Source organism: Callorhinus ursinus, unplaced genomic scaffold (genome assembly GCF_003265705.2).
Source record: "Callorhinus ursinus isolate GAN/ISIS: 27379988/994484 unplaced genomic scaffold, GSC_fseal_2.0 scaffold1, whole genome shotgun sequence".
NCBI classification, from domain to species: domain Eukaryota; kingdom Metazoa; phylum Chordata; class Mammalia; order Carnivora; family Otariidae; genus Callorhinus; species Callorhinus ursinus.
In genome coordinates this window covers 66,564,565-66,636,653 of record NW_027397063.1, presented here as the reverse complement: position 1 = coordinate 66,636,653, position 72,089 = coordinate 66,564,565, and positions in this window count along the sequence as shown.

Sequence of the window (72,089 nt, the reverse complement as noted above, 5' to 3'; positions counted from 1 at the left end):
CTCCTTGAACTCCTGATAGTTTTTTCATGAAATATTAAAAAGTTGCATTTGCACATTTTTACATTGTATTTTTAGGCAGAATTAAACATAAATTTTAAAAATGCTAAATGAACTACAGGAAAGTATTATATTTTATTTTTTAAATATTTTTAAAAGATTTTATTTATTCACGAGAGACAGAGAGAGAGAGGCAGAGGGAGAAGCAGGCTCCCCGCTGAGCAGGGAGCCCAATGTGGGACTCGATCCCAGGACCTGAGCCAAAGGCAGACGCTTAACTGACTGAGCCACCCAGGCACCCAGAAAGTATTATATTTTAGAGAGATTACTATCTATGTGGCACGAAATCTTGTAAATTCCATTCTTTGCTCTGACCCCTTTTGTAAGCAGATCTGGATGCAAGTGAATGGATGTGACATTAAAGGAATGACCTTGAATCATCTTTAACTGTAAAACATGAAAATAATTCACATATTTTAATGCTTTAAATTTTCATTTTAACAAACTACACCTGATAGGCCTTATATTTTACTGTGTTGTATTTGCCTGGGTTTACACAGATTATCTCAGTTTCAGGTAATGAGGATATATCTTTGTTTTTCAGACAGACCAAAAATGAGTCTGATTTGGCACACTAAGGCATGAAAATGGAGAAATGGTACAACAACATTGTATTGGGAATCATGAGGGAGGTGTTCAACTCTTGTTTATTTCTGTAATTATTTTTGTAGTCCTCGACAAGATCTACCTCTTTGGACCTCTTCTTCATATGTAAAATGAGGGTTTTGAACAAGGTGAGCTTTAGGGTCTCTTTTTGCCCTTAATTATACAAATACTTTCATGAATAATTCTCAAATAATCACCATTATTCCCTAGAACATTGTGAAAGATAGAATGATTTTCTTAAGGAGTATTAAAAGTCAGTTTTACAGGGCAAAAGAAAAAAAGTATATAATTACAAGTTTTAAGAACAAAGCTTAGATTTCTTTTCTGAAATTATGATCTTGGATATTAGAGAGAACTACTTGCACTGAGATTCTGAAAAAAAAAATGACCATGTGTTCTTTTATGATACTTGGGAAAAAGTCCACCAAGACCTCCTGATGTTACTCTTCCATTTTGTTTTGGTTAGTATGAAACCTAGCTATATGAGGTAGTGTAAGATTATGATTCTGTATTAAAAATCATTTTTTTCTTTTGTCATCTGTATTGTTTACTTGGTAAACAATAATTTTTACATATTTAGTGTATACATTTTTATGAATTTGCATATATGCATACTCCCATGATGCAACTACCTAAATCAAGTTACTAAACATATCCATTACCTCCAAAAGATTTCTTGAAAAAAAATTTTTTTTTGCTCTGTGTGTGTGTGTATGTGTGTGTGGTAGGAGTTCTTAATATGAAATCATGAGATATACCCTCCTAATTTTTAAATTGCACACCACTATATTGTTAACTATAGGTGCTATGTTATCCAGCAAATCTCTAGAACTTGGGTTATATTACTTGACCTTGATGTACATATCCATTTGATGAAAATTACTCAAGCTTGAGGCTCATTTGAATTTTTTCAGGAATACCCTATCTCCACTTCCACATATATTCTTCCACCTCGAAATTCTATAGCCCTGTGTCTTACAGGGCACCTTGGCATGTTCTTCTGTTTATAATACATGAGGCCTTACACAGTCTTACTCTTCCTGGGAATACTCTCTCCAGATCTTTCTGGTTGTCTCTTTCTTGTCATCAAAGTTTCAACTTAGTTTCCACCACTGCAAAGAGATCTTCTCTGACCATTCAAGATAAAGTAACCTCCTAGTTACTGGCTATTCTATCATCATGTTTTATTTTAATTCTAGCACTATCTTTTCAAATTACTTATTGTATGTCTCCTTCATTAAAACGTATGCCCCTGTCTCCTGACCCCTTGCCCACACCTTTCACTTTAAAATGGTGACTGGAGATAGCAGATGCTCAATAAATATGCAGTGACTGAATTAATCTCTTTGTAGGGATTTCATCCCATTATGCTGGACAGGGCATTAACCTGAGAGCCTCTGTTTCATCTTTTTTATCTTCTAATAATATTTGACACATGGTCTTGCATACCATAAATAGTAGATTTTTTATTAGTAGAATTGTATGAATGTGACTGATAACTAGATAATTGGAACTATACTCTTACTCTATTTTGAAAATATAGTTTCTGTTGTAGCATCATTTCATTTCATGAGCACTTGGCTAGATGAAAAATAAAGAAAAGAACTCCACAGTTTTAGTATGCTAACTAAAAAAAATCCATATCAAGGCAAAGAAATTGTATTCCCAGGGGAAATTTAATTTAATTCCTTTCTAAGAAATTTATCTTATCTATTCAACTGAAATTTAGCAAATGGGGAGATTATTTAAATAAAAGAGATTTAAAACTAGAGCTCTTGTAAGAAATCTAAAAATATAATTGCAAATTTTTAATATAATTAGGGACTTTTCTGCATAGATGCGGTCTGATCTCAGAATAGTCAATCCACCAAAAATGTAACTTTTTTATTTATGATTTTAAAGTGTCAAATAATATGTAATTCTTTAATTGACCTATTCAGAAACACAACACTGACTTAAATGAGGTAGATAAAAACAGAAGATTTCTAAAATATATAGTTTATTTTTATAGGAACTGGGGAATAAATCAAAGGAATATGTTATTCTTGCAACATACATTGGATTGGATTTGCAATAGACTTGCTACTTTGAAATTAAATTTACTACCAATGTAATATTAATTAGAATTTGAGAACCAGGAGACACTCCAGAAGTCATTTAAATGAGATACTTTATAGATGGTGAAACTTAAGTGATCCAGTTTGCTCAATGTTATTCAACCAGTTACCCTGTATTAGTAAAACCTTAAGGTTGCTTAAATGTCCAGACGCAAGGCTTTCTTTCTGTCTACTGCTTACTCCAAACTATAGTCAGCTGACTCCTATTTTCATCTTAAAAAATACCAAGTAACAAACTTCTGAAACAGTCACCCAGCAGCCTTAGAGGCCACTTGGTTTGGGTTTATCAAATGTTAAATTATCAGTTATATCCAAAAAGAATTACAAATTTTAATAATACATGGCAATCAAATAAATAATATTAAAATCGTACCTCACTCTGCAGAAATCTTTCTTTGATTATTTGGGAGGTACTTGTGGATCTACTACTGATTTCTTTATAAAATGTAGTGAGATTTGTATTGGGTATGCTGAGTGACATTCTAATTATCAGAATGTGAAGTAGCAGAGAAGGATGTTAAGTGTGCTGTTTTGGTGGGTATATGGGATCTTTTCAGTTGCACAAGGCAGGGACTCAGATTAGCTTATACAAAAGCAAACAGCTCACTGACTGGGAAGAAGAGAAGAGTTTAGACGTTAAAAGGAAGAGCTATAGAAAAACAAAACGTCTAAGACAGGATTAAACACTCAGCACTGTTAAATATTATCTCTCTCTCTCTCCTCACCCCTTTACCTATGCTTAATTTCATTCTGCAAAAAGCTTCATTTTAAGTAAGATATGACTCTGGCAGCACCAGCATTATTTCCGTTCAGCTAAGAAATCCCTAAAGGAAGTAAGAACTTCTTTATTCCAAGTTCTATCAAAATTAAAGAAGATCTTGAATTGGCACAGTTAAAGGAGGTTGGCCACAAGGAGAGATTGGGGAATTCTGCAGCAGGATGATATGATTGATATCTTCACAAGAACTACATGCAGCTGGGGAAGTGTGATTTCCCCAAAGAAAGGTTGCTAGATTAAAAAGAATATATACCCTCTTGAGCATTTTTGACATTGGAACCTGCTGTTCTAACCTCTATGAGTTAGTTATTTCAGAGGTGGCATTACCAATTTCCAGTATTTGCCTTATGTACTTATAAATTTGCAAAGATTAAAATATGGTAAAACCAAATATTGGTAAAGGTGCAATAAGATGGGTCCTCGGGGCGCCTGGGTGGCTCAGTTGGTTAAGCGACTGCCTTCGGCTCAGGTCATGATCCTGGAGTCCCAGGATCGAGTCCCGCATCCGGCTCCCTGCTCGGCGGGGAGTCTGCTTCTCCCTCTGACCCTCCTCCCTCTCATGCTCTCTGTCTCTCATTCTCTCTCTCAAATAAATAAATAAAATCTTTAAAAAAAAAAAAAAAAAAGATGGGTCCTCATATAATTCTGGTGGAATTGTAAATTGGTAAAACTTTTTTGTATAGGAAATTGATATATTAAGAATCTTAAAATATTTCACACTCTTGGATCTGTAATTTTACTTCCAAAAGGGAACTCTAATGAGATAATTAAAAATGTGGATACATATTTATGTGAAACATTTTAAATAATTCAGAATACTGGAAACAAATGTTGAGCAAAGCTGGTTTAGTTAAATATAACTATATGCTGGGCTAATATGCAGATTACACGATAATCTCACATAATATTGCTAGTATATCGTGTTTGCAAGATTAAAAGGAAACAAATGTTCTTATAAACTCTTGGTAAGAATGTAATTTGATGCAAACTCATTGGAATGAAGTTTTTCATATATCCATATATTATAAAGATATATATCAAAATTAAAAACACAAATATAGCCTAGCTACTTCATTTCTAGGAATTTGTCCCCTAGATATTTTTTATGTATTCTAAGAATGTTCACTGCAATATTGTTAGCAATAGAAAATATGTGGAAACATGTTAAATGTCCACCAATATAGAACACATTAAATAAATGTACAGTTAAAAAGAAATAATGTATCTGTATCTTAATCTGCAATATGTTAAGTAAAAAAGCAAGAGATAAACACTGTTTATAGTAGACCCTCATTGTTCTAATATTGTATGAATATGCCTGCATGTGTATAGAATTTTTTGGTAAGATTCATAAGAAATAACAGTTGTGTGGTCGACATGACAGGTAGTCACTCACATCAGTTCTCTTTTCCATCTTGGACATATGGAAGATTATCTTTTCCAAACTTCTTGCAGTTACCTAGAGCCATGAAACTAGTTCAGGCAAATAAAATGTGACTGGTGATGAGTTTTCAGCTGACAAAAATGAAAAGCCTTTTTTAAAACTCTCCAGTCTCTCTCTGTATTCATGAAGGTCTTGTGTTGAAAAGGTGGAACCACAAGATAAGAGCAGTCTGCATGGCTGTCTCACACGTAAGACAGCTGTCCAAGGGTCACCAGGAATGGCAAAGAGTTTGCAGGAAAAAATAAAATTTTACTGTGTTAAACCATTGTGGATTTTGTTTACCACAGAAGAAACATAGTCTGTTCTAATTACAGGGAGCAGTAAATTTGGGAAGCCAAATGTGTTTAAAATTGTCTTACTCGTGGGGTGCCTGGGTGGCTCAGTTGGTTAAGTGACTACCTTCAGCTCAGGTCATGATCCTGGAGTCCTGGGATCGAGTCCCACGTCGGGCTCCCTGCTCAGCGGGGAGTCTGCTTCTCCCTCTGACCCTCCTCCCTCTCATGCTCTCTGTCTCTCATTCTCTCTCTCAAATAAATAAATAAAATCTTAAAAAACAAATTGTCTTACTCTTGTAGTACATAGATTCTAAATTGTATAATAGCTCAAATGCACTGGAAGTCCATTTTTTGCACATTTATCCACCTATGGAGATTCTATGCTAATTGTAATGATGGAGATGAGCATCTCTTCAAACAGGCATTCAGGAACTCAAGGTGATCCAGATTGTAGCATCCCTTCCTTGTGGCTTTCAAAGGTTTCCTGAATTTTAAAACTCAAGAAGGGCAAAGATCATGAAGAATTGCATGTGGAAGGTGTTTTTGGGAAGACCCGGAGGTAATACATTACACTTTTACTTATTGGCCAGGAAACTCACATGACCATACCGAACTGTCAGTGAGGCGAAAATATAGTAATTTGGCTGTGTGTCCAGGGAAAAGAAGAAATGAATTTTGCTGAACATAATTTTTCTGCTCTAGCTGGAGGAGCTTTGTATTATATAACCAGTGATTATTGTTTGAATTTAGAACAATAACTATATTATTTTTGCATAAAAATAATCACAAAAATGACATAAAAAAGTTCTCATGATATATCTTTTTGTCTTAGTTTTGTGAGTTTTTTGGTTATAATTTCAGTAAATACATGACCTTTGTAGAAAACTTAGGAAGTAAGGTGAAGATAAGTAAGCAGGAAAAGTCACTCAATAACCTCCATGATCCCACCATAACAATCTTATTAGGATAAGTGAAATTGCCATCCCTATTTTACAACTAGAGATGCTAACCCCCAGGGACTTTAAGAAACTTGTCAAATTTAGAAAGTGGTAGAGCTTAGAGGAAAAAAGAGCCAGGGAATCTTTCACAGAGGATGATACAAGGATAGAAAATGAATTATTAATAAAGAAACTCAATTTACAAGTTATTTTAGAATTTTGCATTTCAATTACACTGAGAGAAGGAATAAAACAGGAGAAGCATGTCAAGGCAGGGGAAGTAATGAAATCAGCTTTAGGTATTTTGGATACCCAGAGGCAGTATGAACCTGGGTCTTAGAAAGAACGGTCAGGATACTGAGATTAATGTCTCACAGTGGCAGTAGTTCACGGCACTGGTATTAAAGGTGGGGAAGAGGCAGAATCCTAAGCCACAGTACAATTTAAGAGTTAGATTTTTGAGGATTGTTGAAAGCTGGAATTGTTTTTTGTTTCTTTTCCTAATGCCCTAGTGTATTTCACTGAAGAGCTCCCCCTGGATCAGTCAGAGTTGGATGCAGCATGAGGTTGATCAAAATTCTAAATGGTGAACATGGCAACTAGTTAGCTGCCTGACATTAAATACATCCAGATGTTTATTTCTCCTGAGTCCCAAGGCTGTTAATTTTTTTTAATTGAAGTATAATTAATACACAGTGTTATATTAGTTTCAGGTGTACAATATAATGATTCAACAGTTCTAGACATTACTCAGTGCTCATCCCAATAAATGCGGTCTTAATCCCCTTTATCTATTTCAACCGTCCCCCCACCCAGCTTCCTTCAGGCAACCACCTGTTTGTTCTCTGTTAAGAGTTGGGGGTTTTTTGTGTGCCTCTTTTTTCTTTGTTCATTTGTTTTGTTTCTTAAATTCCACATGTGAGTGAAATTATATGGTATTTGTCTTTCTCGGTCTGACTCATTTCATTTAGCATCATACCCTCTAGGTGTATTCAGGTTGTTGCAAATGGAAAGATCTCATTCTTTTTTGCGGTTAAGTAACATTCCATTATATATATAATGGAATGTGTGTATATATATATATATATATATCTCACATATTCTTTATCCATTCATCTATGGAATGAAACTTGGGTTGCTTCCATATCTTGGCTATTATAAATAATGTTGCAATTTGCAATGAACATAGGGGTTCATATATCTTTTTGAATTAATGTTTTCATTTTCTTTGGGTAAATACCCAGTAGTGGAGTTACTGGATCATACTGTAATTCTATTTTTAATTTTTTTGAGGAACTTTTATACTATTTTCCATAGTGGCTACACCAATTTGCATTCCCACTAATAGTGCGCAGAGTTCCTTTTTCTTTACATCCTTGCCAACATTTGTTGTTTCTTGTCTTTTTGGTTCTAGCCATTTTGACAAGTATAAGATGATATCTCATTGTGGTTTTGATTTGCATTTCCATGATTAGAGATGTTGAATATCTTTTCATGTGTCTTTTGGCCATTAAGATTTCTTCTTTGGAAAAATGTCTATTCAGGACGTATCCCCATCTTTTTAATTGGATTATTTGTTTTTGTGTGTTTGTTGAGTTGTATAAGTTCTTTATATATTTTGGATATTAACCCCTTATCAGATACATCATTTGCAAATATCTTCTCCGAGTCAGTAGGTTTCCTTCTTATTTTGCTGATGGTTTTCTTTACTGTGCAAAGCTTTTTATTTTGGTATAGTCCCAGTAGTTTAATTTTGCTTTTGTTTCCCTTGACAAGGCTGTTCTTCCTAACCATTGTAAACATCCATTCCTCTAAGTATTAAAAGACACTGAATTTAGGGAACTCGTTTTCCTTCTGGATCTGTTACTAATTAGTTGTATGAGCCAGGATAAATTACTTTTCCATCCAGAGCTCTGATTTCCTCATATCAAAAATGAGGAGAATAAAAAATAATTTTTATCTTCCAGATTAAAATTCAGAATCTATGATAGGAGTCATCATTCTTCCAAATTCCCAAACTTGATACTTTCTTCTGCTTGACAGAAATTATTACTTTGTCTTCATGCTGTGGACATAAATGTCTTGAGACTCCTACTAGACCATAACCACCACAATAGAAAACAACACTCTATCTGTGTCTTCCTCAGTATCAGATTCAGAACCTCGAACATAGTAGAAATCAATAAATACTTAAACAATGAAAAAAGACATACATTTACTAACTGAAAACTTTGTGTGGTGTGCTGATTTTTCTGATAATAATATGCTAAATTTTGAATACATGATCATGAAAAGGGTATTCTAGAACCATTGTACTTACAGCACTATTCTTCCTGGACAATTGTGGAATGAAGTTTGAGCAATCCCACGTTTGACATGTCTAGAATAATAATGTATTAAAAAAAAGTCTCTGAAGCATATACCTTAAGGATTTATGACCTGGAGAAATCTCTTGATTGCATATTGTGTTTAGAATGACAATATTCATTTATATTTACTCCTTGGAATCTTGGCCCTACACTGCTTTGACAGCTTGTCAGACACAAATCTTGTCAAGGGGGTTTTCCTTTGGGAAACTTGATGCAGTTTGTATTGCTAGTGAAGAGGAAAGAAAAACATAGCAAGTTTGCTTCCTCCAATTAACAAATATGTGACGTTATCTTGTTGTGCAGCTGGGCAATTGGTAATGGAGGAAGTTAATAGTATGGTCTTTTACAGCCTCTCATTTGTGATGAGGAACTCAGGAACTCAAAGAGTATTGTTAACTCTCTCAAAATTATTTTGCAGTTTCTTTGCTTTTATAACTGTAGCAATGAAAAAAGGTCTCTTTCTTTGTGTAAGCAGGAATGGTTCAGTATTTGTATCAGCACATTAGAAATTACTGGATAATTCATCAACATGGATCTTAACTCGAAAGAATAGGTTTATTTACTTTAATTAAATAAAAAAGGTTTTATTTAATCTGGCATTTAAATCTGTTATATGGTGTTGTACAACATGTATTAAATTATTCGTTTTAAAAATAAGTATAAAATCTAATACTTGCAAGCTGTGAATACAAGTTATTTCACTGTTGAAGGCATCAGTTTTGTCATACACAAATATTACAATAGAACTATATCTTTTATATTATCATAGAATAATTTTGAGGATCACTGTATACCCATGTGTGAAATTACAAAATCCAAAGCATCGTACCAATATATGTGTATATATGGTTTTGCCATATTACACCGTCAGACAAATATTGCTCTGAATTATTTACAATCACTCATAAAATAGAATCTTAAATTTTTACTGTTATGCAGTTAATGAGCCATTTTCACGCAGACATGTCCTGAGAATTTTGCCGTACCCTGTGATCATGCATTATTTTTCCCTACTTGACTGATGAGAAAAGTAAGATGCAAAAATCTTCAGTGATTTTTCTCAATAATAAGGGTCAAATCTTGAGGCTGTAGGGGCTGCTGCTGCGGCTGAAGTGGGGGTGGGGGGCACAGAACTCGGGCACACCTGGGCGCCGCGCCGTGCTGCAGGAAGATGGAGGAGCGCAAGCTGAAGACCCGAGAGCTTAAGTGATGGACAGACGGGCTGGACCAGGCTGGATCGGGCTGGGCATAGTGGCGGGCACGAGGAGTTGAACTTGCTGACCTCCAGTGGAGATCCGCTAGCTGCGGGAAGATTGGCTCACCCAGGCCAGCAACCATGAGCCCACGGCGTGGCTCCGCTGCGCACATAAACAGCCTCTCGCGGGCTTTATGACGCCAAGGTTCATGTCAACACCGAGAGGCCGAGAATCACATTCCTGCCTGCACGGGTGCAAAACACAGTGGGTCATCTAAACTCAGTCTCCCACCCCAGCCAGTGCCTCTGCTGGCCTCACAGAGATGCCCTTAGGGCATTCTGGGCAGAATCTTAAAGCAAGTTAATTCTCAAAGCCTTTCCCAGTCGTCCTTTTCCTGTCCCGAAAGCTCAGGCCACCTCTGTAGTGCCCTGTGACACACTAGCACACACTTGGTGGCCCTCTGGACCTCAGCTGTGAACCAGCAAGCAGGCTGAGGTCTTCAGCCCTGCTTGGCTTCATGAAGCTTGAGCAGACCTCGTGGTCCTGCAGTCCGCAGGAGGAAGACTTGGCTGCTCCTCTCCAGAGAGGAGGGGGAGACATTCTTTTGGCCCCCTGCTGCACTGTCAGAGCTGTTACTCATTGTCCATCCCCTAAGAACATGGATCTGACTCCTAACGAAGAAAAACGCATGATTTGTTTTCAATATCTTGGAACTCAAATGTTTGTAATCATAACAAACACTAACAGTTCTGCATGAAATGTAGTACTTTTTATTTTTTTAGGCCAAATAATGAAAGACAAGGGAGCAACATAAATGACAGCCAACAGGCTACTTTCCTGACTATATGAATCCATAAGAAAAGGACAGATCATGCACTAGGAAAGTGAGCAACCGACTTGGAAGATATGAGCTAGTGCTTGCAGAGCAGTTACTCTGCAGGTGGCCAGCACTGTCTTAAGCACTTTGCACCTATTAACCCGGGAAGTTCTCTCAGCAGCAACTCAGCACAGTGTGTGCTCTCATTCCCATTTTAGGAGAGGAGATGGAGGCACAACAAATTTAAGTAAATGGCCCAAGGTTACACAGCTAGGATGTAGAAAAGCTAGGATTTGAACTTTGACAGTTTGAACCACTAGGTTACGTACAAAAAAAGAAAAAAGAAAGAAAACGGAATAGCAAATATGAAAAAAAAAATGTTCAACCTTGCGCAAAGAAATACAAGAATAACAATCAAAGGCCATTTTCACCTGTCAGACTGTTGGACTAGAAAGCTTGATAGCAGTGATAGCAAGTGTGTGGGTATCGTCCTTTGTTCATGAGATCATCCATTGGCACATCCTCTTCGGAGAGCAAGTTGGCATAGTTATCAAAATTAAAGACATTGGCCCTCACCTCAATAAATGAAACAAGTAAAATGAATACACCTGTCCTTGACCAAGTACTTCCGCTGCCACAAACTTACCCGACAGTCACTCTCATCGGAAGAGCACACGTCTGTGTGGTCTCTGCTGCCGTTCTTTTATATCAGCGAAAACAGGCAACAGTGCAAATGCCCAGTAGTGGGAAGAGGATAAACTGATTGAGTTATATACATTTAGGGGGTGTTTTTTATTGAAAAGAATAAAATACTTTCTATGCTGAAAAAAACACTAATCAAAATCTCAACATTTTGTGGGACTCTAATCCACGTCTACTATTTTCTGCTTCTACCATCCTATTTTAAATAGGGCCATTGAGGGTCAGTATCTGTTGAAATGATATTTTGGAAGATTCTGGAATGAAGGGAGGCAGCGAGCAATACCAAAGTGTGGGCAAAGGGCACTTCAGGGTAAGGAAACTACAAGTGCAAAGGCCCTGAGACAGGGAAGAATTGTTGTCTTGAGGGAAAACCAGCAAGTCCAGTGTCGCTGAAGTCAGATGAATGAGAGAGAAAACATGGAAGGAGAGAAAGACAAAGACATGGGCAGTTGTCTGTGTCGTCCCTTCGACCATGGTAAGTGCTTGAATTATATTCCAAAAGCAGTGCAATGGCACTGAAGTCTGAATAGGGAAGCAATATGATCTGATTTGTCTTTTCAGTGGATCATTCTAGCCCCTATACGGAACATGAAATTTAGCACAAAAAAAGTGAAAGTAGGAACAGTATTTCAGGTTTAGAGGCTTGAATGAGGGTGACAGCAGTCAGGATACTGGAGAATAACCAGATTTGGATGGATTTTTAGGGTCATTCCCACAATTATATTGACTTGTTGAATGTAAGGATTGAGAGAAAAGAATAATAAAAAGTGTCTCGGGTTTTTGGCATAAGCCACAGTGCTAATGGTGAGGGACACAGGGAGAAGTAAGTTTGGAGATAGAAAATCAGAAATTTGGGTTTGTATATACTAAGTTTGAGATGCTTAGACATCCAAATGAAGAGGTTGAGTGGATATAAGTATTTTCATCTCAGGTAATAAAAACAACAACAAAGAAAAAATCATATAGCCTTTATGTATGCCAGGCATAAGTCTAAATGTTCTTCAGGCATCAAATCATATAATGGGTTAATAATGCTTTGTCTAAGGGGCGCCTGGATGGTTAAGTGTCTGACTCTTGATTTTGGCTCAGGTCAAGATCTCAGGGTCATGAGATTGAGCCCTGCATCAGCCTCCTTGCTGATTGTGGAGCCTGCCTAAGATTCCCCTCTCTCCTCTCCCTCTGCCCCTCCCCCTCCCAAAATAATGCTTTGTTTAAGATGTGTCTAGGACATTTAGATGCAGGTGTCAGACTACCTGAGGTATTATAGCTTAGGCAGATAAAGGGTCATAATTTTTGTGATTTGTATATTGTTAACTTCATATAACAGAATATCTTCAAGTAGTTGGATTTAATTTGGATTACTTTTGATGGTACCAAGTATCTGGACTTTTACTAATTTTTTGTTTTGCCAGGCTAAGGATGTCGACTTTTTTATGTTTATTGCCAGATGGCTGCATCAGCTTGAAGGAGCAGGGGCTTACACATTTGCATTCAAGGCAGGATGAATGGACCAAGCCATTTAAGGAGGGGCTTTTCTTATTCAGACAGAAAAATCTTCCCTAAGGAAGCTCCAATCAGACTGAATATTTCTTATTGGATCAATTTTTTTTTTTCTCCCAAAGGAGTTAATAAAAGAAATTACCTCTTTAGCATTTTCCTTCCACAACTTTTAATCAGGATTTGCAGTTGATGTCTTATGGGAGGCAACTAAGAGGGAAATTATGTAGTGGGTTAAAACATGAAAAATTGAAAACACTCAAAATAAAAAGATGACAATCACAATCTCTTACCAATCCCTAAGGGGTATATTTGTGGTTGGTGGATATGTGTGTATGGATACGTGTGTTTACATTGTATTTGTAACTATCACTTAGAAATGATTTTTAATGAAATGCCTCAAAATTCTGGAAACTTGAAATTAGAATAAACCACAACCTATGGCTCAAGATTCATATCACACAATTGATCTTTGCCCAGGGATTCAAGGGATTCAGGAAAGCTTCCCTGTTGCAGGAAAATATTAACAGCAGAAAATCTATAGATAGCAAGTGACTATGAAGGGACTTGGGATTAATTTTGTAAGAGATGTACAATACCAGAAATACCAGGAGAATTTATTTTCCTAGAGATAATCATTATTGGTTGTAATTTGTTTTAATTGCATGTCTCTCTTGCCTTCCAAGTTAGACACTTTAAAAATTAAAAAAAAAATTGATCTCATCACCATACCAAAAATGCGGCCTTTTTGCCTCAGCTGCTTTTATATCCAGGGAAGGAAATAGCTAAGTTAATGATGAAGTTTAAGAAGTAGGGGAAACTTTCAAAGAAAAGTAATGAGCAGCAGTTCCCTTTGGACATGTTCTTAATGATTAATACAGAAAACCTTCAGCGGTCTTTTAAGAGTCACAGGAACTATCATGATGTAGGCAATGTTTCTGGGTAACTCCTTAGTAATATCATACTTAGTATGGAATTTTTCACATAGTAGGCAGAATGTAGGTTATGTTTTTTATTGCAGTCATCATGGCATATAGCAAATAGATTGATTGGCCTTTGAAAATTTTTGTGTCATTTTAGGCATTCCATTCATGGCATGATAATCTACTCTGATGGCTTTGTCGGAATCTGAAGCTTGGAGAGGTGAAATAACTGGTCAAGATCCTATGTCAGCAGAACAAAAACAAAATGTCCTTTTTGACCTTTAAGGTCAGCACTGAGGTTGGAAAAAGCCAGATAATGACTCTTTCCTGCTCAGTGTTTACCTGAAAATTAGGTCATTTTGAAGAATGATGATTTTGTTTGTTTGGGGGAGGCAAATTAATGCTCGGAGACTGGGACTGCCTTTGCCTTGCCGATAGTTTATTTAACAGAGGTTCACTGGGGGAATTTCATGAGCCAATAGCATACTTGATAATGTCTGTTAATAAACCAATAAAGAAATCACGTACTCCAAATCAATGACAGATTAATCACACTACTGCTCCAGGCGAGGGGAGAGGAAAAGAATAAAGTCTAAATTTCGTTGAGGTGTATCTTTATAGGATTTGATACAAGAGACAACTTAGTCGACTGAGAGTTGCTGTCTAGCTGCCAGCCCAAAAGTAAAAGTCTCTTGTTGCAACAGCACGTTCCTAGGGAGCAACAATGCCAATGTTGAGGGACAAGATGACCTTTGCAGGGCCCCTGCATGGTTTTCACCACTGTAGGTAAAAAAGTCGCCCTTACTGTGGCACGCATTAATTGCCTCAAGGTCTTCAGAAAGCTATTTAGATCAACAAAATGTAGCCTTGCCCAGAATGAACACTCTTGGACAGTATTCACAGACTCTCAGTATTTATGGTCAAAGTGTCTTTTAGAATGGTTGCTTCTTTACGTGTTTTTATTGACAGGCCCCCAGTGGGATCCCTCAGCAGCTGAGATACTGAGTTCTTACCCATAAGAACAGATGACATGATGACATCTGGATACAACTTACTTTATTCTTATATCAAAACAACTTTATTTCTAAAAACAACCTTTTTTAGTCTTTGTCAAATACAAGTTGATTAAAATAACTTCACTTAAGTCAAAAACAATTTGAAATCATATCAAACCAATACATAACAGATATTAAGGATAAAGAGTCTCTAAAAGAGGAGTGCTCATTCTCTTGGTATTTAAAATTACATACTGATTAGGTATTACTGAAAGAACTAATTTACACTGAAAATGGCAGTCTCTAGGACCTACTCTGCTTCTGGAAGAGTGTAGATTATCTATGGTAAAGAAACTGAGCAAGCAGAGTATAGATTATCTATGGTAAAGAAACTGAGCAAGCAGAGATTCATTCTCTTTCCTGAGAAAAGGCTAGAACCTCCCCAGTCCCTTCCTGAACCTCCCTGTTGTCTGCCCTCCTGCTGTGTGCTGAGAGAAGGAAGCTCTCTGAGAAGCCTCATGAAGGCCTCTTATGCCTTCTGCTTAGAGATACCATCTCTACAACTCCAGTGGGAAAGACACAACTCATCTTCAAAGCTTAACAACAATAACACCTCACCTATTATATGTGATTTTCCCATCAGGTAGAAGTATTGCTTCTTCCTCAATGTCATTTTTGCTGTCTCTGTACATGGAAATTGTCCTGCAAAATAAGCAAAACAAGAGTGGTTACCAGAGACCTACCTGTTGGTTCCTGTGTTCCTTCCCCTGCCCTGGGGGGCAGGGGTGTGTCCCGTTAGACTGTCTCAACCTCCAACAAGAGCTTGCAAATCAAAAAATTCCATAAGAAATAAAAATCAGTTTGCTGAATGCTGTGCCCAACCTTTCTGGGCTTCTCTCCTTTCTGATATGTTGGCCCTGCAAGTCTAATAACTTAGAAGATACTAGTGATACCTTCAAGTAGATCCTTTTAAATATTATTTTCATGTTTTCTAACTATTCTTGGAAGAACTGTTGATATTTAAAAATCTAGGCTGCCATTACCAAGAACAGAAATTATTACTCTTAGACTTTATGGTAGCAAAACAAAGCCAAAATTAGTGGTATATATAAATATTTTTTTCATATCAACTTTCTTGAGGAAAAAAGTTCATACAAGAAACTACATTCATTTAAAATGTATAATCAATGGGTATTGACATCTATAGACACTCATAAAATTACCATCATCGTCAAGATACATAACATTTCATTATCTCCAAAAGATCCTTCCTGTACCTTTGCAGTAAGTCTTTCCCCTAACCCTCAGCTACAAGCAGCTACTTACCTGATCTTTGTCCCCATGGATTAATTTGCATTTTTTATAGAGGGAATCATGTCATATGATCATCTTTTGTGTCTGACATGTTTCAGCAAAATTATTTTGAGATTCATCCACAGTTCTATGTATCAGTAGTTTATTCCTTCCTATTGTTGAGTAGTATTCCATTGAGTGGATAACACTAATGGAGATTCATCTAATGGAGAATATTTGGGTTATTTTAATTTTGGGGTATTGCAAATGAAGATATTACAAGCACTTGTATGCACGGACATCTGATTTTATTGCCTTGTGCAAGTATCTGGGAGTGAAGTGGTTGAGTCATATGGCCAGTATATTATTAACTTTATAAGAAGTTGACAAACTGTTTTTGTCAGTTGCATCATTTTACATTTCCATCAGAGATTTATGGGACTGTCAGTTGTTCCACATCCTGGCCAACAGTTAGTATTGTCAGTCTTTTTAATTTTAGTTATTTTTATGGGTGGTGTAAGAGTGCTGACAACATTGACTCCATCTTTGTCCCTCCATCGTGTTCATGCCCACACAGTGACCTCCCCCTGGGCTGCATGTTCCAGACCACATGGAGGTTAATGTTTGCCCTGACCCAGAATGCAGGGAGGCTTGTTCTGATCTTCCCTAAAGTGGCTCACAGAAGGCAACACTTTGATAACTACTAGAGATGATTGCCACACAGATGGTGCCACTTTAGGTAAGTAGTAGAGATCCTCTGAACCTTTAGTGCCCTGTGACCTCACCACCATGCTTCTCACTCTATAAAAGCTGTGAATTAAGGTCCAGATGGGGGCAGAGAATGGCTGCGTAGCGCCTGGGTGGTTGCCAGCTTGATCCTGCTGTCAGTAGGTTACATGGATAAAATTCTGTAAATGTCGTAGAGTGGCTTGCTTCACTTTTCAGTGCCTTCTCAGTCTGGAGGATACTTTACTGTTCCTCCTTCACCTTTTAACAGGTGGTAAGTAGTAGCTCATTGTGTTTTAATTTGCATTTTTCTGATGACTAATGATGTTGAGTATCTTTCTGTGTATTTATTGTCTAGTAATATATCTTTTGTTAATTGCCCATTCAGTTCTTTTGAACATTATAAAAATGGATTGTCTTCTATTGAGTTGTAAGAGTTGTTTGTATCATCTAGATGAAAGTTCTTAGATGTATATATTTCCTATATTCTTTGATTTATATGTATATCCCCTATAATATTTATATATGTATATATATCCTCTATAATTATGTCATACATGTTCTACTTAAGATTTGCTTGCCTACTTTAAATCTCCAAGACTGTGGTTTATTTTATTATAGGTGTTTTATAGTTTTTAGCATTTATATTTAGGTCTATAATCCATTTAGATTAACTTTGTGTGAGTTAAGGTTGAAATTATTATTTTTTTTCAAACTAATATCAAGTTGTTCAGTGACATTTTTGGAAAATACATTTTCCCACCATTGAATTGGTTTGTCATCTTTGTTAAAAATCAACTCACCATGTATGTTTGGGTCTATTCCTGGATATTCTATTCTGTTCTATTGATCTATGTATCTATCCTTAGGCCAATACTACACGGTTTTGACTTTAGTGTTATTGTAATTTTCAAGGTCTTATGGTGTAGGTCTTCCAGATTTTCTTTTGATTAACTTTGCTTTCACTATTCTAAGTCATTTACATTTCTATATACATTTTAAAATCAACTTGTAAATTTCTATAAAACAATTTTTTAGACTTTTTATTGAGATTTTATTGGATTTATAGACCACTTTGGGAAATTTTACATCTTAATAATATCTCCCAATTTCTAAATGTGTAATGTCTCTCCATTTATTTAAATATTTGTTAATTTCTCTCATCCTTTGTAGTTTGCAGTGTAAAGGTCATGCACATATTTTGTTAAGTTTTAATTTAAGAAATGTGTGGTTTGAGGTGAATGCAAAATGAATTTTTTTTTTAATTTTTTTATTGTTATGTTAATCACCATATATTACATCATTAGTTTTTGATGCAGTGTTCCATGATTAAAATGAATTTTTAAAATTTCTTTTTCCATGTGTTTGCTGCAAGTATGTAAAATGAAGTTAATATTCTACATTAAACTTATGTATTAAGGAAATTGAGAAAATTGTTATTTTTATATTTACACATTTACTATTCTTAATCTTTATTCATTTAAATTTTATTCATTCCCGAAGATTTGAGTTTCCCTCTGATATCAATTATCCTCAAGCCTGAAGAATTTTCTTTGCATTTTCTATAGTTTTGCTTTATCTGAAAATGTTCTTTAAAAAAAAAAACTCTATTCTATTTTTACTCAATATAGAATTATGGGGGGCACCTGGGTGGCTGGGTCGTTAAGCCTCTGCCTTCAGCTCAGGTCATGATCCCAGGGTCCTGGGATCCAGCCTCTCCTCAGGCTCCCTGCTCCGCGGGAGGCCTGATTTTCCCTCTCCCACTCCCCCTGCTTATGTTCCTTCTATCGCTATGTCTCTCTCTGTCAAATAGATAAATAAAATCTTTAAAAAAGTATAGAATTATGGATTAACCACTAGTTTTTTTCTTTCTACATTTTAAATATGTTTTTCTTCTGTTGTCTGTCCTTTATGGTTGCAATGTCATATCCACAATCATTTGGATCATCATTCCCCTATATGTAAAGTATTCTTATTTTGTGGGTACTTTCCAGATTTTCTCCATATCTTTGGCTTTCAGTAATTTGACTATGATGATGTGCCTACATATGATTATTTTCAAATTTGTCTTTTTGGGGAGTTTGCTGATCTTTTGGAATCTGTAAATGTATGTTTTTACACTTTGGAGAAATTTAAGATCACTATTTTTTCAAAAACTTTCTGCCTCAAACTTGCTCCTTTTTTTTTTCTGTGACTCCTTTTAAAATTACCCACAGCTCTCTGAGGCCCAGGTTGTATTTTTTCACAATCTTTATTCTCTCTTCTTCAAACTGTATGATTTCTGTCAATCTGTATTCAGGTTCACATAGATTCCTTTGTCCTCCTGGCTACCTAATCGAAGGAATCCAAGAAATCTATCTCAAATCTGGTAGTTTTCAATTCTGATATTTTCATTTTGTTTTCTTTTATGTTTTCTGTGTCTATGCTGAGACTTCCTATCTTTTATTTCTTGCAAGTGTACATTTATTTTTTTTATCTCACTGAGCGTAGTTATAATAATTGCATTTAAAATTCTTGTTTGATAATTCCAAAACCTGGTCATTTTAGGGTTGGCATCTGTTGATTTTCTTTTTCCTTCAAGGTGGGTCATTGTTTCTGGCTCTCTGTATATGAAGTGATTTGGGATTGGGTTTGGAGCGTTATGAATATTATCTTGTGTAAGTTCTTCATTTTGTTATAATGCTTTAAAAAGTGTTGGTGCTTTTGTTTAGAAGAAAATTAACTTAGTTTCAAATTAAAGACTACACAGCTGTAGTGGCAGGGGCTCAGCTTGTACTTTAGTTCTTTTAGCTTCCACTTGCTTTCAGCGCACCCAGGCATGCATACTTCAGGTATTAAGTGATTCAGGTTTTCTGTATTCCTCTTCTCTGGATTTTTCTTTTCAGGAGGCCCTTGGGCTCTCTACCTGATTCCTCTGCCAAAAAAGGGGTGAGGTGTTTTTTTTGTTTTGTTTTTTTTTTTTTGTATCAGAATTATTGCTACCCTATGCCCAGTACTGCTGCTGTGATTTCTTTCTGGGCAGAGCAGCTAGAAAAAGAATGTACGTCATTCTTTTGCTGGTTACATCCTCCAAGATTCAACTCCCCTCCCAAGGATGCTTGCTTAGCTTCCATCTCTAGGGCCCTCTGGTAGTTGCTTTTGAGAATCAATAGCTCTGATTTGTGGGAAGATTGGTTTATTAGGAGCTTACTCCTCTATGCTGGAAGCAGAACCCTAGGTACACATATTGTGATAGAGCCAACAAGAGCTCCATTTACCACATATTTTCAGCCCTTTTCCAATCAAACATCCTTTAAAATCTATTATTCCAATAAAATAAAGCAATGAAGAAAGACAAATTAGTTTTCTCTGAGATACTGTCCATGCATGCAAATTGTACCATAGTCAAAATATTTCCTGCCCCTCCTTCCACTCTGAAACTTTATTTATGGAAAGACTATTTTATCAATCCCAACAACAAGCCCTAGCCAATGATACTTAGGCATAGTTATTTGGATAACTTCCCAACAAAAAAATTAGAGCTATTGCATGGCTCTGCCAACTTTCTTACTGTCATGGAATAATTATACCATACCCTGAAATGCACATGATTATGAGGGAGCAATAAATCTTTGTTGCTTTAAGCCTAAAATTTTGGAATCATTTGTTACTATAACAATTTCTCCTAAAATAACTGATATAGACATACTACATAATTTAGCCTAAGCTGACAGTGTATATGAATATGAGACTGAAAAAAAGGTGAGGAAGATATAGTCCTTCATTATATACATTAGTAACAACACAAACAGAAATAATAACAAAATCAAAACAAAACAAGACACCCCACTGGTTTTACTAAATAAATTCCTGGTTCCTCAGAAGAAAGAAGCATAAAGTAGGGGGCAAACTCTTAAGAATGAGAGGAGCTAAATTCTGTCCCTTGTTTAGACATCCACCTTTACATTATCCCTTGAAAGGCTCCTCTTTACCCTTTGGTGTTGCTATTTGTATAATAATAAGATTGACTACTTATCCTCTGAGGGTCTGCTAGCTCTAACACATCTAAAGATTTGATGACTAACAGCAAAACAAAGCTTAGTCACTACTGCAGAGCCTCTCTACAGTGGAATACTCAGTAATACCTCAAGGACTTTTGTTATAGCACAATATTTTCAAAAAAAAAAAAATCTGGCGCTCTAACTTGCATACTAAGACATTCATTTCTGTTTAAAATGTCATGATACTTCTTGCTTTTTTCCTCTGCCATGAGAATGGATACATAGGAACTATTTGTGATGTGAAGCAATCATTGGTTTTTTTTTTTTTAAGATTTTATTTATTTATTTGACAGAGAGAGATATAGCGAGAGAGGGAACACAAGCAGGGGGAGTGGGAGAGGGAGAAGCAGGCTCCCCGCTAAGCAGGGAGCCTGATGCAGGGCTCAATCCCAGGACCCTTGGGACCATGACCTGAGCCGAAGGCAGACGCTTAAGGACTGAGCCACCCAGGTGCCCTGAAATGATCACTGGTTTCTAAAATCTACCTGTGGACATAAAATAGGTTGAAAAAATTGCTCATTTCCAAAGGAGGTCATGTTCTTCTAGACAAAAGCTGTTTCGACAACCTGTTTCTTGGGATGAAAATTCAAGCAGAACCTAGACAAGCAAAACCATAGCCGTCAGAGTCAACCTACATGTAAGATGAATAAGGAAGTTTATAATTGTAAACCACTGAGGTTTTGGTGGTTTGTTTGTAAAACAGCAAGCTGAGCAGTATACAAATAAAGTGGTACTAGAAATGGGTGCTGCCCTGACAAAATACCTCAAGCTATACCATTAGTGTAGCAGGCCAGTGATGGAACTTTTATTGGAGAGTAGAAAAAAATCTCAGTAGATATCAGCAGTGGTAAACATTTGGCACACTGAGGGTGTAACTAATAAACTTGTGGATTTTAGTATGCAAAAATGATACAAAATTTTACTACAATTTGTATTTATTAGCTGCATTAGGCAAGTGAAACAAGGCAAGTACTACTACATGTGTTTAGAAAAGAATTGGCCCATTTGTAAGCAGGGATATAAGGAAAAAGAAAGAACCCAGAAATTCTTTATCTTACCAGGCTAAAATTTGTAACTCCTGCTCATGTCCAATAGATAAAAGAACAAGTAGAGAAGTTATTCAAATAATCAGACTCAATCTCAAGGCATAAATCAAAGCAAGAATACAACTGTGATTCCCTTTGTTATCTTAACAAAGATTAGTATGGGCCCCAGTGTATCTTTTTGGGTAGACATAATGGCACAAGAAGAGGATCTTAAAAGTGTTCTCCCAAAGAAGATTTGGGGGTAGGGAGCTGCAGTATTTGAAAAGTACTGTGGATGTGGATAGTAGTGTAAGCAGTTGACTGAAATCAAAACTGTATTAAAAAATATGGTTTCTGATGTGAAACATTATTAGATTTCAAAATATCTATAGGCATAAAGTAGACTGAGAAAACTGCTCAATTTCTTTTTTTAAAATTATTTAAATTCAATTTAGTTAACATATACTGTATATTAGTTTTAGGGGTAGAATTTAGTGATTTCATCAGTTGCATTTAACACCCAGGGCTCATCAAGTGCCCTCCCTAATGCCCATCCCCCAGTTATCCCTTCCCGCCACCCACCTCCGCTCCAGCAACCTGCAGTTTGTTTCCTAGAGTCCAGCATCTTATGGTTTGCCTCCCTCTCTATTTTCATCTTATTTTATTTTTCCTTCCCTTCCCTTATGTCCATCTGTTTTATTTCTTAAATTCCACCAATGAATGAAATCATATGGTATTTGTCTTTCTCTGACTGACTTATTTCACTTAGCATAATACCTTCTAGTTCTATCCAGGTTATCACAAATGGCAAGATTTCATTCTTTTTGATGGCTGAGTAATATTCCAGTGTGCATATATGTGTATATATATATATATATACGTGTGTGTGTGTGTTTCTTCTTTATCCATTCATCTGTCAATAAACCAAAAACCGTAAAACTGCTCAATTTCTTTTTTTTTTAAAGATTTTATTTATTTTTCAACAGAGAGAGAGAGAGACAGCAAGAGAGGGAACACAAGCAAGGGGAGTGGGAGAGGGAGAAGCAGGCTTCCTGCTGAGCAGGGAGCCCGATGCAGGACTCGATCCCAGGACCCTGGGATCATGACCTGAGCTGAAGGCAGACGCTTAACGACTGAGCCCACCCAGGCGCCCAAAAACTGCTCAAATTCTAAGGAGGTCATATTCTTCATTGCTTTCTTCTGATTTGGATAGGGAAGATAATGGAAAATAAAGGAACTCTCAGAGGACAGAATAAAGACTCATGGGGAGTAATGAATTGTGAAATCTGTTATAGGGAATAGGATATGAGCCTAGTCGAGGCATATTACCAACCTTCAGAGTAAGGAATTTAGCAATATTTGCCCAGTGGAATTTAAGAATTTTCATAGTGCAAAGATTTCTGGATGTTTCCCTTCTTCAATGACAAAATGTGGTGTGCACTAGTGTATGGGGGGAGAGAAAATTTGTCTTTTTAATTCACAGGTCTCTGGACCAAAGGAGCTATATCTGGATCTTATGTAAAGACCACCATTAGACTTCAAGGCTAAGAGTATGATGGGATGAAATTTTAGGGTATTTTTTGGGGGAGGGGAAATAAATAGAATATTTTCTCTTTCAGAAAAAAGAGAAGAAAATATTTGCGATCGAGAGAGGTCTTTGATTGATCACATTATTTTTCTCAATCATTTACTTCTCTGGAAGACTATTTTACTAGCTTACCAATTGTGTTAATTTCCAATACCTCTGATAAGAGGAGTTTACATCAGCAATACACTGACATAGGTTTATCCAAGAAAATGCTTCCACCACAAAACTGTCATTTCCTCTTGTATTTCAGAAGAAAGCAAGATTTTTTTAAAAGACCCACCCTCTTGAGAGAAGGGGATTTGTGTTGTTTGAAATATATATGCACATATTTATAATTTGTAATATAATTTAGGATACATATCATGGAGCAGAAAATAGGACTCTAGCTTTCAACCTTACATTCAGTACTGCAAAACAGCCTTTTGCAGATCAGTCTCTTTGGGCTTTCAATTCGTCATATGTCAAATAGAAATATGTATCCTGTCCAACAATCTTTGATACGTTTTTGAAGATCCAAAAGGATAAGAGTCAAAATATTTTAAGGACTTACATTAATATTCAGATTTTGTTGTATGAATCTGAAAAGATATACTCTTAAACAGTACTGCTACTAGGGAGAGCTATGATCTCTATGAAAATAAAATAGTTGTCTGCATTTAATATAGAGAATATGCTTGTAGCATGCACATTCAAATATACAGTTTCCCAAGAAAATCAGAGGGAAACATGTACTTGCATAAATGAAACCTTGAAGCTCTGTGCATTCTTTAGCACATGCCTTCAGTAGAGAACAATAACAAGTAAACAATGAACGCGTGGATTTGATCATCTTTAAATATAGTAGAAATTGACATTCATACAAAGATTGTTTGCTAAAATTATTCACTGATTCTGGAAATCAAAATTCTGATTTTTGTTACTTTCTGAATATGACTTCAGCCTTTTTGGAGAAAAAATATTGTAAGAGAAGTGAATATTTTAAATTATTCCTTCCTAAATCCTTTACCAACAGCACTTTATAGGCAATTACAATAACAAGAGGGACTATTTTTCTTAAAATCTTCATTATGTTACATCGTGTGAGAGAATATGACTCAGGAGAAGTAATGAAAAGTGAATTCCAATCATGTGCTGAAAACTGAGCCAATCTAGGTGTTTAACACCTCATTAAATGAGCTTTGTGAAAGCAAGTGTGCAAATTTTGGCAGCATTATTGGCCTACTGTATATTTTTGTAATGAGAAAATAGAAAGTATGGCAATGTTTTTCTCATCAGCTAATAATTTCCTTACTTGCAAGTTATTAATACAACTCATTTAAACAGTGTTTATTTATTTATTTATTTATTTAAAGATTTTTATTTATTTATTTGAGAGAGAGAGAGAGCACATGAGATGGGGGGAGGGTCAGAGGGAGAAGCAGACTCCCTGCCGAGCAGGGAGCCCGATGCGGGACTCGACCCCGGGACTCCAGGATCATGACCTGAGCCGAAGGCAGTCGCTTAACCAACTGAGCCACCCAGGCGCCCTTAAACAGTGTTTATCAAATGACTGGTATGCCAGGTGTTCTGCTAGCTGCTGGAGTGTCTAGAAGAAAGATTCAGTTTCTTGTTAAAGCAAAATTACCATGCCTCCACGGATTTTAAAGTCTCATGGTAGATGATGAATATTTTTAAAAAATCACATAAATGTGTATGATTAGAAAATGTAATAACAACTATAAAGAAAAAGTACAGGGTGCTTTGCTAACATTGAACAGAGTCCCTGGTCCAATATGGGAATGAATTTGAGGAGATTTTCCCTGAGGCGATGATATGTGAAATGAGACTTGAAGGATATATAGAAGTTGAGCAGGTGAAAAATGGAGAAAAGAAGCATACTTCTAGGCGGGTAGAATAGCCTATGTGGAAAGCTGGAGGTGATAAAGGACTTGGTGCCTACAGGAGTATGAAGTGGGCTGATGTGACTGGAACTAAGGAGCCAGAGGAGTAGGTTGAGATGAGACTCTAGAGCTGGGCAGGAGCTCGCTCCTGCAGGGCCTTTAGATCAGGTGAAAATTTTGTATGCTATTCTACTTCACTCCAACTGCAACGGGGAACAGGTGGAAAAGGTGGGAAATGTTTCAGACAAAGAGACTTGTCTGCACCAAGGCCCAGGGGCAAGGCAAAGCAAACTGCTCTGTGAAACGGCACAATGTTATAAAGCTGGAGGAAGAGGAGTTAAGTGGAAAAGATGAGGCTAGATGCTAAGCAGGGACCAGATCATATAGGCTTTGTAGTCTGTAAGTTAGGGAGTCCAGGCTTTAACTCCTAGACAGTGGGAAGACTTTGGAGAATTTGAACATGATCTGTCACGCTAATGGCATCATCTATCATGCATTTTAGGTATCCCTTGTTGCAGGGTGGATCGTGTATTACAGAGGAAGAGGCCAGAGGAAAGGAGGCTGAACAAGAAGGATGCAAGAATTTAGATGTCATTTTAAAAAGGTACGATAGTTATTGAATATTGTTACCTGAACGTTTCATAATAGAAACATCGGGGCGGGGGGAGGTGAAGATGACCTTTTAATAGTTGTAGAAGCTTTATTAAACTATTGCATTTGAAAATATTTCACTTTCATGCTTGCTTTGAAGCCATTTCTTTGTCTAGTATTAATAACAAAAATTTAATTCAAATTTAACCTCGAAGAAGGCATTCTTGTTCACTAATTAATTCCATTTCACCTTTCAAAACAATTCTGTTTCCAAAGCGTTCTAAAAATTTCTAAGAATTATTGGATTTCTGGTATCCTTCTCTCCTAATCTCAGCTCATTTATGGATTTATTTCCTTTTTTTTTTATTTTGTTGCTGTCATATTAGTGGGTTTCTGAATTCTAAACTAACTAAAATCAACTTCTGCATTGAAATTTTGCTACATTGGGCCATCAGAACTTTCTTGAATTAATGTCACACCTAAATTACTTGGTTTTCAAATATATTTTAATATCATGTAGGGAAAATCACTTTTGTAATTAAAAAGGAAATTACTATAAAAATGACCTAAAAAATTGTAGAGCGAAAGAAGAAAACTGAGAAGATACCAAGTCCATATTATCTGAATGAAAATTTGAGTGAGAGGACTAAAAGTAAAGTAGTCAAGGAAATAGATGTGATCACTACACTCACTCAGCAAACTTTAATCCAACTTCTTCACCTCCTATCTCAATTTAGAGATTGAACTGAATTTTAAAAGTATTGGGTTTTCCTTGTTTAAACAAGTCATTATTAGTGAATGTGGGATATTAGGACTCAGTTGATTAATTTCTTAATTCTGTATGTTTCTTGAAATTATATTCTTGATTTCAAAACGTATGTTCCAAATTCAGAAAGGATGATTTTGGAATAGTAATATTCAAGCAATAGTATAATGGGACCAATAAACAAAATATCTGGATTGGAAAAAGAGCACCTAAATGATATCATTTCAGTGTCTCTTGGAAAGTCCTGGGTTGATGCGGAGAGGGGGAGACAGTGTGAGGGTGAATTCCCTTGTACTCTTTTAGACTGGAAGAGAACCATTTGGTGGGGAAATGTTACACTTTGCAGGCTATAAAGAATTAATCACACTTTAAGCAAATAAGGGAGCAAGTTTCATCTGAGGAGTGAGGGAGAAAGTAGGAGGCTATTAGGAACATAGGGGAAGTAGCATGGGAGAAGCTCTCCCTCAGATGCAGGGAGACAGTGAAAAATATGAGTCTAAGAATACCATTTTCTGATTTGTCCATGTTTCATTTAGTGTTGGAACAATCCCTTTTTTTTTTTCAAATGGACTTTGTAGCTGGTCTACCTGCACATCTTTTACTCTAGTGCTGATTTCTTCTTCATTACCAAGGAACAGACTGTTACCCTAGCAACCTAAGTGTCAAATCTCACATGCAAACACCTGTACCTTCAAGGAGAAGATCACACATTCCTTGTTGATAATAATGTGATCAGAAAAGACGACTTCTTTCCAAGTGTCTTTTTAAGGGGCATATATACTTGAGGGGAAAAAAATAAAACCACCAAAGGTTGTAGGTAAAGAAAATTTAACCTTTATTAAGTTAATGATTACATGTTAACTTGCCAAGTTTTTATTAAATATCTTGTTAATATAAATATATGCCTACATATGTGCTTATTTACTAATTTTTCTATAAACAGCATATTACACAAATTTTCTCTACCTTTATTTATCCACTTTCAATATATCCTAGAAATCTAGGAATATATAAAGATATTCTTCATTTTTTAAATGGAATGCATGCTTTTTAAAGGCTCTTCAAATGCTTACATTTTATTTAGTCATGGAAGAAAACTACATCTGTTGTTGTGCTCTACCTATCTTTTCCCTCTAAGCTTATTTTCACAATATATTGCTTTATTCAGCAGTTTCTTTCAGAGAACTTATAAAAAAAATAGGAAGTGAAAGGCCTGCCTCTGAAATCTCTACAATCTTCCTCCTATTGTCACAAGGAAATTGCCCTCCACTCCAATCAATAATTGCAGTGTGTCTATTATGTTTTGGTCCCTTGGTTAGGTAGTAAGTATTCAATAGTGATAATCATGTTTGCTGCATTCAAAGTGCCAAAAGTCTAGTATAGAGCAACAGATATGCTCACAGAGAAGACTGATAATGTGTTAAAATTTCTTTTAAAGAAGACTTCTAGTATTTGAGGGGGATAATAATGTGTAAGCTGAATTAACAAAAGGGGATTTTTATGAGCTGGATGATTGTATCCCCCCAAAATTCATATGTTGATGTCCTAATGCCCAATGTAATGATATGTGGAGATGGAGCATTTGGAAGGTGATTAGGTCATGAGGGTAGAGCCCTCATGAATAGGATTAGTGCCCTTAATAAAAGAGCCTCCACAGAGCTCCTTTGTTCTTTCCTCCATGTGAGGGTAGAGCTAGAAGAGTATCTGTGATCCAGGGAGTGGGCTCTCAACAGACGCTGAATGTTCTGGCACATTAATCCTGGACTTCCTGGCCTCCAGAACTGTGAGAAATAAATTTCTGTTATCGTTAAGCCACTCCTCTGTGGTAATTTGTTACAGCAGCTTCAACTGACTAAGATGGGAATCAACCTGTCTTTCGTAACTGGTAAAGATTTATTAGAGAATGGAGTTTGGTTCTGATATATAAAAATGTGCTTCTTAACTACCAACCTACTAAATGAATTGATATATCCAGACACTCACAGTCTAAGAAGTGCTCTAGAAAGAAGCTAAGAACTGTTTCTTTCCATACAAGTCAGGAAAGACCTGTTCTTATGAGTGTACCCCACTAGAGTAGGGTTCTATGCAAGAAGGGTGATCTGAGATGTAGTTAGGATAAAGGCTGTGGCTCTTTATCCAACTTATTAATCAGATAAGGCATAGATATCTCTTGGAGAGAAGGGCATGAGAGATAAAGACTAGATGCTCTATATTATGGAGAACTGGAGAAGGGCATGGAACAAATCATGGAGGTATGAAAGAGCATGATGTATTTGTAGAAATGGAAGTGATTTCACATGACTTGAGTCTTAGCTGGTGGAATGCCAGTGTTACAATAAATCACACAGTGGTGCAGATGATTGGCATAACAGACTTATGATTTCCACTCTTACTATATACTTAGAGCCAAGAAACATTATTCTCTGAATACTTGGGTTTCTCCCTCCATCCTCCACATTTGTTCTTTCAATGTGTCTCCACATTTTTCAAGAATTTATTCTACCACTGCCAACCTTTTCTATACTCCATGCACAGAGAAAATATATCTACAATAAAAACTTCTTTAACCACTTTCCTCCTCAATCCTAGGCTTCCTGGAATGCTGCCATTGCTATTCCTGTTATTTCTTTCCATTTTGTAGAAAGGTTGGCTTTTTTTCCTGACCAAGAGTTATGTCATCATCTTTGTTTTGGATTTCATCTCTTACCACCACTTGGGACTTTGTAAAACTATATATTTTTTTGTTCTTGGTCTTCAGATCATCTCACTTTACCAAATTCTTGCCATCATCTTAAAAAGTGTTTTTACCCTTTTGTCCAATATTGTGTATAGAATTCATATAGAAAAGTACCTTTCCCATCTGAAATACATAGACTTGCAGATTAAAAGACAAATAAAAAAATTAACAAAAACAACAATATAAAAAAACCCTCTACCTGAAACCAATCAACCAAATCTTTACTTTGAAGAAGATCCTAGAATGAAGAAGCATAAGATTAGCAAGTAGAACCTAAAGGAAAAAAGTTTATGGGAAATCTAGATTAGATGGAAATTAGGACTTTATTTTTTTAAAGATTTATTCTATTACCTATTTGAAGGAGAGAAAGCATGAGTGGGAGGGGCAGAGGGAGAGGGAGTGGGAATCTCAAGCCGACCTGTGCTCAGTGCTGATACAGACCTGGGGCTTGATCTCATGACCCTGAAATCCTGACCTGAGCTAAGACCAAGAGTGTCGGGTGCCCAACCTACTGAGCCACACAGGTGCCCCAGAAATTGGGATTTTAAATCATATCAGGGATAGAAGCACTCTAGAATGGCAGATTAAGGACCTCAGAAAATCTGCCTTCTTTATAAAAGCAATGAGAACACTGGCACAATCTGCCAAAATCACTGTTTCAGAACCCTGGAGATAAACCAAATTCTTGAAACATTTTAAAAAGCATTATTAAAAAAAAAAAAGCTGTATCTTGGTAATAGCACTGAGCTTTGTGGTGCTTTTAACTTGCCCTAATTCTATCTCTTTTCCCCAAATCTATGGCAGCCTTGAAAATCAACAGCATTACCAGCAGCCTAGCATCTGCTGGAAAGAACAGAACAGGTTTGGAGATCCCCAGAGAAGTGTCATTATTTGACCTGCCTGGAAGCTCATGAAAAGCTTCATTTCCAGGTGTTTTCTCCTTATTTGACCCCAGTCAGAGCTCACTCTGTGTGAATAGCCCTATTCCCAGGGCATTTTTCAGAAACAATTAGTGGCAGTTTTTCAACATTGCAGCTGCCTTTGGTGGTATTACCAGTTGGGGCTGACCAGAGGTTGACCAAAAATAGAAAAAAAGCTGAGGAATGAGATATCCATAACATGCTTTGAAAATCTTTGCCATATTCTTGGGAACCTTGAGGGCCACTTGCATGATCAGGGTCTGCTCAGGAAAGGTGTGAGAAAAGACTAACCTCACACCTCATAAGGAAATGCAAGGGTTCCAGAATAGTAAAGTCAATATTGAAAAAGAAGAACATTAAAGACTCACACTTCCTGATTTCAGAACTTAACTACAAAGCTACAGTTATCAAGACTATGTGGTACTGACGTAAGGGCAGACAAATGGATCAATGGAATATAATTGGAAGTCCAGAAATAAAGTTATATTTTATGGTCAATTGTTTTCTGACAAGCATGCCAACAATTCAGTTTTGGATAAAATAACCTTTTCAGCAAATGGTGATAGGAAAATTGGATATGTACTTTCAAAAGAAGGAATTGAGACCCCTATCTCACACTGTATACAAAAAATAACTTAAAATGGGTTGTAGACCCAAATATAAAAGCTAAAACTCTCAGAATGAAACACAAGAGTAAATATTTGTGACCTTGGATTAGGCAGTGGTTCATTAGATACGACTCCAAAAGTATGAGTGATACATAATAGTTAAATAAATAAAAATAAAAGATAAATTTGGCTACATCAAAATGGAAAACTTCTGTGTTTCATATGACCTCATCAAAACAAGTGGAAAGACAGTCCAGAGACAGGGGAAAGATTATTTGCAAATCCTGTATCTAATAAGGAACTTATATCCAGAATATATAAAGAACTATTACAACTCAGCAACCCGTTTAATTCCCAGCATGAGGGATAATACTTGCGTTAATGAAGGAAGTGCTAGGTTATCACATAAAAAAAAAAGTGGTTTGGAATTAGAGAAAGAGAAATGGTGAGGGAGAAGAAAACAGAAGAGGGAGAGATTTGGATGGGAAAAGAATCATCAGTTAAATCTGGAGCACAGGTCTCCAGTGCAGGTGTGGGTGAAGTCCAAAGGCATGCTATTCACATAGTCACATAAATTTAAAATTTAAAGAAATGAACATAGCTATATGAGTGCAAGTAATAGAAACCCAGCAGAAGTACATATAAAACATTGGTATTAGTATGTTACTGAAATACCACACTTCCACACCTTAAGGTACATGGAATTCCTATTTAAAACAAAAAGTAGTAGTAAGAAGGACTGATTATATGAGGTACTACCAATAGGGAGAGTTACAGATATTGAATAAAAAAATACTATGGTACTATAAGATATAGAGAAAATATATAAACTGTCTGGAAGAGATTTCTAAATACGTATATTTAAAAATTTAAATAGAGAATAGGAAGATTTTTGCTTCTGGTAAAGATGGAATAACAGGGAATGAATTTAAATGAAGTTTAAAATACACACAAAATAAATATAATATATAACAAAGGTTTCAATGTATTGGACCAGGTGGCAAAGATATGGAAACAAATGAGATGAGCCGTACATTTGGCCCACTTACTGCCTTGAGAGAGTTTTCGGGCCACAGCACAGTGAGAAGGAACTGAGGTAGAGTGCAACAGACACCCTGAGTTGAGTAGGGAGAGCTGGGATTCCAGGGGGATCGAGGCTGTTAGTTTATAGGACAGAATGGCAGAGAGGAGAATGCCTCACATAGAACCTTGGAGACCTAAAAAAGTCCCTATCAAATATTAGGCAGAGTATGTGAGGAAACTACTCAAGATTGGGGAAAAAGATAGATTAAAGATTAGATGGAATGGTGCTCAGCACTCAGACAAGGTAGGAAGACGTTTTTTCTCACCTGCCAGAAAATCATAATTCCCTGGGAATTAGGTAGAGTGCTGAGGAAAGTCTTGCTGCAATTTGAGGAACATTTAGCCCTAGATTGAGCCTTGTTTTGAACAGGCCTCACATATTATCAAAGCAATACCTGCAAGTACGGTCAGTTTGAGAGTAATTTAACAATATTCCAGACCAAACTCAAGAAATTTATAGAAATACAAAACTGTCACTACTCAGTAAGGTAACATTCCCAGTGTCTGGTTGCTGGTCAAAGAGAGCAGAAAGATATAACCCATAACGTGGAAAAAACTCTATTAATTGAAAGCCAGTTGGAAGCAACACAGATGTTATAATTAGAAGACAAGGAAATTAAAATGGTTCTTATAATTGTATTCCACGTGTTCAAAAAGAGAGAGCGGGAGTGGGAATCTCAAGCCGTGGGAATCTCAAGTAGAAACGTGGAAGGTTTTGGGCGCCTTGGTGGCTCAGTTGTTGGGCGTCTGCCTTCGCCTCAGGTCATGATCCCAGGGTCCTCGGATCAAGTCCTGCATCAGGTTCCCTGCTGGGCGACCCTGCTTCTCCGTCTGACTGCTACTCCCCCTGCTGTTCTCTCTCTCTCTCTCTCTCTCTCTCTGTCAAATACATAACATTAAAAATAAAAAGAAAGAAAGAAATGAGGAAGACTTTTGTGTGTGTGTTTTTTAAAGATTTTATTTATTTGAGAGAGTGAGTGAGAGAGAGCACAAGCTTGGGAGGGGCAGAGGGAGCTGAGCAGGGGGCCTGATGTGGGACTCGATTCCAGGACTCTGGGATCATGACCTGAGCTTGATGGCAGACACTTAACCGACTGAGCCACCCAGGCACCTGTGTTTTGTTGTTGTTGTTGTTGTTGTTGTTGTTGTTGCTGTTGTTGTTTTTAAAGACCCAAATCAAACTACTAGAGATGAGAAGTATACTGGGAAGAATTAACAGCTGATTAGACACTGAAAAAAACATATTACTGAACTTGAAGACATAGCAATAGCAATAGAAGCTATCAAAATGAAATATATACACACAGAAAAATAATAATGGAAGAACAGAGCAGTGGTGAGTTGTTGGACAACTTCAGTCAGCCTAACACTTGTTTAATTTGAATCCCTGAATGCAAGGAATGAGAAGTGGGGAAAGAAAAAATACTTGAAGAAATAATGGCCAAACATATTCAAAATTTGATGAAAATTATAAGCCCCCAAATCCAAGAGTTTCAACAATATTAAAGTCCTCTGAAAGAAGGAAATGATTGGTAATTTTTATTTATTTTCAAGTTCAGTGACTCTTTTCTCTCTCATGTACATAGTGAGATAATCCATTCTGCTAGTGAGATAATCCATTCTTTTATATCAGATACTGTCTTTTCCATTTGGTTCTTTTATTTTCTATTTCTCTGCTAATATGGTCTATCTTTTCATTTATTTCAAGTGTATTTTCTTTTACTTCTTGGAGCACACTTATAACAGCTGCTTTAAAGTCTTTGATCATTCCAACCTCTAGTTCATCTCTCTGTTGGCATTTGTTGATTGTCTTTTGTCTTGAGAATGGATCATATTTTTCTGTTTTGTTGTTGTTGTTGTTGTTGAATAATTAGGATTAGTCTTGGGTATTATAAATATGTGGTGGATAGAATCCTCTGGAGAATGTTTTGTTTTTATTATAGCCAGTTGTTTAGAAGTCGTAATTTCTACCTTCCTCCTCGTGGCACAAAACTGCGTTTAGTTTTTAAGCCTTTGCTTCATTGGATTGTGAGCGTCCCATGAACATAAGATCCAGGGGTTCGACTGATAACTGGGGGGGTTGATACCCATGATTAGGATCTGTCCTTTTCTAGTTCTCTTCCCCTGGGACTCTCTCCTCACTCTCTGGCCCGCAGGAATTCCTTTCCCCAGCTCTCCTGGCCAGGAAGTTAGGTTTCTATCTGAATTTTGTTTCGGTGCCACCAAACAGCTCTATGTCTTGGACTCAAAACTCAGGACAAAGCCATGAGAGGAAAACAAAGTGAAAACAAGAACCTCCTTCTGATGCAGGTGACTTCTTCAGATTTTGCCCTTATTCTATAGTCAGCCTGTTTTTATTTTTCCTCATTCTCAATTAGCTAATTTTACATTTTTTTCCCTAAAGTTTTTAGCTGTATTTAGCAAGAGGGATGGGCTGGATGGTGCTTACTATGCCCACTGGCACTAGAATTCCTAGAAGTGTAGATTCCTTGATTGAGACTTTTGTGAATAAAAGCCACTGGAAGACTTTTTAGGAGTTTTCTTGGCCTCACCAGAATTATCACAGAATAATGAAAGTACGATCACAAGAAACCTAAGGATGAGGAAGTGTTAGCTCCGTATATATTTTATGAAACCATGTACTTAAATAATAGAAATTAATGAGGTAATATTGTAAATTATTTCTGTAAAATATGCATGCAACCGTAACATAAAAGAACATGATTTGAATACATACCCATCTGGATATGGCTCAGATGAACCCAAGATAAACTGAGTGAGTGTATACTAATCAGATGATAGATGTGATGCTTAACCTTATTTTTCTTTGAAGTGTACCAGTGTCCATTGTATTGCCATCCTTTATATCTCAGGTGTATCGTTTAAATATTGTTTTGTACTATCAATATTTAATAAGAAATGGTTAAAAATGGGCTTAAGACATGAAGAGGGCATTTCACAGAAAATAAAGGAACAATGAATAAAAAGGAAATATACTTAACCTTACTGATAACCAGGGAAATGTAAAGCAAAATTTCAAAAAATTATTTCAAGTCAATCACAGCCACAAAAATTGAGATTAATTACACCTTGAATTTTAAGAATATAATATAAGAGGAAGGCACATCTACTGCAGATGGGAATGCAATTAGATACAAGCACCTTAGTAGGGAATTTCTTAGTATTTTTTAATTGTATGTACTTTAAAAAATAAATAAATGAAAATAAATGTATGTACGTTTGATGCAGTGATTTCAGTCCTAGGAGTAAAATCTAGATGATGTTTTACCCTTGTATACCAATGAGATATGGATAGCAATGCTCTTAGTAATACTGTTTCAAGCAATTAGATAAAATATTTGATATAACCCAAATGTTCATTGCCATTATAATATTACAACAGCATGTTTATACAATGGAACTCTAAAAAGCAGAAAATATTAATTAATTACATCTATAGATATCACAATTGAAAAATCCTAACATGGGGTTGAACAAAAGAAGCCAATCATGTAGGTACAAGTATAATTCCACAATTTTAAATTTCAAAAACAAGTAAAACTAGACACACACATATATGCTTAGAGAATAGCCAGGGATGTAGAACTATGAAGAAGACCAAGCAAATAATTAACACAAATTTCAGAATTATGATTCACTTTGGCTGGAAGGCAAGGGGGTGTGATCAAGGAAGTTTCAGAGTAGACCTTCAATGAAGTCTTTGTTTCATAACCTGGGCAGTACATAAAAGCTGTTTATTATTTTTAGACTATACATATAAATCTATAAACCCTTTTTACATGTGCATTTCTCTTACTAGTTTTAAGAACACACTACTTCTTATATTGACCATAGTGTTTTATATAGTTCAAGAACTATTTTGACATGAGCTGTGATGTGAAAAAGAAATATTACTAACAATTTTGTGCATAATAAAACAATTTATCTCATTATTATAGTGTTTTCACTTTGCAAACCACATTTGCAATCATTGTACTTCTTTTCATTTGATCATCTTTTTTTCTTTTTAAAGATTATTTATTTATTTGGCAGAGAGAGAGAGTGAGAGAGCAGGGGGAGCAGCAGAGGGATAGGGAGAAGCAGACTCTCTGCTCAGCAGGGAGCCCGACGGAGGGCTCATCGCAGGACCCCAGGATCATGGCCTGAGCCTAAGGCACACACTCAGCCAACTGAGCCACCCAGGCACCCCTCATTTGACCATCTTTATCATCTGAGATAGAGGTAGAACAGAGCTAACTCACCATTTTTTACATGGGAAGTCAGGTGATTAGACTGATTAGATTTTAAGTCAGTTTAATACGATTATATAATGGTTACATTAACCCAATGGAATGAGATAGTGCATAAAACCAATTTAGTATTCTTGTGATAAATTCAGCTCATTCTTAATGTATTAACTTTTTAGTACATTGTTGGATTCAGTTTGCTAATTTCTTTTTTTAAAGGATTTTGCCTCCCTGCTCGTGAATAAGATTGGCCAAGTGTGTTAGATTTTTTTTCCTAGTTATGTTTATGCTATTGATTTCTGGCTTAATTGCATTGTGGTCAGAAAATATTATCTGAAATTTACCGAGTTTTTGAAATGTGTTTACTAACACATGGTCAATTTTTATGTTTAATATAAGCTTGATAAGAATGCGTAATTTCTAGTTTCTCTGGTGCAAAATTATATATATGTGAATTTTATAAAGTTTAATTTTTTGTGTGTGCCATCAAACCTTTTGTTGCTTTATTCAATTGCTCTCTGCTTGATGTATATATTACTGAAATATCTGTGTTAAAAATCTTGCCTTATGCTGGGTTTTTACTGTTCACAGTATAGCATATAAATTATTATTTCTTTTAGATATCACCATTATTTATCAGTACATTTGTCTTCTTTTTAAAAAATTTTACTTTCCTCTGTCTAGGGATGGATTTTATTTTATGTATCTTCCTTCAGGCTCTTGAATCTGTGGACTGATATTTTACATCAGTAGAAAATTATCAGCCATTAATTTTTCAAAAACTGCCTCTTTCCAATTCCCTCATTTATCTTCTAAAATGAAACAGATTATATGTATTCAATCTCTACACTTTAACATTTATATCTCTTAATCTTTCATATTTCCCAACTCAGTTTTTACTCTCTGCCTGCATTCTGGTTCCTTTCTTTGGATATATTTTTGAGTTCACTAATTCTGTCTTCAGCTTTGTCTAATATTCTGGTTAATCTACCCAGTAAATTTAAAAATTATATTTATTATATATATTTAACTTCCAAAAATTCTGAATGATTATTTTTCAAATCTTCTTTTATCTGGTCATGTTTTTAACCTTTCTTTTCATGTCTTTAATCACATTTTTATACTTATACTATAGTCCAGATCTGAAGGAAAAAAAAACAATATCCATAGTTCTTTTAGGTTTATTTTAACTTCTATTGCCATTTTTTACTGGTACTTGGCATTATTCCCAGATGTCTATACCCTGAAAAGTTATATGAATAAAATCTCAATTCTGTGGAGTTATACAGATGTATTCAAGGTAGAAGCAAACTTTGGTACTTGCTTCTTTTCCAGGAATATATATCACATACAGAAATATGTACATATCTTTAGAATGTGATTCAGTATTTATTCAGTATTTTAGTTGCTTTAATTGAGATAATTTTTTATCTCTCTTTCAAATTGCAAATTGAAACTGAATGGTGGGTTATGCAATCATTTTAAGGGATCATAAACAACACTTTGAAAATAGAGTCCAAGAGAATAAAATGGAATGGAAGAGAACAGAAAATACCAGGGTACATTATACATAATGGTAGTGTTGTTTTGTGAAATAAAATTATTTCTCCTCTCTACATTCTCCTCTTCCTGCCTCTCTCTCCCTCCTTTCCCACCGTCTTTCCCTCCCTCTATTATTCTGGTTTAGATGTATGGTTATTTATTTATTATTTTTTTGTATTTTTTTTCTGTGTGTTGCAATCAATAAATTTAAAAACGTATTTAGGATACCTAATCTGCCTTTGGGTAGTTAGTATATTGCAGGATCTTTTTCTGATCTTCTTTGTTCGCGTGGTCTTAGAATATAAGTGTTTCTTTAAAAAAAAATCCACCATACTTGAGCAAATTGGAATTTTTTGAGTTCGTATAAAATACCCATAAGGATTTTTTCACAGAGTTATAAATTTTGTTATTTGGACCCAAATGAACTTTTTTTTCCAAATGCATGTTTTTGGAAAGGCAATTTCCTTTAGGAGAAGTAACAAAATCACAATAATCACAAAAAGTAATATCTACAGCAATGTTTGAGCAACTGTCATGAACATTGGTCTTATTACTGAAGCTGTTTTGAAAGACTGACTCAGACTTACAGGCGAAGCAAATGATGAGAATCAGAGGCAAAAAAAGCCCAGTGTTAAACACTAATTCCATCATCTCTCCAAGGCTTTGCTGCTAATTCTGAGCAGAAACTACCAAAGACTGTGTTGAGGGGGCCCGGGGCTTCCCCCCTTTGGAGGGTGGGAAGGGGGGAAGGCTCCATGACTCTGTGCAGTTACAGACAGCAGCTTGTGACAAGCCAGTGTGGGAGGCCTTTCCCTGGAGTGCAACCTATTCTGGGCAGCCACCCACATCCTCATGAATATTTAAAATCTGGCTCTGGCTCTGCTGGCTGATCTGTGTCCTACTCTGGGAAACAATGCATAATGAATCACCGTTTTTACCTCCCTCCTTTCCCTTCCACAAACAAACACAGGATGCCTCTCTGATTTATTTATTTCTAGATTGCATGCCAGCAAGGGAAAGCACTACAGATATTATAGCTTAATGTTGTGGAAAAAGAAAGACTTAAACTACTTAGTTAGGACTCTTGATTTCTGGTTCTGCCGGTAACTACCTGGGGGAGGAAGGACAATATTGTTCTCCAAAATATGTTTTCACTTTCTTAGCCATAAAATGGGAATAAATCTGCTTTGATTCCCTTAAGGGATGTTGCAAGGATTATGAGAAAATATTTTCATGTATTTGTATATATTTATATATTAGAAAATATACCAAATGACAAAAATCTAATTAGAAAGTCTGTTAGGAACTATGGCACAGTAGTTAAGAGTTAAGAGGGAGGGGGCCTTGGAGAGCTGTGTAAATTTGAGTAGATAATTCACCTTTTTTTAGCTTGAGTGTCTTCATCCATAATGCAGAGGAAATAATATTCCCACATATAAGGGTTGCTTTAGAATTAAATGGGTTAGTGTGTATATGATATTTTTAAAAATTCTCAGATATACTAGACTCTCAGTAGCTGCTAGTTCTTATTAAAGAAACATACAAACATTCAGCATTATAATTGTTTTGGGACCTCCAATGGGTTATGAAGATGTAAGCTTCTGGAAGACAGAGATGTTTCTATACAAGGCATAGAACATTTTGACAGTGAGAACATGAAAGCTCCCAAGTTTAAAATAGAATCTTAAGCCTAAAGGATAAAATGTGACCCATATTTCTTTTCACTCCTCAGCAAACTGTTATTTTTGTTCTTCTCTCAGGAAAGCCCTCTATGATTAGTGTTTGATGATCTGTCTGTAGATCTGCCTGCAACCTTGTGACACATTCTCTTTCAGATTTCTTTAACAAAGTAGCTTACTAACTCCTGTTACACTTGTAATTCCCTTGGGGAGGCTGTTCCTGGGGATATTGTCCGGGAGCAGAGTCCCCTCTTTCTCTAAATAAGTTCACTTAACTCAGTGATATAATAATTTTGATGAACAGAAAAGACACAAACACCGACTTTAATTATGTAGTTTATGTATATACACAGTGATGATTCAGGGTACACCATAGTACTATCATTTTATTTGTTATATATGGCACATAAAGTTTTGGGATGCACTAGCTCCAGAGTTTAGGCTTTCTACCTTTTCTCCAGGAATTTATGCTTTGTGATGTAACTAGGAAAGAGGTGGGATGTGAGTTTCAGCTCTATTCCAGTCAAATAATCAATTCTACCCCAGCCTTTTTGTTTCCCAGACTGTCTTTGATTCATTTTTTCACCTTATAAAAGCTACCAGCTATCAGTAAATACCTAGTTACCTCTGTTTCTCCAAGGCATATCAATATTAACTTCAATAGAATAATAACCCTCTTTAAATATAACATGAAAGATCATCCTTTCACCAGTGGCTGCCATCTTTACATGGTCATTAATTCTGTTTTCTTCCCTCCGCTCCTGCTCTTGATCTGAAATCCTTCTCATCTCCGTTTTATCTCCTGTGATCTTGCTTCCTCTTGGTCTCCCTACCCCTTACACTATGGCATTGATTGGATTTACTATGAAAACAATGATAAAATGGAATAAGCATGATAACTATAGAAAAAAAAGGATAAACCATAACAAGTATTTTCACAATTGTAGAATTTCAGAGCTGAATCAACTTACAGAGTGAATGGATGTAGAAAAGACACTGCTCTTTACATGATTTCTCCTTATATAAATAGGAAACACAAAATGTCAGAGCCAAAGAAAACCTTAGGGGTTACTCTGCTCTCTTAGTGAATCAAAAATATACATTGATTTCCTACTGTATATTGGGCAGTGTTCTTCAGCATTGGGATTTGTAGTGAACAAGACAGAAATTTCTAACCCTCATGGAGCATATACTTTAAACAATTTTTTTTTTTAATTTTGAGGTATAATTCACATATAACATGTTAGTCTCAGGTGAACAATGTAACGTTTTGCTATTTGTGTATATTGCAAATGATCACCACAATAAGTCTAGTTAACATCCATCACCATCCATAGTTAAAACATTTTTTTTTCTTGCAATGAGAGCTTTTAAGATCTACTCTCTTAGCAACTTTCAAATATGCAATTTAGTATTATTAGCTGTAGTCTGTATGTGGTACCTTACATTCTGTTGTCCATATGCTATACCTTACATCCCCATGATTTAACCCTATACTATGTTTTTTCTATATATACATACTATGATAAAGTTTAATTTATATATTAGGCACAGTAAGAGATTAACAACAATAAGTAATAATATAATAGAACATAATAGAGCCATAGAACAAAAAGAGAAAAAAATGGAATAAAATAGAGCTTTAAAAAAGCTTCCCATAATATTCTTTATATAAGTGAAACAAGGCTGTAAATGGGGCCCCTTAACATTCAGTCCCATTCTTTTCCCAGCACAATCCTCGTTATGAGTAACTCAGATATGACCATAATTTTCTTAGAGCTCTCCCCTGTGCTCCCTGGCCTTACCTACTGCTGTGGCTCATTGACAGGGAGCACACTTATGTTTAAAATTGCAGAAAATAGGGGCGCCTGGGTGGCTCAGTCAGTTAAGCATCTGCATTCACCTCAGGTCATGATCCCAGGGTCCTGGGATGGAGCTCCACATCGGGCTCCCTGCTCATCAGGGAGTCTGCTTCTCCCTCTGCCTCTATGCCACCCTTCTCCCCCGCCCCAGCTTGTGCTCTCTCTCTCACTCACTCTTTCTCAAATAAATAAATTCTTTAAAAATTAAATTAAATTAAATTAAAATTGTAGAAAATAAATTATCTGATTGCCAATCTGCTTTGCCCATCTTTGACTTTCAGTAGGCTTCACTATGATATCATTTCTTTTCATTCCACATTACAGGATACTCACTAAAAATTAGGTAGCAATATTTGGGCCTACGTACATGAGAAAAATTTATCCCAGTTCTGGTATGAAACTGTCCCCTTGGGAAGGACGCAGTCTTTCAACTGCAATCTGAATGTTATCCACAGTTGAGCCAAAATTGTATAGTGAAAATAATTACACATTTGCTTGACTAAAACCATTCACCATTTTAAAAATAATCTCTTTTACCAGCTGATGCTGAGCTCTGTGTTAAATCAGAGGCTTTATACTAAAAAATATGCTGTAGTGTGAGAAATACGGGGCTCCTTTAAAATGTCTCATTAAAAACAATTAGGAGGCTATTAGCTCTTGCATAAGAAAAATAATGCAACTATTAATCATGCTTAAGTACTGACAGGTGGAAAAAAAAGAACTGAAACCACAAGGATAGTTGTCTAAAAATGAAGGAAAAAACTCTTTCTTCTGCATTTTCATACACAATATATACAGAATCATTTTAAGTGTTCTGCATACTTTCCCCCATTTTAGAATCACAGAAGGTAAAACTTAGAACTTTAATTCACTTTAGAACTCACTTAATTTAGAATCATTGATTTCAGGCTGCCCATTTCACAAATTAGGCGACTAACATTCAGAAATGAGAAGGTCTTCTTAAGGTCATTTAGCAAGTTGGTGGTATGTCAGGGTAAGAATCAGCTCTGAGGTTATTCGTAAGGCTTATTTTCCCTGATTTCTCCTTGTTTCCTTAGAAAGTCTACATTTTCTTTGAAGCCTGATCTTAGAATATCATAGTTTGTATTTCAGTAAAGGAAGAGGTGCTTAGAAATCTTCCAAGGAAATTAATGCTACTAAGAGTACAGATATTAGTTATTCCTTTGAGGATAAATTTCATATCGTGAGACAAGAACACCTTTCCTTGAAAAGTAGTGAATAGAACACATAACACCTGGCCTTCTCTGCAAAGTGTATCCTGATTAGGGAGGTAATTGCAGCCCCCCGCCCCGCCCCGCCCCACCCCAACTCCCAGCCCTCTTTTGTGCTACTAATTCTAATGGTCTAGGTTTGATATGTCTGTTGTATTGCAATGGTTGTACTGAATCGTTAGGCATCTCTTTGTGCCTAAGCTTGAAAAGGAAATTTTCATTTAAAAAATATTTTCGGGGACGCCTGGGTGGCTCAGTCAGTTAAGTGTCTGACTCTTGATTTTGGCTCAGGTCATAATCTCAGGGTCATGAGATCAGGCTCTGCGCTAGGCATGGAACCTGCTTAAGATTCTCTTTCTTCCTCTCCTTCCACCCCTCCCCTGCTTCTCTCTCTCTCTCAAAAACAATTCAAATAAATAAGCTCTGTGCCAAAAATTAACTGACACATTAACCATAGTAACGGTCACTGCAGAGCAGCAGGATAAAAAAAGCATGAATGCAGATACAGAAAACTATAATTTTATAATTGCCTTTGGGCATCATGAATTAGAAAGGGAGATAATGAATCAAGTTTTGCTTACAATAGGTGCTTTTCTTTATCTTTTAGGTTTTTTTAATGGAAAACAATTTATAGCCAGACAGGGAAAAAAAAAAAAATCTGCTGATAAAACAGTCACTATTCGTTTGTGTTATTTCCTACAAGACAACAGTTCATCATATTGTTGGGGAGGAATAACCTTTATATACCCTTCAAGATTCTTCTAGGTGTTTTAGTAATTAAATTGACAGGAGACAGATTAAAAGGAGAAAATAACCAAAGTTAATTATTTAATCACAGAGGCCCAATTATAAAATCAAGACCCAAAGAAGTGACCAAAACAGGCAGTTTTTATACTATTTAGGCAAAGAGACATAAAGGAATGTCAAGACATTTACAGGACAAAGAGAACTTACGTTCAGGAGCTTCAATTAGTAAGGAATTCTAAACAGAATTTGGGCTGGGGTAGTAAATTAGTAAAAGTAACAAGGTTTGTTTATGTGGTCGTCTCAGCTCTGATTCCCCTATCTCTGGGGATAAGGAAGTCTCTTTACCTCCTGATCCTGGGAGGGTACTTTTCACATAAGAGATTTATTTCTTGGTTTGGGGAGACAAAGGGGGGGATGGGTCAGAGTGTTCTTACACCGGCTGTTTCTTAGGTAACTTTAATCCAAAATAATCAACATGTTAAAGTGGTACATTGTGGGTGGCCCTGTTCTTGGTCCCCACAATATTTAGATAATGTTAAGTGTACAAGATTTATTCATGTAATAGTTTTTTTTTTTTTTTTTAAATCTTTCAACAATCCTGTCAGGCAGATAAAGCAGGGATTATTATTCCCATTATACAGGGGAGGTAACTTATACAGAGAATAATAAAGTGATTTGTCTTAAATAAATGGAGAAGTTGAGACTTGACTAGACCTTCTTCCCCTGCTCATAACACCTCTCTCTTTGGAGTTCCATAGGATTTAAGTTTTTAAAGGTAAGCTGCTCAGAATCCCAGTGTGTTAGATCTCTGTTCCCAACCCAGAGGACTTCCCTGGACAAAAGCAGCAAAGTTTAAATGAAAGAATATTAGATAAGGAGATCTTGATTCCAGTTCAAGTTTAATGTTGGGGAAAATCACCAAACTCTAGGGGTCACTGATCCTTTAAATGGGTGACATCCTTCAGGAAGTTTCTGGTAACTCTGTCACTAACAGGCTGAGTCACCTCTCAAAGACTGTTTGGCAGAAAACTAACACATTCTTAACAAGGTAGAGCACAATAAAGGAATACAGCCAAATCCCCATTTAGGCTGGTGGATGCTACTCTCTTTTCTGAAAAGAATATTCTAGGCCTCATGTTAGAAAGTGAAGATGATGGGGGCCTAGGTGGCTCAGTTGGTTAAGCGACTGCCTTCGGCTCAGGTCATGATCCCGGAGTCCTGGGATCGAGTCCCACATCGGGCTCCCTGCTCAGCAGGGAGTCTGCTTCTCCCTCTAACCCTACCCCCTCTTGGGCTCTCTCTCACTCTCTCTCTCTCTCAAATAAATAAATAAAATCTTTTAAAAAAAAAAGGAAAGAAAGTGAAGGTGATTTCTACCAGGAGTACTAGAACCAGCAAAACTGAGTGGACCTTTATAGCCAGAAAGACTTTCTATCTGAAGTGTTTATAGGAGGGGGAACACGAAAAAAATACTTGTTCCATCAAAGCTTCACGATTGGTATACCTTGTACATTGATGATCCATACAGAGAGTTTCCATGCCTTCCTTACACATTGCTAATAATGATAACAATAATTTGAACCAGTCCTATTTTGTTTCCTCTGATTATGCTGCCATGATTGAAAAGCTTATGATGTTTTTTGTGAAAATGTCCATATGTCTGCAAAGGTATATATGGTATGTGTTGGATGGCTAATTTGTGCCAGCACACCCTGAATGACCCTTTTAATCACTATCTTGAGAATGTAGAGATCCCATCCTTCCTCCAAATTACCACCAAGCAGGATGTGTAGAAGAATGTATTGTTCAGCATTTCAAGGTCAGGGGCTCTGGGAGTGGCCAACCGGGAGTATGTCCCTTAAAACAAAGGGTGTCAGAATGGTAGGACTTAGAATGCTGGCCTTAAAAGAGGGAAGGACTACATATAGTTGCTAGGATAAGTTGCTATGCTCTAAAGTCTTGCTGCATGTAGATTCCGGCAGTGGATGCCTTGTCCAGTTGGCCGCTTCTACACTTCTGTCTGTAAGTTGCCCCAGTGAATGTACATCTCGATTGCTGTCTCTGGATCTTTTCTCATCTTCACTAGATTATCACCCACCCTTGGTTTGGAGTCTGCTGGGGTGCAACTATACAAGGTAAAACTAAGGTAAACTGAAATGCTGGATCACCCGACTGAACACCAGCAGATATAAGGTGTTAAGGGGTATATAAATGCCTACATGTATACACACAGACACATTGAGCATGTATTCTCAACTACCCATAATGGCTATTTGTTAGGAGGAAGGGCAGGATGTACTAGTAATGTGTAATTATTAACATTTCTGTGTACAATTCATTGTTTTGTGTTTGATCAGAGACATTCTGTCTTAACTGTATTCATCTATATGCTCTGGTAAGGTGTTACACTATAATTATTATTGGTTTAAGGCTAATTGTTTGGATTTTTGCAAGCTGTTTGTGCTAAGAAAGCCCATTCAAGATGATGATACCATTAAATTAAAAAGAAATCAATATTAATATACTCTAGTCTTTAGTGGCAGATAAGCAGTGGTCAAAGTGTTGGCCATGTTGATCATTCTTTAAGTTTTAGGAAACTGAGCATTTTTCCAGTAGACATTACCTATGGAATTCAATATGAAAGGTATTTTTTACATATTATAATTGATGTACCAAAGAAGAAAATCTTCTGTCTTGCTGTCAAGTAATTAGAAATTTAGACTTATTGTTCCCCTACCCCTACCCAGCCCCAGCTGTAAGGGTCAAGTGCAGAATGTGATTCACAATGAAACAAGGACAATTCCTATTTGGTTTTCTGGGCAGTCATCCAAGCAAGCTCTCCTCATGGCAGCTTTGAAGTATGACAAAGAAATAGCTGCCCCAGGTGGTATAGCAGCAAGATGCCTTCACACTGCTGGAGAATCTCATCAAGGAGAATCAGCTTGGTGAGAAATATTACTGAAGTGATTTGGAATGATGGTGTTTCAGAAGGGAATTGCTAAATAGAATTCAAAAGATCACCTAGGCTGACAGTTGTGATGAAGAGAGAGTCTTTCTTTTGAGAAAATCTCCTCATCTTTCTCTTAGCCCTCCACTCCCATGTTTGATTTGGAAATTCAGGGTAGTTTATTTAATGTACTATATGTTAGTTAAACAAAATAGTATACTATATTAAATTAGATATTCTCTTGTATCTGAAAATTTTGCAAAATAAAGATACTGCTTTCTTTTTTTTGTCTTGATATTTTAGTCATCAAAGTAGAAATAATAGTTTTTAATTTAGACTTCTCTTGAGAAGATTTGTAAAACCAAGTCTCTATTTTTGTAAAGTTTCAAAGGAAAGAATGCATTACATATACGCACAAAGTATTTTATTTGTGTGTAAGAAAATTCTTATAATCACCTCAACCAAATGTATCATTCTTATATTAAAGAAATTTTGTATTCTTAAAGACCTAAAAAAGGGAAAGTTAATGAATTTGATTAAAAATATTTGTTAGTAGTATGTTAGATAAATATAAAATGACTTAATGTTTCTAAAGCATATTTATTACATTGTAGAGAAGAATGCCATTGATATAAGAGATACATAGAATGGAATATGAATGTTAACACGATGTGAAATGAGAATTTACAGAGATCTGTATCCTTCTGACTTTATGAAACATGGTTCAATAAGTGGAGGGTTATAGCATCATGAGAAAGTCCACCCTCATTTCAATCAGGCACTCCTACCTAATATTATTCTTTCTGTGACTAAAAGAAGAGCTTAAATTAATATTCTCTTCTAAAGGTAGAAACTCCCACACCGGGATTTACTAAAAGAAATTTTAATGATTTTAATATGATTATTAAGAAACTTATGTATCTTACCTACTTAATTGGAAGCTGCTTATGGATGGAAATGATCAATCTGTGCCTCTTTCCCTGAATATTATTGGAGACATGATTCACATATGGTCTGAAACCAAAATATTTCCTTCTCCAAAAATTCACTCAAGAAACATTTTAGGGGCACCTAGGTGGCTCAGTCAGTTGAGTGTCCAACTCTTGATTTCAGCTCAGGTCATGATCTCAGGGTGATGGGACTGAGCCCCGCACTGGGATCTGTACTCAAGCACAGAGTCGGCTTTGGATTCTCTCTCTCTCTCCCTCTCTCTCTCTCTCAAAATGAATGAATGAATGAATGAATGAATGAATAAATAAATAAATAAATAAAATGTTTAAAAAATAAAAAAAGAAACATTTTAGACATCTATATCATCCCACCATTCCTAAAATTCTCTAACGAGGGACTCTATTATTTTGAGTTAAGCATCTCTATTCACTGGAATTACTGAATGCATATGTTCTAATTATTAAAAGAGATTGATTTAAAATATCTCCGCAGATTTTACATCTATTCTTTTTTTGATAGATGGATTCTTGGTAGTATAACCAATTGATTTTACAAAGTGGCATTTTAAATACAATGATTATAAAGGAAGGGAGATTTATGAGTTAAAGTCTTATTACTGCATTGAGAACTGCCAATTCTACCTGATGTCTCCATTGGCTATGGTTCAAGATGTTATAACTAAACAGATGAATATAGAGAAAGGCTCACTGCCCTCTCAGGAGCAATTCTTATGTGAGGTCATCATGGCTCAGAATTTTATCTTTAGTTTTGGAAGTACAGAGTGTTGGTTTATAGGCTCTCTCAACTTCTGGAGAAAATTACTTGAAAGAGACACCAACCAAATACATGTGGTGAAATTGATTTTCTAGTGACTGAAAGATTCTTTTTTGGTATTTAAGATTTGATATTCAAGGTCCATGGGAAATAAGAATAGTCATCATAATATTAGCTTTTTGAGTGTGGATTAGAGTATTTGATGGTGATGGCTTGAAGATCATCCTAGGTTTGATAGATTGAGAAGAATGAAACCAATCAAAGTACAAAGTATATAGATGCTTTCCTTAAGTGCACACATTTTATTATGTGCATTTCTACATATATTTTTGTGTTTTGTTTTTGTTAAAAATGATTTGACATGGTTTACTATATGTCATGTAAAATGAGGTGAAATTTTAAGGACCTCATTCTAGTACCTAGAGTTATTATAAGCACTTGACAACTATAAATAAATGAAATCTGTTTCCAATATGTATGTGTATGTAAGCAAATGTATATGTGAGGACACACACTCACACACACAGTATATATACACACATACATACATACATGCATGCATTTGTCAAAACCACTGTGAAATACTCCAATCTAGTTCATCAGGGGAGGCCTGATGTTCACCTTGCTTGCTTGTTTGACTCGAGCCCATAGTATGGGATCAGGGACAAGATTGAAATCCAGCTCCAAGAGCATCTAATTCCCTGTTGCTGAATAATTCAACTCCAGGTTGAGTTATTTGTTTTTCTAAATGTTTAAAGATAGAGCTGGTACACCTGATATAGGATCTATGAAAAAATTCTACAATCAAAAAGAATGACATGCATACAATACTAAAGTGAGAACAAGAACATTTATTTGTAGATTTATATTAGGAAACAAATCAATTTAACACAGCTTCTGGTTTTTGCTCTCAATATAATTCAATAAAACAGAATCTATGAAATAAGTCTAAAGATGAGATAAAACAACAATCTGAGACAACAGACTGAGATGGAAATGCAGCTGGCTTAGAGGCAGAAATAAAGAGAGAAACACATGAGATAAGAAACAGTGTGAAGAAACTGAAATTGCTAAGTGTGTTTAGTAACCCTGGTTTAAAAATGCAATCCGGCTAGAAGAACCTAATATATTTTGCTCAACTTTTTTTTCTGAAAAAATTCATAAAGAAATGCCTTTCATAATATTGAAAACAAAGATTGATAGAAAACTAAACAGGGACAAAATAATTAAGAGATGTTTTTACTGTGATAAAAAAGTGCTACATAGATTTCTGCTCCAACCTGCCTCAGGACCTTTGCATTTGCTTTTCCTTCTGCTTAATATATTCACCCTCTCACTTTTAGCAACTCAGTGGGTTGATTCCTATTGATTCTTCATCTCTCTCTACAAATGTAACATCCTCAGAGAAGCTTTTGCTGAAGACTATATTAGGTCAGAACCCTTTTTATATTTTCTCTTGACAATATGCTAGCCCACTGGAATAAAAGACACTTAATGGGAGCAGGAAATTTGTTTTTCTTTACTGATCTACTACAGAATCTGGAAAAGAGGTTAGCAAAGAAGGTGCTCAATGAATGTTTATTGACTAAATGAGTTAATTATTAAATGTCATTCATCAGAATCTGTTATAATTTTTTGTATGTGTTTTTTATTTTCTATTTCCTTATTTGATCAATAAGCTCCATGAGGCTGGGAACATGTGCTCTGTGTCTACTTTGGTCACCATTGCCTGTTGGCACAAAGCAGAATACTTGGTGTATACCAGACAATTAAATATTTGTGAAATATTTATTGGGTATTGAACAAGAACTGTAGGCAGAGGCAGAAAAATGAAAAGCCCCAGTAGCACTGACAACTAGGAGTTACAGATATTCAAGAGTAATAGACAGTTATGCTATGAAGAAAAGAGGAAGACGGTACTACCAAAGAGCAGACATATCCTGCATGGAGAACTAATGGAAAACTTGGAGGTGTACATTTAATTGGTTGTCTACTTGAGGTCTGTAAATGGCACTTAACAGTTACATCCATAGAGACTGAGATGAAAGCAATCCACTACCCTGTCTGTTAACAAATCCAAGTTTATGGAGATGCCATGTCGTCTGTGGCTATATAAAGATTGGTTGGGGGTCCTAACTGAAAATTTCTACAGAGGGGCGCCTGGGTGGCTCAGTTGGTTAAGCGACTGCCTTCGGCTCAGGTCATGATCCTGGAGTCCCGGGATCGAGTCCCACATCGGGCTTCCTGCTCAGCAGGGAGTCTGCTTCTCCCTCTGGCCCTCTTCCCTTCGTGCTTTCTATCTCTCATTCTCTCTCTCTCTCAAATAAATAAATAAATAAAAATCTTTAAAAAAAAATTTCTACAGAAAAGAGAGAAGAATATTGAGAAGTACAGAATTCCTCTGAAAATAGTTTGAGAGAAGAAAGTTTTAGGGTTTTTTTTTTTACCTCCTCAGAATAATACACGACGATATGGACTCCATGGATTAGGAGCAGAGTCACAAAGAAAGAGTGGCTTCGGATAAAAAGGCAACTAAATGCTGTAAAGAGTGGAAATAGGTGAGATAGAAAGAGATTTTAGAGAAATGAAAGTGCCATAGCAGAAATAAATCAGCACTGGACATGGTAAAAATCAGAACTTATTCTGAGGATGTATGTATCTGTAACATGAGATAAAAATTTGAAAATATCTTCTAAAATATTCTATAAAGATAAAAAGAACATTAAAATTATGAGAAAAAAGATGATAACTGGGGAGATTTTACAATGTAATGCTAACACACAGATTTGGGACACTTTGAAATGAAAGATTGGAATAAATGGATCAGAAGCAATAGCAGAAGAACATTTCTTTGACACAAGACATGACAATGTAAGTCAAAGAGAACATAGTATCTTCACAGTTAGACTATGGGGAAGATATTAGCACCAAGACATCTTCAGGCAAAACATTTTAACTACAATAATAATTTAAAAAGGGTAAAATATGAAAATATAGTATATTCTTCGATTTTTAGCAATACTGAATACTAAAAGAATATATCCATTTTGAGGGAAATTATTGTCATCCAAGACTTTTACATGTTGCCAAGTCATTTTTTCTGTATGAAGAAAACAGAAGACTCAAGAATTTATTGGCTCAGAAAATATGACACCTGCATATCCTTCTTCTTAACAAACAAACAAACAAACAAACAAACACAAAAAACCCTGAGCCAAAGGTCCTGGGATTTGAGCCCCACATCAGGCTCCACACTTAGCAGGGAGTCAGCTTGTCCCTCTGCCTCTCCTTTTGCCCCTCCTACTACTCGTGTTCTTTCTCTCTCAAACTGACAAAAATCTTTAAAAAATATCCTGCAGATAAAGGCAAAGAGAGAAGAAATTCCCATGTATCAGAGACCCCTACCCAGTCATTGTGATAAGCATTTTCTCATATATCACTCGATTCGCAATGACAACCAGTTCAACATTAGTCTCTGCATTTTAAAAATGGAGACACTGGGGCCCAGACAATTTAATTCCTGGGTTTACATGGCAAACCTGGAGTGAAGGGGAAATTCAAACACAGGTCTGACTTTCTAGATCATGATTTTTGAACTTCACTATGCTTCCTGGCAGGATATGTTTAGTAGGCCAGATAATATTCCAAGCCAATTCCGACTGACTAAAGAGCTCATCATACAGAAGTTCTCCACCAATGAGAAGTGACTCCTCTCATCCCTATTTTTTATTTGGACAATTAAGAAACGTTAGTTCATGAGAATGAAAACTCCTAGCATAAGGTGCCATGACTTGTTCATGTGTATTGTCACAGTGATCCTGTCACACAATAGCTTATCACAAATTTTCTGTTGAATGCACTCTTTATATTTAAAACTTTAATTGTTTTTATAATTAAAAATCATAGGGCTCTTTATAACATATAAATACAGGAAAAACAAAACTGCTTCTATTTTTACTATGCAAATATAACTAGTGTTAATATTTTGGGGTACTTTCTTCAAATTTGAAGTGTTCATGTTTTTAATTATTATCTTATGACATTAAAATTAAACACAGTTATTTAACAAAACCCCACAAACTTATGATAATGTGCTCCAAGTAATAAGAGCATGATACAGGGACACTTATGGCATAAACTCCAATTATGATGGTGAATATACATGCAAAGATTAGAATAACTACAGGAATGAAATTTATAATGCAATTAAAAAAACACATTATCTTAACAAAAATTTAAAATAAAATGAGGGTAAAGAAGAAATGACCTTTGTCATCAACCAATTGCTGAAATTAAGGAAAGCTAAAAACACAAACTAATGTATACTTGATTCCAGGGAGATTCTCTATTATCCAGCAAATGCATACATAATGCCAATTATTTGTTAATCATTGTCCCATGTATTTTTTCATATATGAACTCATTTTATAAGAAAGATTGTTTGGATAGTATCTTTAGAGAAATGTAATCAAACTTTTACCAGATTTAAACAGGATGTGTACCTTCCAAAGAGTAGAGGAGATAAGCACAAAGAGAAAAACCCAAAGGAAATAGTAAGAATGTATAAACAAATACAAAGAAGAGAATAGGGTGGCATAAATGAAAGCTAAACATTTTATTTCACAATATAAATGAAAATGAAATTGATCTTAAAATAAAAGCAAAAACTCTCAAATTGGATTAAAATTATTTGTGGTTTTACATAAGTCATGCCAAAATGAAAGTTTTATGAATATGATATGTAAAAATTGGGCATTATTATCTCAAAGCAAGCAATGTGCATGCAAGGGATAATGGTACAAATACTAAAAAGAAGGATTCATAGCAAAAGCTCTCATGATAAAGATAGTCATCTCATATTAATAAAAGGTATAATTAGCAATGAAGATTTATTTATCCAAGAAACCTAACCTTTCACTGTTCAACAAAGGCAAATGTTTTTTCAACACAAGATGAGAGTCCTGGCACCACATTTATGGTTTCTCCACACTTATTCTAGGATTTCTTGCAACTGTAAGTAATCCAGACTCTGACTGACTTCCTGAGCATCCTCAACCTTATCTGCCAACCAGAAATTTGCTATGTTAATTATTTTGGCAACTGGCTATTCATTTAAGTCCAACACACTAAAACTGGTTTTCCTTCTGTGCTGTATTCTCATCACCATAATATTTGAGCTTCTTTTCCTTTGACTCAAACCCTCACTAATCTCTTCATCTTCCAAATATTACCACAGTATCCTCTGGGCCCTATGTTTTTGGTAACCAACTCTGCTACTTCTTGCCCTTCACTGAAAATAGTTTCTCTTCTGAGAACACTATTTCCACTGCATCTGTCTTAAACAGATGGTGCTCATTTCTCTCACACCCCATACCAACCAGGGTAGGGAAGTGATATCTGTATGTTCCTACAAGCACAGTGGTATTTCTAGGCCATTGCTATTTTACTCATTTAAAAACACTGTTCCTTTGAGGCATGACCTTCAAGTCTTCTGTCTTCTACCTGTTTTTATTACTGCCGTCTAGTCACTGCTACATTTGACCAAGTCACTAGATTGTCTTTCAGCTTAGATTCCGGTGCTGATCACTTCAGGCATTTGTTTGTCAAATCCTCAACTCCATGTTCATCCATCGCTTTTACCTGTAACACATTCACTCCAGATCCATCCATATGTCATCATCTTATATTCTAAATTGGATTAAAACATTCACAGGCACTAAAGTTAAAATACTTCCCCTCATACTCTGCCATATGCAATTCAAAATAAACACAATTTTAAATCATAAAATAAATGTAAAGCATCTAGAAAAATTCTCATTTTTCCCCCATGACTACTTCCATGATTTTTCTCAAAATATATGCTAAGTCCCCACATTGGGCAATTTAGTTCTGATTAGATAAAGACTCATGGAGAGTGTGGAGAAATCACACCATCTTCAAATTGGTGCCTATTACAGTTACATTGCTATATAATAAATTATGATAGTTCAGCATCCTAATACCACTATTTTATTATGTTCATAAATTCTGTAGGTTAAGCATTCAGACAAGGCACAGGAGGAATGGCTTATCTCCATCCTTTAATACCTAAGACCTTAGCAGGAAAATAACCGAAGGGGTTATTTTACTGTTAGGCACTGGAATCATATGGAGACACTTTCATATATATGTCTGGTGATTAACACTAGATGTTAACTAGGACCTCAGCTAGAATTTTTGGCCAGAGAGTCTATAAATGGTTTCTTCATGTAGTCTGGGCTTCCTCACAGCATGGAAGCCTCCAAGAAGTTGAACTTCTTCCATAGTAGATCAATGTTCCAAAAGTGAGTGCCCTAGCCAACAAAGCAGATCTATATTATTTGCTCTGGCCTAACCTTGGAAGTCACACAGTATCATCTGCCAAATTCTATTAAATACAGTGTCATAAGTTTGTCCATATTCAAGTGAAGAGGCAAAAGTTCCATCTTCTAATGGGAAAATTTACACCATTCAAAACAAAACAAATCATTTTAATGCCATTCTAAATGTGTGGTCTTCTTTTTTAGATGAACCTGTAACAGTGCTCTAAAATCATCCTAAATAGTTAACTCTCCCTAACTTTATTCAGATGACTGATTCAATTTTTTTCCCCTTGTTTAAAGCTCCTATATCAATTTCAGTAGCCAGAATACTAAGATGACTCTCCAGTGATCTATACATTTGTGTAATTTATCCCTTTGAATGTGGATAGGACCTGTAACTTGATTCTAACCAATAGAATATAGCCAAGTTGAAGGGCTTTCCAGATGCAATTAAAGTCCCTAATCAGTTGTCTTTACATTAATCAAAAGGGAAATTATCCTGGATGAGCCTGACTTAATCAGGTGAGCTCATTAAAAGAAGAGTCTAGAGATCAGAGAGATTTTCCTGATTTCTTTGAGAAGTAAGTATCCATAAGTTCTACAAAAATAATGAGATGAATTTGCTAACCATTTGAATGAGCCTAGAAGTAAAATCTTCCCCAGGAAAGCCTCTAGATGAGAACATAGCCTGGCTAACACCTTGATTTCAGCCTGCTAAGGTCTTGGTAGAGGGCCCAGCTAAGCTATGCCCATATTCCTAACCCATAAAAACTTTTGAGATAATGAATGTATATTGTTTTAAACTGCTAAACTTGTGGTAATTTGTTGCAGAGCAACAGAAAATTAATATGTTGTCATAGCTCAGTGACTCTCAGACAATATTCTTCCTTTCTACTTTCTCTATAAAATAGACACCCCCCCCAATGGGAATTCACTTATCTCTGACTGCATCACATCTGAAATGTACTTTTCTACCATAAAAGAGCTTTGTTTCCCTTTCTTCTATGAGGATAGAAATGCTTCCTTTCCTCATTTGATTAATTCCCTGAAGTAGAACTTATAAAATTCTTATTTCCTGAACATAATAAAATAATATTAGAGGTTATGACAAAACATTAGTCAAAACAGTGAAAAGTTTATCATCTTGGGATTTACAAAATTCCCAGTAATATGGGAATTTTATTGATTTCCCCCATGTGAAACAGTAAAAAGTAAAACATATTATTTTGCAATATCTAGTGCTAACTCTGAGAGAATAGTTTGTAGTAGACCAACATGCACACCAAGATCAACTAGGAAAACAACATTAGCAACAATTGTGTGAACAGATTTGTGAGTTTCAGGTCTTAAAGGGTCATGAATCTTATAAGAAGGGAATTTCACTAATGTGAGCCCAATGTCTCCTTGTCACTGGTTAAGTCTAAAACTGTGGGTAGTGACAACCTATGAAACCAGAGAGAAGGGGCCTGATAAGAGACTGAAGAGGCAGCAGAGACCTCTGTGATTTTATTAGGCTAGAGACAAAAATTGGAAGCTAACACTTGAATCAAGAATTTGGAGACCAAGGAAGTATGTTGAAATGAGACTAGAAGTCTGAGCTATATTTTTCTTTGAAGCTTTTGTCACTTCTTAAACTCTACTGGCCAATAGGATGTAAAGTCATGGAGAAATAGACAAGTCAGAAAAGCTTTTGTAAGCCTTTATTTCTTTTTTAAAGATTCTATTATTTATTTGAGAGAGAGAGAGAGAGAGAGAGAGAGAGAGAGAGAGAGAGAGATCACAGAGGGAGAGGGAGAAGCAGGCTCCCTGCTGAGCAGGGAGCCCGATGTGGAGCTCCATCCCAGGACCCTGGGATCATGACCTGAGCTGAAGGCAGATGCTTAACCGACTAAGCCACCCAGGCACCCCTTTTGTAAGCCTTTATAGTACTAAGGGAACAAATAATATCTGGAGTTCTGGCCTTACTGAAGTTGACTGTCATGGTAAAAAATCCCACCCATACACTCTCAACCGTTCCTGGGAGACTATACATTAGAAGTGGGTGATAAACCCAAGGTATTCAGAATCATAAAAATTAGAAATGATACTTCAATCTAATAAGTGATGGCATTAAAGAGAGATGTTCCTGTTCTACCAACCTGCCAGAAGACAAGGGAAATCTGCCATGGGGGAAGCCTGTACAATTTATCATCATATTGTCTGGAATTCAGTAAAAGGTGACCAGGCATATCAAGAAAATGGACCAAAAGTAATAAAAATGGACAATAGAAATAGGTTACCTGTAGAAGTTATCAGGTAACTATTTTAGAATAGCTGTGATTAATATGTTCAAGAAAACAGATGGTAAGATAGAAACTTTTGCCAGAGAACCAAAGGTTCTCAAAAGAAACAAATGGAAATTACAAACTTTAAAATATATTTCAATACAAATATAGAAAGTAATAATTCTATAGTAGGACATTCCTAATGGGAAGATTGTTATTCTAGACAAGCACTGTCCAAAATAGTGGACACTAGACACATGTGCCTATTGATGACTTGGAAAGTGGTTAGTCCAAACTGATATGTGTTATTAGAATAAAGTACACATTGGATTTCAAAGACTAAGTACAAACAAATAACAAAATATCTTATTGTTATGTTGGTAAATATTAAAATGAAACTGTTTCAGCTTAAATAAAATGTTACCAAGATTAATTTAAATTGTTTCCTTTTTACTTTTTAAAATGTAGTTAATAGAGAATTTAAAATTACATATGTGACTTGAATTAATTTCTATTGGAAAACAATTATTTAGAGGTATAATTATAGAAAGTAGAGTTATAGAAAGTAACTAGATTGATGGATACAGAGAGAAAAGAATGGAAAAACATAAAAAAGTATAAAAAAGATATAGGATGTGAAATGAATGTCAAAATGCGTGTAATTGGAAATCCCAGAAGGGGAGGAGAGAGACAGTGGTGCAGACACAATAATTGAATAGATAATGACTGAGAATTTTCCAAAACTGGTGAAATAAATTAATAGAATCAAGAGTTATGATAAACCTCTAATAAAAAATAAAGAGAAATGAAGAGATAAATAGGGATGTTTCATAATGATAGAAGATTAAATCCACAAGGCAGATATAACAATTTTAAATATTATATACTTAAAAAGATAGCTTCATAAAATGGACAAAATAAAAGTTTACATAGACAAACCAGTAACCAGTGGAAGATTTTAAAACCTCTATTAATAGCAGACAAAATATTGTAAGAATATGGACATACAAAAAATGCAATGAGAAATGCTAATATCACCTCAAGTTCAAAATGATTTCTGCTGGCTAAACTCCAATTCAGCTTTTCCGAAGTTTCCTCAAAAATTTCCATATAGGTACAAAAAATGAAGAAACTAACATAATTTCCACAAATCAGACACATGATGCCAGCTTCATGGCAGAATTAACACAAAATATAAAGCAGTCAGAACTTGAAATTCCTACCAGAACTTCAATACATGGTCTAAATCAATAGCTTCTTCAAACTGAAACCTGACAAATTGTACAAAGATGTGATACCTTTTTGAAGGTTAGAATAGAGCCAGTTATAACACACAAAACCAGGAGTCTATTTCTCCTTTTACCACTATTAAGCTACTCTGTTAGGGGCTAGGGCTCACTCCTGCATTTTACATTGAAAGGAAAAAAAATACTGCAAGACAAGTATGTAATGCTCCTCCTTGCCTCTTCCCTCCTCCCTGTGTGTATAATTTACAGAAGTCTATTTGAACTAAATTGTGTGTCCAAGGTAATATATCTTTAAGGCTGAAATTCAGGGTCTCAGATATCCCAAGAAGAGCATAGGCCTTTTCCAAGAGTTTCTCAACACCACACGAGGTGCCTATTCCAGTGACTTTTAAACATGCTGGCCTCAAAAACAAGAAGGTTACTCCCAGAAAACTGATAGACTGTAACTTTGATCATTCTGGTTATATATTTGGTCTATGACTAACTTTAAAAATATTTTATTTTTTAATACATTGTGGTTTATAGATTTTTATGATATTTTCCCATTTTTATATAGTTACTTTTTTATAGTTACTTTTCTTTTTTCACTTGCTCTAAATACTTACATTGTATTGGCTGAGTTAATATTAATGTTATTCAAAATTATTTCTCTTGCCTCTTGGTCTGAAAAGACAATGAGTTTCCTTACACAGTGATAACATGGGAATCACCTCTGTTTCTTCATTGCTTAGCATAGTGTCTGACAGTGGTGAATATTGAGGAGCTGTCTGATGCATAAATTATATGTTATGATGATTGACTATAACATAATCCGTTGCTTATTAGTGTTACATAAGAGTTTTGGTTAGTCTGTGAATTGTTGATATTAAGGTTAAACCTCAAATAATTTTTCTATTGATAATATTTATTTTTCATTTATAGGCCTTTTAAAAATGCATGTTTATGTCAGGAGGAAAAGACCCCACTAATTTCAAAACATTGGTTAATACCAAAATAGTTGGCTTTTTAGGCAATTATCTTAGTAGGAGTTTATTGTCATATTCCAGACTCTCTTCAAGGAAAACATCATTTAATTTATTGTGGAATCCAAGAGAATCTTTGCATATACCAACAGATGTTTAAGTGCTGATGGAAAAAAAATGGGAATATTTTTAGATGTAATTAACACAGCACATGCTATAACTAATTTGTACTTTTAAAAATTGCTTGCAGCAGTTTTCTTCTTTATAAATAAAATTTGACCTTGAATAACACAATTTTTGTGGGGTGGTATAAAAACTTATGAATTAGGAGCAGATTTAGGGTTTTTCTGCACATTTTTTTCTGTGTTTATTTTCTTTCCTGTACAAAAAAGCTACTTTCAGAAATCAAGAAAATTTAGAGTCAAAGAAAAGTTTCCGATCTTTTAGGTAATTAATCACGTAATTAATTTTAAATCAATTAATTTTTACTTTTATCCAAAGTAAATTCTCACTGATGCTCTAGCATATAAAAAATTAATTTCTTACATAAATATAGGTTATTGTTGCTATTCTAGTTTATTATATGTAATTAAATATAATTGCTGTCTTATATTGTAATAGGAGGCTATTCTAGGAACTAAAAGTACATTCTATTGTGTTGTGCCAGATATCTAAATGTCACTCCTTTTATGTGTTCTAGTTAAAAGAAATTCATAAAATAAAATGTAAAGCAAATTGATTCCCTAAGCAGCTGACGGGTGGTTTAAATATGCATTCATTCCTCCATTGAACAAGTGTTTACCGAGTTCCTGTCATGTGCCAAACACTATTCTGGGTACTGTAGATATAAAGCTAGTAAGGCAAAATCTCTAATCTTGAGGTTCCACTATAAGGAGGAAAGGAGAAATAAAAATGAAAAGATGATTGTACTACAAGGAAAGTGTAATGATAGAGACATGCACAGAGTGTTATGGAAGCAGAGCGATCAAATAGCTAATCCAAACTTGGTGATCATGGCTAAGAAAGGAATTTTAGAGAAGGTAATTCTTAAAAAAGTCTTAAACAATCAGTAAGAGATTATGAATTGGAGAAGAAAGATGTTCCAGGAAGAAGAATAGTATGACCAGTGGCAGACAGGCAAGAAACAATAGACTTGGTGCAAAGTATACTATATAACACATATGTTGGAGGGTATTAGTGCAGAGAGAAACTAGTAATGAGGCTAGCAATAGGCAGGGCCAGATCAAGATAAAACTACAAAGTAAATTAAGGTCAACAAAATGAACTTGTAGGTAATTTGGAGCCATAATCAGTGGGAGAGTCAGGTGGCAAATTTTAGATGACAGAAAGAGAATTCTGGAGGAGTATAGAGAATGATTTGAAATGAACAAGCCTGGAAGCCATTAGAACCTTTGCAGTAAGCATGTGAAAGGTAATAAAAGGATGATAGGAACAGAAAGGAATAAAGCTATTTGAGAAATACATAGCTAGTAAAATTAGAATTGCATGATTATCTGGAAAGGGGAGGACAAGGGTGAGTTTGAGACTGACATCTTGCGAGACCGGGTAAGTGATTGTGCTGAATTGTCTGCTTTACTTCAAATGTAATACATGAATTAGAAATTGGTCACTAGCCAGGTGAAGAAAGGGCTTGCTAATTCCAGGAATCAGGGCAATTACCACAAGAGCAATTTAAAGTCAGGGTACTTTCAGATCTTATAAAATAGTTAATGTTCAGAAAATTATTACCATTATCAAAATTAAAACATCATAGTCCTGTCTAAAGCTGTAGTATATCAAAAGTGCATTTTTTAAAAATTAGGATATCATTGATAGACAACACTATATTAGTTTTAGGTATACAAGGTAAGGTTTCAATATTTGTACGTATTACAGAATGATCACCACAATAAATCTAGTTAATACCTGTCATCATTTTTTTTCTTGTGATGAACACTTTTAAGATCTACTCCCCTAGCAACTTTTCAAATATGCAATACAGTATTGTTAAAAACTGCATTTTTATTTTACCTACAAATGGAGGTTGTTGCTATCATATGCCCTTAAATGTAACTGTTAGGCTTATGCTTGAGAAGTGTCAATGTAAAGTTAGTAAATGATTAATAATTATTTAAAAATGCATACTTTTCAGGGTTCTTATTATTTAACAATCATTAATATAGTTTGAGTGCATACTATATGTTAGACACTGCACTATGTGACAAAGAGGCAGAGAAGAAATACAAAATTCCTTATTATAGGGTTGTTTTAGCTGAAGGATGGACATTTTTTTATATTAAAAATACCTTTGATAGGATGCTATGATTTTTGCCCCTCACAAGAAAATTCTACATCGCAATCCATGAATAACCATAAAATACAAATTTACCCTCAGAAAGAATATGCCACTGCTTAGTTTTCAGTCTGAATCGTATTGAACATTTTATTACTTTTTGTATTTATAGACAGCAATCAGTTTTTTAATCATCTATGTGACTACATATGTAAATAAAATTCATTGCTACTAGAAACCAGATTAAGACTGATTTGTGCATTTTCTTTACATACAATTTCTCATTCTCTTAATATATTTTTGTGGAACAACCCAAAATTAAAAGGTATAGGATTAGCTAAACTCTGGACACTTTCTATTCATGATAAGGATGTGATTTAACCTCTGAAAAAGACATCTTTGTAGAAGAGCATGGTTTTGGGGGGGGACATCTAATTATTGAGACATGTACTTTTCATATTCTAATTGATCCCAATAATTCATCAATTAGGGCTATATCCTAAAGATAGTTCTTTTACAGATGTCTCTGAAGTACAGAGGGATTGTGGAAATTTTGGATAAAAATCTTTAATCAATGAGTTAAAAATTAGTCAAATGCAATGAATTAATCTGGCTTATTTACTGAGTAAGTGTTAATTTAATTGCCTTTATCAGTTAGAGAGTCAGAAAGAACATTATGGGTTATTTAGCAAAATTTAAAACCATTATTTTATTGGTGAGGAATCGAAGATTCAGAGGCATTTTTTAATAATAGTTTTTTCGGGGCCAGACAGTTAGATAAAAGAAAATAAACACTTGAAACTTGAAACTATGGTTCTTTTTTCATAAGTCATGTGTACTGAGGTATAAATTAAATCTATTTAAATTCACCCCTTTTTAAGTAGAGGTTCAGTTCAAAAAGTTTTGAAAAGCATATACAATCACCACCATCATAATCAATATATAGAATATTTAGGATATATAAAAATAAATCTAAATACACAAAATATTTACATCACTGCATAGTTCTATTTGCCACTTTTTAATCAAAACTCTATCCCCCACTCTTGTCCCTCTGCAACCTTTGATCTTATTTCCACAGAGAGACATAATTTTGCCTTTCTTCAGCATGCTATATAAATGAAATCACATATTATATAGAATTTTGTGGTAACTTCTTTCATTCATAATGATTTTGATATGAATGGGTTATATATATCAATAGTTGAGTCCTTTTTTAGTGATGAGTAGTATTCCATTTTAAGGATAAACCACAGTTTGTTTATCCATTCACCAGTTGATGGACATTTAGGTGTGGAGATTTTTGTTTTTGTTTTTTTGCAGCTTTTGCCTCTTATGAATAAAACTGATATAAACATTCTGTAGAGCACTTTGTGTAGACATAAGTTTTCCTACCTCCTGTGTATATACTGAGGAGTGGGATTGCTACATTTTAGGATTTAATTTTATAAAAACCTGCTAAACTGTTTTCCAAATTGGCTTTTATAGGTTGCATTCCTTTTAGCATGTATGAAATGTCCAACTTTATGCTCTACGTATTTGTTAGCACTTTGTATTGTCTTTTCTTTTTCAGTTTAGCCATTCTATTAGGTATATATCTTGGTTTAGTTTTAATTTAATTTGCTTTTTTCTGATGCCAAATGATGTTGAGTATCTCTTCAAATAAGCTTATTTGTTCTGTATAGTTAATAGTCTATTTTTGGTTTTCCTATCTTTTTCCCCTATGGTAATTTGTCTTGTTTCTTAAATTCCTCGTATGAGTGAAATCATATGGTACTTTGACAGTCTTTCTCTGTCTTTTTTTTTTTAAGATTTTATTTATTTATTTGACATAGGGAGAGAGCACAAGCAGGGGGAGCGGCAGGCAGGCAGAGGGAGAGGGAGAAGCAGGCTCTGTGCTGAGCAAGGAGCCCGATGTGGGGCTTGATCCCAGGACCCTGGGATCATGACCTGAGCAAAAGGCAGCTGCTTAACCAACTGAGCCACCCAAGTGGCACTCTCTGACTGTCTTAACTGTAAAGAAACTGGATTGTTAACAGAGGGGAGGTGGGTGGGAGGATGGGTTAAGTAGTTGATGGAGATTAAGGAGGGCACTTGTGATGAGTGCTGGGTGTTGTATGTAAATGTTGAATCACTATATTGTACACCTGAAACTAATATTACACTGTATGTTAACTAACTGTAATTAAATACAAATTAAAAACAAAACAAAACAAAAAAACAAACACCACCCCCCCAAAAATACAAATAAGCTTGTTTGTCATCCACACCTATCTTTTCAGATCTTTATCTGTGACCCATTTGTTTACTGGGTAGTTATCATTTGGTTTTAAGAGTCTTTTTGAAGATATGTATACAAGTTCTTTATTAGACATGTCTTGCAAATACTCCCCTCCAATATTTGGCTTGTATTTACATTTTCATGTGTCTTTTGAAAGAGCATATGATCTTAATTTTGATGAAGCCCAATATATCTATTTCTTCTATGGTTAGTGCTTTTTATGTCCTAAGAAATTTTGCCTGCTCTTGAGTCATATTTTCTCCTCTGTTTTTTTCTTCGAGGTTTTTTTTTTTTTTTTAATTTAGCTCTTATATTTAGACCTGTAATCTATTTCAAGTTGTTTTTTAATGTAGTAAGAGAAATGGTTTAAGAATATTTCATTATATTGGATATGCTGTCCAAGTGTTCCAAAATCAATTATTGAAAGGTTTTCTTTTTCCATTGACTTACTTTGGCATTCTCTCTAAAAAACTCAGTTGACCACCTATGTAAGGGTCTATTTTTATACTTTCTATTCTGTTTCAATGATGTTCATTTTTATAGTAATCATATTCCCTTGAAAACTGTTGCTTTGACTACTTGGCATTGAGCAATATGAGTTTTCCAACTTTTTTCTTCAATTTCAATATTATTTTGCCTATTTAAGATCACTAGCATTTTCATATACATTTTGGAAAAGTTTGCCAATCCCTACAAAAAAGAAAACCAGAGAGGATTATGATTTGAATTATTTTGAACCTATAGATCAATTTGGGAAGAATTTAAATTTTAAACTAAGGAGCCTTCTCATCTTTGATCATGATATATCTCTGAATTATTTTGTATCTTTTTAAAATTTCTCTCATTGATGTTTTGTAGTTTTCAGTATACAAATATTGCACATATTTTCTTATATTTATTCTTAAGTATTTATGGTTTGATGTTCTTGTAAGCAGTATTTTTAATTTTAATCTAATTTTAAGTGCTAGTAATTAGAAAGGCAACTGAATTGAATATATTAATTTTTATTCTGTTAACTGCTAAACTCACTGGATCCAGTAGCTTTTTCTTTTTTCTTTTTTGTAGATTTCTTAGAGTTTTAATAAAAAATAAAATAAATAAAATAAAATCAATTTGGAAATGCTTAAAAAAAAGAATGCTGGTAATGAATAATTGCAGTTTTTACTTGTTTAAGGTTTCTTGATTTTGCCAATTTCTGAAAAAGATTTTTCTTGTGTATAGAATAGCTTTTTCTTTCTTTCAGTACTTTAAAGATGTTGAACCACTGTCTTCTGGATTTCATAGGTCTTGTGAAATGTCTCATAATTCTTCAGTGTTTGATACGTAGGTTTTTTCTTCTCTGACTACCTTGAAATTTTTCCCTTCACTTTTGGATTTCAGTAATTTAACTATGATGCATTTGTTTTTTTCTTTATTTTTTAATGTTTTCTGCTTATAATTATTGAACTTCTTAAAAGTGTATTTTATTACATTTCAGTAATTTCAGAAAATTCCCTACTGTTATCTGTTCAGATATTCCTTCAGTCCATTTCTTTCTTCTTTTTGCAGAGGTCCACTTACATTGTGTTAGACTGATAATTTCCTATGGCTCCTGGATGATCCAATTATTCCTACTCATTTTTCTTTTTGTTTTTCATTATGGATATTTCTATTGACTTTTCTTAGCATTCACCAATTCTGTCCTCAGGAAAACATATATTTGATATCATGGTTTTCATATCTAGCTTTTCCATTTAGCTATATTTTATAGTTGCTATATCTCTGCTGAAATTCTCTGCTTATATTTTAGAGTGTTATACAAGTCCTTATGTAATTGTTCAATTCAAACATCTAGTTCATTTCTGAGTCAGAATTTGTTGATCATATTATCTATTAACAATGGATTTGTTTTTCTTTTTTTGCTTTTTAGAGTGTCATATGATTAGTGATTGAGGGCCAGACAGTGTATAGTGAAAAATCATTGAAATTACAATGAATAATATTTATTCCAGAAATACACACACCTCTTCTTTCAGTATAGAATGGAGGGTTTAGTCAATCTAGTCAATAGGTGAATAAGGTTTGGGTTTGTCCTGTTTCCACAGGCTTTGAATTCCTCTTGTGGAGGTCTGACATTTCCTTTTGGTTAGGTGGGACTTGGAGTGTTAGCACATTTTTCTGTGTTCTTATACCATCTTCAGATTTCAGAAGTCTCTGCTCATCTGACTCAAAGAAAGGGTTTCTTTCCATGCTTTTGCCCCTGCTCCAGTGGTAGATTGTTGTTGATTATTAATCAGTGATAGGCCTATGGTGGAAACAGTGAGTGTTCTCAGTTCTCTTGGTCCAACCTCACTCTTAAATAGGGCCTGTGTACCTGGATTTTAGAGTTAGGACCTCTCAATGTTTCTATCCCTACCTACCCATGGCATCCAAACGTTGCCTTGTATCTGTGGCTGGAGAGTTTCCTTTCTTTCCCTCAGTAGTAGCAGACTTCTGTTTTGTGCTAGTGCATTATCTTGGTATCAACAGTTTTTGCTTATACACGTCTCCTCAGAAGCAGTTAAAAACTTTGCCTAATCCTTGGAGGTGAGCAGGAAGATTTCCTACTCCTCAACAGATTTTGTTTTTACTTTTCCATTAGAAGCAATGGATCGTTCCCTTGTACTTGAGGAAAGAATGTTCAATGTTCTATGTTTAAAGTTTGTTTCATTTTTAAAATTTATATGTAGGCATGTTTTGTGCCTGTTTTCCAGTATAGCCAACTACCTTTGTATGTCTATGACATTGACAGAGCTTTCTTCAGTCTCCTACACTACCTCTGATATTTTTTCTGACCACCCAGTGGAGGCTTATTGAAGAGAGCTTTGTTTCTGGAACTCTTCACCCAGCCTTTATGAATACTCTACAGTTAAGTGGATTTCTTCTTACCTGCTTCTGTGATAACAGTTGCTGGCAGAGATAAAAGTATCCCTGGCCCAATCTCTGCTTAGGACCTTATAACTCTTTGGAATACAGTTCATTTGGGTTGACTTGGTTGACTTGTGATCTATGACAGGTATAAGAAAATTATAAATTGTTAGATTATTTGGATTTTTCTCATTGTTAGAATGGTAAGGACATTATTTTGCAGGCTTCTATATCCTAAGTACAAGTAGAACTTGAATCCATGAGCCTTACAAGTAATTTTTTATTTGAGTTTTATTCATCTATTGGGAAATATTTTCTGTGCCTGTCTGTATCTATTCTGCTGATAGTTAGGAAGATATAAAGCAAAGAAGATAGTATGTTGTAGTACATCATTGTCCTTAATCCTATAAAAAACAAACAAACCAAACCAAGCCAAACTAACAAAACAAATAAACAGTGTACTGCACTATTTTGATAACTCCATGTGCAAAAGAGAAGTCTGGATAACATTACAAAAAATTCTGTTTCAATCCTAAAATTCTGATTATAAATCCAAGCAAATTCATTTCAAAGCTTTGAGGTCCAAGGAACAATGGCCTGACTTATGGAAATAGCCAGCCTCATCTATTAAATAAATTTGTCTAATAGCTTATATAAATTCTAATGTTGAGAATATTAATTTGAACTCACTAGGATTTGCTTTTATAAATTTTGCTCCCTGTAAGATTTAGACCCTACTGTTCTTTTCTAGTTCACTCCCCACCCACTCACCACAAAACAGATGAGGTTAAGTACTTTTAAACATTCTAGATGCATAACCTTATCAGTTAAGGGAAAATAAAGCACCTGTTTGTAGTTGTTTCCCCACCCACTAATTATGTACAATTCAGAGAGAGCAGAAATAGAAAAGGTTTACAAAATACCTTTAAATAGGGTGCTTGTTTCAATTTCAGAAACCTGTATAATTTTAAATAAATGAACACTGTTAAATGCACAGTAGTTCAGAGAATTTGAGGAGGTAGGACCTTTGCACTTTTGTATAGATGGAAAAGACATGGCATATCTGGGACCAGTACAAATGGGTTCATGGTAGAACTTCTCTGCTAACTAGTTATGTGATATGATTTTGGATGAGTCCTTTCTTCATTTCTGAATTCGAATTCTCTTATCTATATGGACTGAAGGTAGCAATATCTTTCCTTCTGGGATTATTGTGAGCATTAACTGAAATAGTTTATGGAAAGACTTGATAGTGCCTGCGACATAGTAGTTGGTGTTGAATCTGCATCCTTCTGTCCTTACTATTTTTCTGTTACAGCATTATTCCAATTTTGACTTTACAGTAACCAAGTATGTTCATGTCTCAGTCCCCAGTAGGACTTAGTATCCCAAAAGCAGACTGGGAAGTCCTTTCTACATCCACAGTAGCTTTAGTATAGTCTCAATATAAAACAAAACAAAACATTTGCTGTTAACATAATTTGGATCACTATTCTGACTACCCTGCTTGAGTTTCGGACTGGGAAATTAGACAATGAGTATAAAAGCACTGTGTAAACTAAAATACAAGACAGGGAAGGTTTAGTGATGATGATGAAGACCCAGTCTCTGCCTTCTAGGAGATTATAATGGGTGAGTGGGAGAAGGTGTTAGGTAAATTAATCAAAGAATAGGTCACGTAAAACACATAGCAACTACATTTTAGGTTGATTCATATTCTTCATGGAAGAGCTGAAGAAATCCTTTCTAGAGGTTAGGGAATAACTAAGAGGGGACTTTGCAGGAGCATTGGGGGAGAAATTGGAAATGAACCTTTATCGAACCACAAGGAAAATATATTCTTTTCTGTCCATTCCACCAGTTTGCTTTAACAATTTTACGTTTCCCTTCTCTTAAACACTTGTTTAATCATAATTCTACCTGAGACTCCATTTCTCTTATCACTTTATGCTTTTAGACTGACTCATACTCATCTATTGCTAGGGTTTCCATTATTTAAGTTCCAAATTAGTACTAAGATAAATCTCTCTCTTGAATACCTACCCTCTATATCCAAAATCCAAAAACTCTTTGGTGAGATTTTCACACCAAAGTCTCACAGATACTTCAGGCAACTCAAATTCAGTAAGTCTCAAACTGACCAAATTATCTTTCTCTTCACCCAACTTTCTATCTAATAGTCTATATTTCAATGAATGACATCATCATCCACCCAGTTTTACAAGCTGGAAATATGGGCATCATCTTAGTCTTCCTTATCCTTTATCTATCACCACCAAAATCCAGTCCTTCACTAAATTTGAATCCTAGATGTCTCCCTGCCCCTCTCTATTTCTTCCCACCTTCATTCCATTCAACTCCAGTTCCCATTTTCATCATCTGTCACAGAGATTATGCAGCAGCCTTCCAGTTGGTTTTCCTACTTGTATTTCTGTTGCCCTAATGCTTCCCTCATTCTCTAGATGACTTCTCAAAACTGCAAAAGTGATTGTAATGAGACAAAAATGAACAATTATGAATAGTTCTAGTCTCTTAACACACTCAATAAGGAGAATTCTAGCTTAAACACCAGAATCTTCCTCTTTTCCATCCTCTAGAGTTAGAATAAATGATATTGATTTTTAAATTATCAGTTACATTTTTAATCCATGAAGACATTCCAACAATAAAAGCTAACAATGCAGAGATGGTACAAATTTTAATATCCTATCAAACTCCTGAGGAAAATAAAAGCCTAATGATTAAAATTCTCTGGAAATCAAAGGCAAAAACATCAAAATTAAAAATAATTAAAGTCCCAGGTAAAATTATTTTGCCCTACTGAATTAAATGTCCAAAGAAATTTCATACTCTTGAATTCTTTATCCTACTAAGCCTCATCTGGAAGTGTCCTTCCATAATGCCTGGGGAAAGGTGATTTTTTTCTTTCAGCAACTACATCCAGGATGCCTCTCATTAGCTTCAGGATCTCAGAGGTTTTGTGTTAGTTCAGTGCTTAGTCTCTGAGGTGCCTCACTTTTCAGAAGTCCTGAGAATTAATGAGACACACTATCAGGGCATTACCTTGATAACTACTTCATTCAGAGAATAAGGCCAACTGCAGTCCCATGGCCAGGTTTACCAGTTAAAATCATGTTTTCAAAACCTACTATCTGAGGAAGGAGAACAGATAGAGAAAATCCATTTTTAGCTCCAACAGAATCCCAATTAACTTTGGTGGTCCAGCAAAGGCAACCAGAGAACATGTATTTACCCAGGAGAAATTTACCTTTGTGTTCATTTGGGCTAGGCTATCCTGCACTTATTTGGTTTTCTGTCCCTGGAAAAGAGCAGATCTGGAGCTTCCTCCAGAGGAAGCAATAGCAGTAACCACATTTAACAATATACAAAACAACAACAAAAAATGATTCTCAACAACATAAAACACAATCTTATTTTTGTCATATCCCTGGACAAAAACTCCAGCAGAGTCATTAATTTTCTGAGTTTTAGCTAATAGACAATGCTAGTGCCATCTTGAGCCACTAATGCTTACTTGTGCTAAATCTGCTCTCCATTCCAGGTAAGCCACTGCAGACTTTAATGGGAAATCAGGGCATAGCTGGTTTCTCCTTTTTCTCTCTGTGATCGCCTTCTCCCCCATTCACTCCTTGCTGTTTACATTTTCCACTAAGATCAAAGTGGGGAAAAGGTAGAGGGGCGAGTTCTTACTTGAACTTGTGCTATCAAATGCTAGCTTTGAGTTCATTGAGTGTGCCAGATGTTTAGAGATGATTCTTTTTCTCCTGGTGCATTTTAATGGCTCTTCCCAGGTTTCCTGCTGAGGTCTTTTGCCTTCAATTCCTTGATCCTTCTTTCTTTCCAGCAGTAGTTTGCAGTGATTCCCTCTGCAACTAGGTACATCTGGGAGAATAATTCCAGTTGCTTTTTTCTTAGGGCTTCTAGACACATTGCACAGGACTCTGGACAGCCTCCAGTTCTGATTACCTACCCAACAACGTCTGGGTGTGAAGATCAATGCCTTCACGGTTGTACTCTCTGGCTTTGCCACCAAAACATGTAGTAAACCTATCTCTTGCCTTCAAGATTTTCCAGGAAGGGGGTTGCCTGGGTGCCTCAGTTGGTTAAGCCTCTGACTCTTAATTTGGAATCAGGTCATGATCGTGAGATTGAGCCCTGCATCAGACTAGGTGCTCAGTGGGACTCTGCTTGAGATTCTCTCTCTACCTCACCCTCTCCTTCTCCTCTTCCCCCCACTCTCTGAAATAAGTAAGCAAATCTTAAAAAAAAAGTTTCCCAGGAAGAAGTCATAACCCCATCCATATTGTTTTAGATTTCTCTGACTTAACTCAGGCTTAAATCATCTGTATCTACCAACAGTTTAGGGACTCCAACTCCTTTCTGACAAGTATCTAGGGCTCTCTAATGAGAGGTTGTCCTTAGGTACTAGATTTGTGTGGAGAAAGCCAACATCCAAGAACAGTTCTGATTCCTTCTACACTTGGTCCCCTTTGTCCAGAATATCATCTAACTTCCAATTTTCAGGAAGAACCACACTCCACCTCTTTCTTTCCCTCTAGGCCTAGGCTTATCCAGTTTCTATTAAGAGAAAATATACATATCTTACAAGCAAGATTTTCATTGTAACCTAGATGTTTGAGATGAGATGTTAGTTTCTTGAAGCTTTGTCTTTGCTTTGGAGTGACTTAAAGAGGAGAGATTGCTCTTCAACGAATGAGAAAAAGAAAAAAAAAGAGAAAAGAAGAGAAAAACTAGATTCATGTTTTGAATTATAACTTTGTTACACAGCCTGCCCTACTAAACTTTTGCATTCTTCCAAGGAAAGTTACTTCTTATCTTAGGGCTTTTCCTCCCCCCCAGGAATGTAGGAGTCATGGCACTCTGGACCACACTTCACCAGGATAGTACTTTCTAACTCCTTGCAAGCACCACAATGAGCCCTGTGGGTGATGCTGCACTTGGTCCCAGTTCCGCAGATGAATACACAAACCGAAATACTTACGGATTAACCTTCCTTCTTTATTAGGAACTGGCACAGTTAACCTCATTAGTCAGGCAGAATCCCTTCTAAAAGAATTGGGGTCATTTGCCTCTCTGACTCCCACTTCAACTCCACTTCTTTTTTTTTTCAAGATTTTATTTATTCATTTGAGAGAAACAGAGAAAGCACAAGCAGAGGGAGAGGCAGAGGGAGAAGGAGAAGCATATTTCCCGCTGAGCTGGGAGCCTGATGTGGGGCTCGATCCCAGGACCTAGAGATCATGACGTGAACCAAAGGCAGAGGCTTAGCCCTCTGAGCCACTCAGGCAGGCGCCCCTCATCTCCACTTCTTATATACATTTGCCATTTCATCTTTTTTCTTTTTTATGAAAAATTCCAAACTTACTATATTTCATTGATTCTAAAGACACATAGTATTTCAGCTCTTAACACCCCTACAGTTGGAATGCATCTCGCAATCCATGGTGTGCGAAAGTATTATTCTTGGCTCTTTTTCCTCTTTACTGATACATTGGCTACCATCTAATATTTGATAATACATATTGCATGAAAGTGGAGAATAGAATAATTAATATTCAATAATGACCCTCCAGTTTTAATAATCATCATCTCGTATATTCTTTATCTTTTTAAACTTTTTTTATTATTGTGAAATGTCTCTATTTTTAATAAGTATTTTAATAATTTCACTACAAGTTAATCCAAATTACTCTACTTTTATTGATAAAAATATAAGTGTATTTTCTTACATAACAATCCTATTATTATACCATCAAAATTTAAAAATACATATTAACATTATAATAATCCATTTTAAATTTTTTCCCAGTTGCCCTTAAAA